This window comes from Gopherus flavomarginatus, chromosome 24, assembly GCF_025201925.1.
Source record: "Gopherus flavomarginatus isolate rGopFla2 chromosome 24, rGopFla2.mat.asm, whole genome shotgun sequence".
NCBI classification, from domain to species: domain Eukaryota; kingdom Metazoa; phylum Chordata; order Testudines; family Testudinidae; genus Gopherus; species Gopherus flavomarginatus.
Genome location: NC_066640.1, coordinates 33,890 through 103,552, shown reverse-complemented (window position 1 = coordinate 103,552; position 69,663 = coordinate 33,890). Strand labels below are relative to the sequence as shown.

At 54.1% G+C, this 69,663-nt stretch overlaps 4 non-coding genes and 1 pseudogene across 4 annotated transcripts; 3 read left to right on the top strand and 2 right to left on the bottom strand.

The window, feature by feature from the left end:
* Positions 1-6,567: 6,567 nt before the first annotated feature.
* TRNAA-AGC (transfer RNA alanine (anticodon AGC)) lies at positions 6,568-6,640 on the bottom strand. Its single transcript has one exon. It is a non-coding gene; the product is annotated as a tRNA-Ala (tRNA).
* A 4,183-nt stretch (positions 6,641-10,823) lies between these two features.
* TRNAK-UUU (transfer RNA lysine (anticodon UUU)) lies at positions 10,824-10,896 on the top strand. The gene has a single exon. It is a non-coding gene; the product is annotated as a tRNA-Lys (tRNA).
* A 14,675-nt stretch (positions 10,897-25,571) lies between these two features.
* On the top strand, positions 25,572-25,742 carry LOC127040409 (uncharacterized; annotated as a pseudogene).
* Positions 25,743-30,161: 4,419 nt separating this feature from the next.
* On the bottom strand, positions 30,162-30,324 carry LOC127040407 (U1 spliceosomal RNA). Its single transcript, XR_007771433.1, has one exon. It is a non-coding gene; the product is annotated as a U1 spliceosomal RNA (small nuclear RNA).
* A 13,003-nt stretch (positions 30,325-43,327) lies between these two features.
* Positions 43,328-43,415, top strand: TRNAS-GCU (transfer RNA serine (anticodon GCU)). Its single transcript has one exon. It is a non-coding gene; the product is annotated as a tRNA-Ser (tRNA).
* Positions 43,416-69,663: the final 26,248 nt, after the last annotated feature.

Genomic DNA, 69,663 nt, shown 5'->3' with positions numbered 1-69,663 from the left:
TTACCACCACCCTATACCGAAAACCTACCGACCGCTATGCCTACCTTCATGCCTCCAGCTTCCATCTCGGGCACATCACACGATCCATTGTCTACAGCCAAGCACTGAGATACAACCGCATCTGCTCTAACCCCTCAGACAGAGACCAACACCTACAAAATCTCCACCAAGCATTCTCAAAACTACAATACCCACATGAGGAAATAAGGAAACAGATCAACAGAGCCAGACGTGTACCCAGAAGCCTCCTACTGCAAGACAAACCCAAGAAAGAAACCAACAGGACTCTACTGGCCATCACATACAGTCCCCAGCTAAAACCTCTCCAGCGCATCATCAGGGATCTACAACCCATCCTGGACAATGATCTCACACTTTCACAGGCCTTGGCTGGCAGGCCAGTCCTCGCCCACAGACAACCTGCCAACCTGAAACATATTCTCATCAGTAACTGCACACCGCACCATAGGAACTCTAGCCCAGGAACCAATCCATGCAACAAACCTTGATGCCAACTCTGCTCACAAATCTACACTAGCAACACCATCACAGGACTTAACCAGATCAGCCACACCATCACCGGTTCATTCACCTGCACATACACCAATGTAATATATGCCATCATATGCCAGCAATGCCCCTCTGCTATGTACATCGGCCAAACTGGACAGTCTCTACGGAAAAGGATAAATGGACACAAATCCGATATTAGGAATGGCAATATACAAAAACCTGTAGGAGAACACTTCAACTTCCCTGGCCACACTATAGCAGACCTTAAGGTGGCCATCCTGCAGCAAAAAAACTTCAGGACCAGACTTCAAAGAGAAACTGCTGAGCTTCAGTTCATCTGCAAATTTGACACCATCAGCTCAGGATTAAACAAAGACTATGAATGGCTTGCCAACTACAAAACCAGTTTCTCCTCCCTTGGTTTTCACACCTCAACTGCTAGAACAGGGCCTCATCCTCCCTCATTGAACTAACCTCATTATCTCTAGCTTGCTTGCATATATATACCTGCCCCTGGACATTTCCACTACATGCATCTGGCGAAGTGGGTATTCACCCACGAAAGCTCATGCTCCAAAACGTCTGTTAGTCTATAAGGTGCCACAGGATTCTTTGCTGCTCGTACTCACTATGTTGTCTAGGAGCTCATTCATCCCTCTACAGTCACCCTGTCCTAAAGTTACTCTAACACCTACATTTTAGTATTAGGACCCAGGCCCCAGCCCACTTGGCTTTGGAACCCCTGTCCCCTGCCTAGCAAGTGCTATTGAATTGAGGGTGAGTCCCTCAATCGGGGTCTGCCAAGCACAGTTGTCCTCAATTCACACAACAAGGATAACAACCCTTTATTTCTCCTGCCTCTATAACATGGAGACTGGGAATCCAACACCAGCCAAATGTGATCATTTCGGCAAGCAATCCTACATATTTCCAACATACTGTAAAATCTACATGCAGACTCATACATGAAACCTTGCAAGAAAATCTTCCTGAGGGAGTCTGAAGCATCTGCTGCTGGAGGGAAGGAGGGAGCTTTCGGCTGGGATTGAGGAGCAGTGTAAAGAGGAGGGGCTGTGGGTTGGGATTGAGGGGCACTGGGAATTTGATGGGGCTGTGGGTTGGGACGGAGGAGAAGAGTGAAGAGGAGTCGTCAAGGTCTTTTACCCACTTTGAACTTTAGCGTCCAAAAAGTGGGGACTTGCATGGACCCTTCTAAGCTTAATTCCTAGCATAGATCTGATAACGCTGCCACCAGCCAAAATATAGTGTTTGGCACACTTTCTGTTCCCCCAAAACCTTGCCTGGGGAACCCAAGGCCCAAACCCCTTGGGTCTTAAAACAAGGAGAAATAAACCATTCCCCTCTTTTCCCCCTTCCAGACTTTCCCCTCCCTGTGTACCGTGAGAGGCTATACTGATTCAAACTCCTTGGATCTTAAAACAAAGAGGAATAAACCTTCCCCCCCTTTCCCACACCAATTCCTGGTGAGTTCAGACCCAATCCTCTTGGGTCTTAAACAGGAGGGAAAAAATCAATCAGGTTCTTAAAAAAAGAAAGCTTTTAAGAAAAGAAAGAAAAAGTAAAAATTATCTCTGTAAAATCAGGGTGTAAAATGTTTACAGGGTATTCAGATTCATATAGCCTAGAGGGATTCCCTCCCTCCTAGCCTGAGATTCAAAGTACAGCAAACAGATGTAAAAATCCTTCCAGCAAAATACACATTCACAGGTTAAGAAAACAAACATAAGACTAATCTGCCTTTTCTAGCTAGTACTTACTATTTTGAACATGAGAGACTGTTTCAGAAAGATTGGAGAAAGACCTGGTTGCACGTCTGGTCCCTCTTAGCCCCAAGAGCGAAAAACGAACAAAACAAACAGCACAAACAAAGACCTCCCTGCACCAAGATTTGAAAGTATCTTTTCCCCCCATTGGTCCTCTGGTCAGGTGTCAGTCAGGTTCACTGAGTTTCTTAACCCTTTATAGGTAAAAGAGACATTAACCCTTAACCATCTGTTTGTGACAGGAGTAGGCTTTGGTTGGGAGTGAGGAGCAGTGTGCATAGGAGGGACTGAGGGTTGGGATTGAGGGGCACTGGGAAAAGAGAGGACATGGGTTTAGGCTGAAGAGCATCTTGATTTGGGGATCTCACAGTGCACCATTGTGACCGCTCTGGACAGCATTCCAAACTCGAATGCATTGGCCAGGTAGACAGGAAAAGCCCAGCAAACTTTTGAATTTAATTTCCTGTTTGCCCAGCGTGGAGCGCCGATCAGCACAGGTGACCATGCAGTCCCAGAATCCAAAAAGAGCTCCAGCATGGACCGTACAGGAGATACTGAAGCTGATCTCTGTATGGGGAGATGAATCTGTTCTATCAGAACTCTGTTCCAAAAGACGAAATGCCAAAGCATTTGAAAAAATCTCCAAGGCTATGATGGACAGAGGCCACAGCAGGGACTCAACACAGTGCTGAAATTTAAGGAGGTGAGACAAGCGCACCAGAAAGCCAAAGAATGAAATGGATGCTCACAGAGGGAGGGGCAACTGACTACTGTAACTATCCCACAGTTCTCGCACTCTCCAAAAACCATTTGAATTCTTGGCTGAGTTCCCAAAACCTGAAGGGTTGAAAACATTGTTGCGGGTGGTTCAGGGTATATGTCATCGTTGTCCCCCCTTCTCACCTTTTTTCAATGTCACCGTATGTCTACTGGATGCTGCTGTCAGACATGGTGCTGCAGCGCTACCCAGCAGCATCCCCTTCCCTTCCCTTCCCGACGGCAGACGGTACAGTATGACTGGTATCCATCATCTTCATCCCATGAGTGCTCCTGGCTGGCCTTGGTGAGGTCGGTCAGGGGTGCCTGGGCAGAAATGGGAATGACTCCCAGGTCATTCTCTTCTTTAAGCGTTCTCTAATGGAGATTCAGTCCTGCCTGGAATATCATAGCAGCTGGAGGCTGCCCTCCCCTCCCCCCTTTGAGCTCTGCTTGCAGAGGCAATAAAGTCAGTGTTATTTCAAATTCCTGCATTCTTTATTACTTCATCACACAGAGGGGGAGATAACTGCCACGGTAGTCCAGGAGGGGTGGTGGGAGGAGGGAAGCAACGGGTGGGGTTGTTGCAGGGGCACCCCCTAGAATGACATGCAGTTCATCATTTCTGTGGGATGTCTGGGGCTGTGACTCAGAGTGGCCGTTTGTCTCTCTGGTTTTTTAGTAGGCTTGCCTGATAGTCTAGACAGGACTGACTCTCCCTTTAGACAAAACTTAAGGAAGGGAATGACCTGGGGAGTCATTCCCATTTTTGTCCATTCACCCCTGGCCGACCTCACTGAGGCCAGCCAGGAGCACCCGTGACAGCAGCAGATGGTACAGTGTGACTGGTAACTGTCATTGTCAACTTGCAAAGCAGCAGACAGGACAGTATGGCTGGTAACCATCTTTGCTAACTTGCAAAAGGCAAGGGGATGCTGCTGTGTAGCGCTGCAGCACCGCGTCTGTCAGCACCATCCAGTAGACATACTGTGACAGTGAAAAAAGGCTGAACGGGCTCCATGGTTGCTGTGCTGTAGCGTCTGCCGGGGCAATCCAGGGAAAAGGGCATGAAATGATTGTCTGCCGTTGCTTTCACAGAGGAAGGACTGACGACATTTACCCAGAATCACCCACAACACTGTTTTTGCCCCATCAGGCATTGAGATCTCAACCCAGAATTCCAATGGACAGGAGAGACTATGGGAACTATGGGATAGCTACCCACAGTGCAACGCTCCGGAAATCGACGCTAGCCTTGGTACATGGACGCACACCGCTGAATTAATGTGCTTAGTGTGGCCGTGTGCACTCGACTTCATACAATCTGTTTCCAAAAACTAGTTTCTGTAAAATTGGAATAATCCCATAGTGTAGACATACCTTGTGATTAACAACTTTGGTGGCTAATTGAAAGGCTGATGGTTCAAACCCAATTGAGGATGGAGGTGTTTTTTTTTTAGTGATGAGAATCCAGTACATTTTAACAGGTAGAAAATCTCCTCAATGCTGTTCTAGCCTCATTGGGCAAGCATAAGTGGCACTTTCACCAGATGTGTTGGTGGTATAGTGGTGCATGTAGCTGCCCTCCAAGCAGCTAATCTGAGTTTGATTCCCAACCAGTACAGTGATGAGATGTTTTCTCCCCTGAGAATTGGTTTAATTTCAGTCACATTGTATCAATGGAAGGAGAGAATCAATGTCCTACAGGTCATTCAACACACAATGGAAGAAGAAAGGGGCTGGACTATACAATGAGCTGTTGGAGTTATTCTTGTATTATAATGTTTGGTTTATTTTTTTAAAAAACTTCCTTTACTTCCCTCTCCCTTTTAGACTCAGAGCCTTTAAGGTAAGAAGGGATCAATGGGATCATCTACTTTGACCTGCTGCACCTTACAGGCCAAAAGACCCCCCTCCCCTCCTGTAATAGATGCGGGAGGGGAGGCAACGCTGTGCACTGCCCCTACCACAGGCAGCACATGGAGGTCCTCTGATTCCCTCCCCCAATGGGTGTGCAGAGATGTGCCAACAGCACTAAGGTGGCTCCCTGCCCACTCTGCCTCTGTCCCTCCGTGCCACTCCCAGAAATGTCCATTCATTGTCCCTGCCCTGAGTACCAACTCTGCAGCTCCCATTGGCCAGGAACTGCAGCCATTCGGAGTTCTGGCGGCGGCGCCTGCAGGCAGCAGCACATGGAGACCCCCTGGCTTGGCCCACCTAGGAGCTGCTGACGCAGGGTTGTGTGTACTGGTCATTTTGGGAGCTACACTACCCAGAATAAGTGCCGCCCCTCCTGCACCCCAACCCCCTCCCCCAGTGCAGAGCCAGCACCCCACACCCAAATTTCCTCCCATAGCTTTGCTTGTCTTCCTTTCACCCAGAACCATCCTTCTTCCCCTGGGATGCAAGTAGCCATCACTGGGAAGCCAAGAGGCAGGCACAGGATTCTACCTTCCAGTAGCCAACTGCACCTCCCCAGGCTTTGCAGAACGAATGGCGGCGCTCTACTAACCCCACTTAGCCGCACTGGGGCGCTTAGCTTCTGCCCTGCCTTCCTCAGCTTGACTATCCTCTTTTGCCCGATTCCTGCCTCACTTCCTGCTTTGGCAAGTCACACAAAGGAGGCCAGCAGGAAGAGCCGGCCTCCATAGGCCAACCTCCAAGGGCAGAGGAAGCCAAGCCACAAGGCTTCAAAGGTGACCGGCCAAGATCCTCTAGCTTTCCCCTGCTGATGCCAAGACCTTTTCCTCAGCTAATTTCACCACTTTCTGCCATGCAGGGGTTGGGGTTATCACAGGTGTTACCCAAAACTGGGCCAGCTAGTAAGCGTAGGGAGGACTAATGACCCACCAGAGTTTGGTAGAAAACAGCACATTTATTATACTAACAGCTAAGCTCAAAATAAGTAGGGGTGGGTGGGTGCGGGGGTCACACTCGCACTCGCATACTCATGCTCTCAGGACTGGCATGGCACTGGAAATGTCAGGATTCTGCAAGGTAAGTGTCTCACGGTGCAGCTTTGGATGGTGCGATGAAGGTAAGTCTTCCTGAGGCACAATGAAATACAACGCAGAGAACCACTGGCCAGACAGTCCGGGCAAAGGGCATTCACTGGAGGTACAAGCTTGTGAGTGCTCTCCTGAGCACATGGCCCCTTCCCCTTTTAAGGGCCTGCACCTCATGGCCTGCGACTAGAGATGACTTGGCTGCATCTGGTTGGTCACACTCCACCTTGGGCAGTGTCCTTGCTCTGGGTGATTGCTGCCTAATTAGAATCGCAGACACCTTGTCTACCTGGGAGCTCTTCTGCTCTTCAACCAGCCCATTCATCCCTCAAGCATTCCAAGAGGGAGCGGGAGGGAAAAAGCCACTTCACAGACATTTAGAGAGGGAGAGGGAACAAAAGTGGGAGCAGGGGAAGTATAACAGACCTTTTGAGCATACAAATCATTGCTGCTGCTGCAACAACAACAACAGGGACAGGCTAGTAGAAGCTGGGAAAATTAAGCCCTCATGTTTCTGCCTGGTTTCAAACCAGGGATCTTTTGCATGCTAGGCAAACATGATAACCATTACACTGCAGAAACTCTGTTGCAGTGCTCTGCCCCACCCTTCATAAGAATATAAGAATGGACATAATGGGTCAGACCAAAGGTCCATCCAACCCCACATCATATCTGCCAACAGTGGCCAATGCCACGTGCCCCAGAGGGACTGAACCTAACAAGTAATGATCAAGTGATCTCTCTCCTGCCATCCCTCTCCACCCTCAGACTAACAGAGGCTAGGGACACCATTCCTTACCCATCCTGGCTAATAGCCATTCATGGACTTAACCTCCATTAACTTATCTGCAAAAAGAAAGAGGAGTACTTGTGGCACCTTAGAGACTAACAAATTTATTTGAGCATAAGCTTTCCTGGGCTAAAACCCACTTCATCTGATGCATGCAGTGGAAAATACAGCAGGAAGATTACACACACACACACACACACACACACACAGAGAACATGAAAAAATGGGTGTTGCCATACACACTATAACAAGAGTGAGCAGTTAAGGTGAGCTATTATCAGCAGGAGAAAAAGCCTTTCATAGTGATAATCAGGATGGCCCATTTCCAACAGTTGACAAGAAGGTGTGAGTAACAGTAGAGGGACAAATAAACATGGGAAAATAGTTTGACTTGGTGTAATGACCCATACACTCCCAGTCTTTATTCAAGCCTAATTTAATGGTGTCCAGTTTGCAAATTAATTCCAATTCAGTAGTCTCTCGTTGGAGCCTGTTTTTGAAGGTTATTTGTTGTAATATTGTGACTTTTAGGTCTATCATTGAGTGACCAGGGAGATTGAAGTGTGTCCAACTGGTTTTTGAATGTTATAATTCTTGACGTGATTTGTGTCCATTTATTATTTTACTTAGAGATTGTCTGGTTTAACCAATGTACATGGCAGAGGGGCATTGCTGGCACATAATAGCATATATCACATTGGTAGATATGCAGGTGAATGAGCCTCAGATAGGGCAGCTGATGTGGTTAGGTCCTATGATGGTGTCCCCTGAATAGATATGTGGAAAGAGCTGGCAACGGGCTTTGTTGCAAGGATAAGTTCCTGGGTTAGTGTTTTTGTTGTGTGGTTGCTGGTAAATATTTGCTTCAGGTTGGGGGGATGTATGTAACAAGGACAGGTCTGTCTCCCAAGATGTGTGAGAGTGAGGGATCGTCCTTCAGGATAGGTTGTAGATCCTTGATGATGTGCTGGAGAGGTTTTAGTTGGGGGCTGAAGGTGATGGCTAGTGGGATTCTGTTACTTTCTTTGTTGGGCCTGTCCTGTAGTAGGTGACTTCTGGGTACTCTTCTGGCTCTGTCAATCTGTTTCTTCACTTCAGCAGGTGGGTATTGTAGTTGTAAGAACACTTTATAGAGATCTTGTAGGTGTTTGTCTCTGTCTGAGGGGTTGGAGCAAATGCAGTTGTATCTCAGAGCTTGGCTGTAGACAATGGATCGTGTGGTGTGGTCTGGATGGTAGCTGGAGGCATGTAGGTAAGTATAGCGGTCTGTAGGTTTCCAGTATAGGGTGGTGTTTATATGACCATCGCTTATTAGCACTGTAGTGTCCAGGAAGTGGATCTCTTGTGTGGACTGGTCCAGGCTGAGACTGATGGTGGGATGGAAATTGTTGAAATCATGGTGGAATTCCTCAAGGGCTTCTTTTCCATGAGTCTAGATGATGAAGATCTAGGGGGGGAGGCGCACAGAGGAACAGCTCCCAGCCCCAGCTCACCTCCGCTCTGCCTCCTCCACTGAGCACACAGCCCCGCTCTAAGTCTCCTCCAATTGGCACTGCATGCCTGGGCGAGGAGGAGAATTAGAGCAGCACCAGCGTGCTCAGTGGGGGAGGCGGAGCCAAGGTGAGCTGGATGGGGAAAACCCAGGCAGGGTTAGCTGCCGTGGGGATGAGGGAGAGTCTCCCCAGGTGGGGTTAGCTGCCATGGGGGGACAGGTGGACTCTCCCAAGGCAGGGTTAGTTGCCATGGGGGGACAGGGGTTAGCTGTAATGGTGAGGGGGGTAGCTGCTGCAGGGGGGACTCCCCAGGTCGGGGGCTGAGTTAGCTGGGTGGGGGGTGCAAGGTGGAAGTTTCACCTAAGGCAAAAAACTTCCTTGCACCGGCCCTGCCTGCTGCCCTTGGCTCCAGGCTGGTTTTTCTGGGGAGGGGGCGTGGAATTGATTTGTTTGCTGTTGAGAAGGGAGCCAGGCCAGTTCTCAGGGAATGAGAACTCTCAGCATCTTCCCAGCCCAGCCCAGCCCAGCCCAGGCTGCGGCCCTGTCCCAGCCCCTGTTCCCCTGGGGGCCCTGCATGTTTGACTCTAGAGCAAGCCTGGAGCAGCCGCTGAGGCAGAGGACAGCCTGGGCTGGGCAGATGCTAGGAGCAGAGCACCAGAGGCCTCTACTGGCTCCCTCCTCAGCAGCAAACAATCAGTCCCCACCCGCACCCTGGGACAGCAGCCTGGAGCCAAGAGCAGTGCCCAGTGAGGGTTTCTCTTTTTCCTCTTCCTGGAGTGAGCAGGGATCTGGGGGCGTTTCTAGCAGGGCAGTTGGAAGTGAATTGGGGAACCAGCTTTTAATAACAGGCAGCTCAAGTTCTGACTCCTTTTGTTACAATTTTCTTTATAACGTAAAATAATTCAAAAGTAAAGGGGCAGGAATGGTTGGAACTCTTTTCTCCCAGGCATAGAAAAAAACCGCTTTTTGGCTTTTCATGATACAGGAGTCGGGTTCATTCACTGTGCAGAATCAATGTGCACAGAAGCCTGTTGTGTTTCATTTCTTAGGTTCTGCTGCCATCATATAGCCATTTCCTTCCCCTCCTTTCTGTCCAAAGCACAGAGCCCAGTTCCTCCAGGGAGAGGAAGACATCTTTCTTCTTTCCTCTGTGGCAAATTGCCAGTACTGTTATGCTGGGTCTCACACTTTCTCTTCTTTGGGGAAGGTTCAGGGCACCATTGCTTGCCTCTGAACCGGTATTTTAATTACCCCACTAGTGTCCTTGAGGAGGGGAGTGGAGAGGGAGGGACCTGGGCCCACCCTCTGCTCCAGGTCCCAACCCAGGGGCCCTGAGGTTTGTGGTGAACCACTTGAACTAGCAGTTCCTTCCCCTGGGCTACTTCCCTCTCCTGCCCTTCAGCTTGTGAAGGGGCTTCTTGCCCTCCTTCTACACAAGCCAGGTGCCCCTTACCTAGGGTTTCTTTTGGATTTCTCAGCCCACCACAGCACTCCTCCAAACTTTCCTTTTGTCTCTCTTCAAAACTGTTCTCTTCTCCAACTCCTTCAAACTGCTCTCTGCTCCAACTCCCACGCTGTCTGGCTGAAACATGACTGACTGCTGGTGCTCTAATTGGCTTCAGGTGCTCTAGTTAATCTATAGCAAACTTTCCTCCCCTTGCAGGGAATAAGGCTCCCTGCTAACACTCTCCTACTGCCCTCTGGCCATGCTGTATCACACCTTCCTCAACAGCTCCTTCCTTGGAGAGCCCTTTGCTGGGGTCTGGGTGGGGAACAGCCGTTTCTGAGGATTAATTTCACACCATATTTGGGGTTGATATATAGATTTTACAGCCAGACTAGATCACTAGGTACCTCTGCTTTGACCTGATTCAGAACAGAGTATAGAGAATTTTACCCAGTGACTCCTACACCCACCCCAAGATCTTCTGGCTGAGTGAGGAGGGTTCATTCAGAAAGTCATCGTGTTTGGATGTGAAGGTATGAAATGATGGGGAAATTGGCCCCTCATTCAAGTTTAAATGTTGTAACTTCTACATTTAGACCAGGGTGGCCAAGCTGAGCCTGAGAAGAAGCCAGAATTTCCCTATGTAACTGCCAAATGTGCACCTTTGTATGCAACTGCTGAGTCAATTGTGAACCTTCCCATCATTATCATTATCCCTTTGAAATAACGATGGTGATGGACACTTGGCTCTATATCCCAGTGTGCCCTGCACGTCTACAGGCTGCATTAGCCAATCCAACCATTCGGCACTTGCAGATGGGCACCTCTGTATTGTGCCTGAGTCTTGAACAGCTATGAAAGGCTGGTGCTGGTAGATGCCAATATTTTCCCCCTCTTTTTAACCAGCACTAATACCAGGCCAGGCCAGGCCAGGGCTGGGAAGAGAGAGAAAGCAGCAGGTTTCCCCTATTGTTTCCTGCTCACTTTTTCTTGATTAGCTTCACCTGTACACCAACTTGCACTTTTCCTGTGTGAGCCTGGCTAGCTCAGTTGGTAGAGCATCAGACTTTTAATCTGAGGGTCCAGGGTTCAAGTCCCTGGCCAGGTGATAAACTTCTTACTATTATTGTGGAAATCTGGCTTTCTGGAGTCATCTTTGGTGTTACTGCAGTAAAGAATCCTGTGGCACCTTATAGACTAACAGACGTTTTGGAGCATGAGCTTTCGTGGGTGAATACCCACTTCCTCAGATGCATGCAGCAGAATTATAGTGCATGCATCTGAGGAAGTGGGTATTCACCCACGAAAGCTCATGCTCCAAAACGTCTGTTAGTCTATAAGGTGCCACAGGATTCTTTGCTGCTTTTACAGATCCAGACTAACACGGCTAACCCTCTGATATTTGGTGTTACTCTTTCTCTTCAGAATTTTGCCTTTCCTAAGAAGGGCCTTTGTGTGTGTGGGTTTGAAGAGGCAACTTCCTGACATCCCCTCTGTCCTCACAGACAGGAGAAATAAAGTCCTCTGGGAATATAGCATGTTCCTCCGCTGTACACACAAACACACAGAATATCTCTAAGGAATTAGAATCACCTGCTGCCTTCCCCTGTCCTGCTGGATCCCCAAATGAGGATGCTCTTCAGCCCAAACCCATGTCCCCTCTACTCTCAGTGCCCCTCAACCCCTCCTATGCACACTGCTCCTCAGTCCCAGCCACAGCCTACTCCTCTTCACCCTTCTCCTCTGTCCCAACCCACAGGCCCCTTCTCCTCACACTGCTCCTCAATCCCAACCCACAGCTCCCTCCTTTCTTCCAGCAGCAGGTGCTTCAGACCCCTCAGGAAGATTTTCTTGCAAGGTTTCATGTATGAATCTGCATGTGGATTTTACAGTACGCTGGAAATATGCTGGGTTGCTTGCCGAAATGATCACTTTTGGCTGGTTTTGGATTCCCAGTCTCCTTGTTATTGGAGCAGGAGAAACAAAGGGTTGTTATCCTTGATGTGTGAATCAAGGACTCAACCCTGGGTGCAAACTAAATGAGCTGCCTACAGATTCTGGCAGCCACAATGAGCATTTGGTGTGAGCTCAGACCTGCCTCTGTCCCAGAGGGAGGGGGTCATCTGGAAGGGGCTTGGACCACTGACCTATCAGCTCTTAACTCCCAGACTTTCAGTAACTCTATTATCAGTGCCAGTGAGTGTAATTTAAACCATAAGAAAAACCACACTGGGCTAGACCAAAGGTCCATCTAGCTCTGTATTTTATCTTCTGACAGTAGCCAATACCAGGTGCTCTAAAAGCATCTCAACAAGGCACCATTGGGAGTTGAACCCAGGATCTCCTCTTTACAAAACAGGTACTTTAACCAGCTAAACCATGGTGCCTGCCTGTGACTAAGGTACAGTGTCTGCTCACATTTGACTCCCTGCAGCCCCACCTGGGCCTGACAAGCTTTGCTGGTGTTTGGATTCTGCAAAGCAGAGAAGCAGGTGAGATTTTCCTTGCAAGGTGTGTGTGTGTGTGTGTGTGAATCTTTGGCCAGGTCTGCACTATAAAGTTATTTCAGCAGAATTATATTGCTCAGGTATGTGAAAAACACACTATGCTCCCTCAGTTGGCAACTTGTGGCTTGTGTACACACTGCAATGCCATGTCTGGCAACAACACTGCCCTGTTTTGGTGACAAAATAAAACCACTTTGATGAGAAGCCTAGAGCTTTTTGCAGCAAACTTAAAGTGACAGAGTGTCAGTGTAGACGCTGCTGTTCATTATATCACCATAACTGGTCTCTGCTAGTATCCCACAATGCCCTCTGTGAACTCGCCTGCCCTGCATTCCTGCTACAGAGCCATGGGCCCCTCCCCTTTCATAGCTCAGGGAAGTTCTTACAGCTGAGCCTGCTGCTCTGCTCCGGCAGCCAGGAGCAAATCACTGCCGTGGAATGCTGCTCTCTCCCACACTGTGAACACAGAGCAGTGTGGCGGGAACTTCCTTATATTGAGGGGGCCCCAGCATCTGAACTGTGACACGCCCAGGACACCCCTTCCCTTGAGGAGGCTCTTACCTTCTAAACAGGGATGTCTGTTTTCTAGTAAAATCAGGAAAAGGCAAGGAGAAAACTCGAAAGAGGTTCCTCCTGGCGCTCATGTCCATGAACCCAAATACTCTTTCAGTCCTCAAAGAGAGACCTTGAGAAGAAGACTTGCTGAAGCAAAGACACAGGGGTCTCTGAGGTTTCCCTGGCCCCTCGCCCCTGTCCTGCCTGGCTGATGTCAGCATCTCTTTGTGAGGTCACCACCTCCCCACCACCTTTGACAATAGTCTGAGGTCCTGCAAAAAGCCTTTGTGATGTCACTGCCACATCCCTCCCTTGCTGTGCCAATGTCCTGCCCCTGGCCAGGCCCTTTGGAGGTTTGAGCTACTCCCTGTGGATCACCCCACTCAAGGAGTGTTCGTTCTAGGAAACCAGTTGGCTAGACAGTAAAACATCAGATGCTGCTCCCAATGCTACACTCAATTTTTCAGAAATTAGTCAACTGTATGGCCAGAAGAGACCATTAGAGCATCTAATCTGACCCCCTGCATATCACACGCCTCCTGTATGACACAATAGCTACTTTTGGGGCAAACACATTCCAGAAAGGCATCTAGTCTTCATTAAATGACATCAAGAGATGGTGAATCCACCACTTTCCTTGGTAGCTTGTTCCTGTGGTGAATCATCCTTGCTGTTGAATTTTTGTGCCTTATTTGTAATATGAATTTGTCTCTTTTCCCCTTCCAGCCATTCGGGCTTGTTATGCCTTTCTCTGCTAGATTAACGAGCCCTTTCATACCCAATCTTTTCCTTCCATTAAGGCACTTCAACACTTCAATGAAGTCACCTTTCAATCTTCTTTTGATAAGCTAAACAGGTTGATCTCTTTCAATAGCTCACTAGAAGACGTTTTTCTCCAGCCCTCAGAAAATTTGGCGGCTCTTTGCTGCCCCAGCTCCAATTTCACATCTTTTTCAAATGAGGACACCAAAACTGGAGGCAATATTCCAGTATCAGTCTCACTGATGCCATGTCACCTCCTGTGACGTTATTGACATAATCTGTAACTGCATAGATCACCGTTGCAACCACTGTTCTATATTTGCAGCTAATATGGTAGAAAGGTTATCGTGTAAGGGGTCTATAAAGAGGTTCTGATTGGCTGATTATAATTATGCTATCTCTAGATATGTATCACTTTTGTAGTTAACGTTATGAATATTGGCTCTATGCTGTCCGTATTTCAAACTTGTGCTCTGCTTCCGGGAAACATCCCAGATAAGTTGGTGTCAGTTCTGCCTAGCCTGCTTGATGGCCCATTAAGAACCATCAGCTATACAATCGACCCATTGAGAGAAGGCAGATACGCCTTGTGACTCAGCAAGGTATGCAGGGACCTGCCTATAGACAGAACTCAGATTTTTCTATGCCACGTGCTGGATAGAGTGTCCTTGAGACAAAGAAAGCAAAGATCACATGGTAAGAGACTATAAAAGGCTGATGCCTTGTCTCCATCACTGCTTCATATCTCTGAATGGACTTTGCTGCAAACTGAAGCTCTCTACAAAGGACTGAATGACCCATCCCAGCTGTGGATGGACTCCAGAGACTTGATTTGAACCTGCAGTTTATTCCATCACTGCTAGAAGCCTGAACCAAGAACTTTGCCATTACTGTATGTGAAGGGTTCAAATCCATGTGCATTTTATATAGCAACCTGGTCTATGGATTGTTCCAGCTCTTTTCCAGACCCAAAGTCCAGCGTATGGTCAAGGGACCAGAGGGCTAGGCAATCGTGATCAGCTAAGAGAAAGCTGGGGTAAACAGAAAGCCTTGCTTGCTAAGATAGACCTGGTCAGCAAATTCCCAGGTGTTGGAACTAAGAACTAAAGAATTGTGTCTTATTCAGAGATGCAGATTGAACAAAGAATCTCTGTTTCTATTGTGTTTGTTTCTTCTGTAGGGAGATCCAACCTTGAATTTATGAAAAGTTGGCACATGTCAGTATAAGATATCGCATCCTTCCACCTCCCTTCCAAGGGACCAATGCCTTCCTTTAGACACACAGAAAACAATGTTTATTGCTATATACTTTCACTGTTTCTTTGCTTTAACCCCTAGGAATGTACCTGGTGGACAACCAAAGGAGTTGCTCCATTCCTATGGACTCCAAATCAGAATTCAACATGTATGTTTTATATTAATAACATTTTATCAAAGTATTCATTAAATTTTAACTTGCTAACTTGAGACCACGGTCGGAGACATTATATACCTTGTTAACCATTGGCTAATGTGCTATCTTGTCTTGCTGCAAAATCTATCCCGAGGTGTGGCACTGCCTACCCTGTCACTTTCCCCCGCCCATGGAAAATCTATATATTCTATTGCAATCAATTGATTGACAGTGTCTCCAAGCCTAATAAGCAAGGTGACACTTCACCAGCACTGTGTGTAATAAACTCCTATGCTTGACCTCTACACGGTGTGGATTTATGTCCTTCACTGGTGAAGCTAGTAGTTTATAAACCATAATAGTTTTACAAGTCGCTGTGATTGTCTTCAGTATAAGTTACCATCAAGTTTATCATAAAAGTAAATTAAAGTTTATCAGTTGTTATATAAGGTTACAGGTAGGTTGAGGTTAGTAAAATACGGTGAATCAGTGTATTAGTATTACATAGAGAATTGTATTTGTTGGGGGTGGTTACAGTACATATAAAGTTGCTGGGCAATCAGTAATAGTAGTGTTGCATGTGCTTGTGACTATTTTCAATATTATTTACCTTTTATATGTGCACTTATAGGAACAAGCAGTTATTGTATAGTATTATTTGGCCTTGTGCTTGTCTCCGGAATAACTTGCCATTTGTATTAATCTTCACTCAGTGCTGGTCTTTAATTCTGTTTTTCTTATTCTGTCTGTGTTGCCTTTATAGTCATAAGTCATTAAAAACCTTTCTGAAGGAATAATTAGCTGTTTAGTTTCTCTTTTGCGGACACTGCTCAACCTCATTCCATCTGTGTTGGGTGGTGGGAAGTAGCGATCACCCAGAGCCCCACTCGGGCCCTGACGGGAGCCCCCCCTAGGGCTCTGACATGTGCCTCCTCCTTCCATTAATCTCCACAGCCACATTCTAGACATGGGTATGGTGACCTCCCTGGGGATCTTGACAGCTTTAGCAGCTTCTCGGTGGCTATTTTCCTGCTCACAGCCACTGTCTTCTTCTCATGCCTTGTCCTGGGGGCCCAGCTGCTGGGTGACTGGGAAGGAGCCAAAGTGCTGGTGACTTTATCCTGCACCAAGTTGCCTTTGCTCATCCGACTCCTGAACTGCAACTGGACGTGGCTCTTGTTCTTCTGCACAGCACAGCCCCTGGAGAGGAGGGATCTGCAAATGGACATTCCTATGATCCCTTTGTTTAATTGATGAAAACATAAACTAGACACTTAAAGGATTGGAAGTGATTTCAGCTGCTGGACAGCTCAGCTGGGTTTTTATTCATTTGCTCAGGAAAATGCTGAATGGTCAAATTCATTTCAAGCTCCCCATTCAGTGGATCTCCTGAACATAATGGAAATGGATATGAATGTTTTCATTTAAAAAAGGCTTCTAAAGGGACACTTGGATGATTTGATCTGCAGTCAAACACTCTACCACTGAGCTATACCCCCATAACAAAGCTCTGTTAGAATCTGTGATCTTAAGGACCTTGAAGGACAGACCCTGCTTCAACCAGCTCCTTTTTCATTCCCAGACCATGGGTGGTTTTAAAAATGAAGTTTGATTAACCTTTATATATACATGTAGGCACCATGGCTTGCACACCCACTGATATAGCTTCCCTCACTGACACAGCTACCGCCTCTCAGGGAGGTGGATTAACTACACAGATGGGGCAGCTCTCTCCTATCAGCTTAGAGCATCTTCAGTAATGCGCTACAGATCTGCTATTGTGTGTTCTACTTCAATCTCCCTGGCCTCACAATAGCAGATCTTAAGGTGGCCATCCTGCAGAAAAAAAAATTCAGGGCCAGACTTCAAAGAGAAACTGCTGAGCTTCAGTTCATCTGCAAATTTGACACCATCAGCTCAGGATTAAACAAAGACTGTGAATGGCTTACCAACTACAAAAGCACTTTCTCTTCCCTTGGTTTTCACACCTCAACTTCTTGAAGAGGGCCTCATCCTCCCTGATTGAACTAACCTCGTTATCTCCAGCCTGCTTCTTGCTTGCATATATATACACTTGCCCCTGGAAATTTCCACTACATGCATCCGACGAAGTGGGTATTCACCCACGAAAGCTCATGCTCCAAAACATCTGTTAGTCTATAAGGTGCCACAGGATTCTTTGCTGCTTTTACAGATCCAGACGAAGATGACTACCCCTCTGATATTTGTGGTTAATGACATTGCTGTAGCTTGTTTATTCCTTGCCTGGATAATTCAGACAGTCCCTTTCCCATCATATCGCCAGCACATCAGTGATTCCAACAGCAGGGCAGCTTTTCTCTGGGGCACCGAGATTTTTTGGGGAGTTGGTGGCTCCTTTCTTTCCTCACCCTGGAGTAAACTCAGCTTTTTATTCCATCCTTGACGATTCATGGAATAACAGCAGCAGCATGAAGAAAGAGGAGCATGAATATCTCACTGCCAGGGAAAAGTGGCCACTTCCCATCTGTTTGGCCATTGCCATTGCAGAAGAGAAGGTTTCAATGGAATCGAATGCCCTGGCTCAGACAAGAGACACAGGAAGATTTTGCTGTCCATGGATCCATGCAAAGGAAATTGTGTCTCTGTGTGAAAATAGGGAGGGAAATGAAACACCCACATGGTGGTGTCTAAGGCAGAAGGGACCCCTATAGGATTAGAACAGGACACGTTCTCAAGCAGCATGTTTCTTACTTTGCCCATATGTCAATTTTGATTATTATCGATGGAAATATTTTGCCATTGGGCTGTGTGTTTACACTGGAATTGACATTTACCAACAAACACGTAATTCTTCTAAGCCTGCCTAGTCTGCCGGTGGTGAGTTTAGAAGGACTGATTCAGTCTTCCCAATTCCCATGCAGGCCTGGGCTCTCCATGCTATCCACTTCCCACACTGCTGGGATCCTTCCCTGATCTCCCCTCAGACCTCTGCGCCCCAATTCCACTTCTGGGATCCCCTTCTAGGATTGTCCAAATGCCCTGCTTCCTCCCCATCCCCTCTGAGCAAAAGCTCTGCATTATTCCCACACTGGGAATTGAACCCCAGTCATGTGCTTGAAAACCAGGAATCCTGACCACTAGACCCTATGATTGCTAGGTTTGTCTACTAAGACAACCTCTCATAAGGGCAGCAGCGCCACCCAGTGGGGCTTGCACACAGGGCTGAATTAACCCTTCAAGCACTGAGGTTTTCCCTATATCCATTCCCAGTACCTGTGATCAGGAAACAGACATCAGGGCTCCCACGTGCTGCACAGACCATGATTGAAATCGAGACCCCATATTGTGCAAGGTGCTGTACAAACCCTGGCCAACACTGGGACACCTAGGGGGTTCCCCTCAATTTCTCTGACCCTCTGCTGCTGTCTTCTAACTCCATCTGGATCACCCTCCCCTCTCGCAAAAACCCACCTTTCCAAACAGTCCTTCTTTCCCCGCCCCCTAATTCTGCTTTCACACCCTGGGACCATCTCCTCTCCCCTCCCAGTTGAAGCAGAGATGGAGGCAACTCCAGCCACTGGAGACAGCCCCAGCGAGCACTGAAGCTCCCCCAAGGCTGGTGTTTGCAGACACAGGACAGGAGCAACTGGGAGCGGTGGGTGCTGGGAAGAAGGAGGCAGGAGCCAGGAGAAGAAAAACCAGAGGTTGGGGGCAGAGCAGCTCCTGGGGGCGGGGCTCTGGCACAGCCTGGGGGTGGGGCAGCTCCTGGGGGTGGGGCTCTGGCCCAGCCTGGGGGTGGGGCAGCTCCTGGGAGCGAGGCTCTGGCACAGACCAGGGGAGGGGGCAGCTCCTGGGGGTGGGGCTCTGGCACAGACCGGGGGTGGGGCAGCTCCTGGGAGCGGGGCTCTGGCACAGACCGGGGGTGGGGCAGCTCCTGGGGGCGGGGCTCTGGCACAGACCAGGGGTGGGGCAGCTCCTGGGGGCGGGGCTCTGGCACAGACCGGGGGGGGGGGGGACACAACTCCTGAGGGCGTGGCTCTGGCACAGACTGGGGGCGGGGCAGCTCCTGGGAGTGGGGCTCTGGCACAGACCGGGGGCGGGACAGCTCCTGGGGGCGGGGCTCTGGCACAGCCTGGGGGTGGGGCAGCTCCTGGGGGTGGGGCTCTGGCCCAGCCTGGGGGTGGGGCAGCTCCTGGGAGCGAGGCTCTGGCACAGACCAGGGGAGGGGGCAGCTCCTGGGGGTGGGGCTCTGGCACAGACCGGGGGTGGGGCAGCTCCTGGGAGCGGGGCTCTGGCACAGACCGGGGGTGGGGCAGCTCCTGGGGGCGGGGCTCTGGCACAGACCAGGGGTGGGGCAGCTCCTGGGGGCGGGGCTCTGGCACAGACCGGGGGGGGGACACAACTCCTGAGGGCGTGGCTCTGGCACAGACTGGGGGCGGGGCAGCTCCTGGGAGTGGGGCTCTGGCACAGACCGGGGGCGGGACAGCTCCTGGGGGCGGGGCTCTGGCACAGCCCAGGGGCAGGGCAGCTCCTGGGGGCGGGGCTCTGGCACAGACAGGGGGCGGGGCAGCTCCTGAGGGCGGGGCTCTGGCACAGACCAGGGGCGGGACAGCTCCTGGGGGCGGGGCTCTGGCACAGCCCGGGGGTGGGGCAGCTCCTGGGACTGGGGCTCTGGCACAGCCCGGGGGTGGGACAGCTCCTGGGGGCGGGGCTCTGGCACAGCCCCGGGGTGGGGCAGCTCCTGGGGGTGGGGCTCTAGCACAGCCCCGGGGTGGGGCAGCTCCTGGGGGTGGGGCTCTGACACAGTCTGGGGGCGGGGCTCTGACACAGTCTGGGGGCGGGGCTTTGGCACAAACCGGACACTGCTGCTGCCTCGTGTGACCCGGGAGCCCAGGCTGAGCAGCTGCTGCTCCCCGGGGTCTGTGCAGGGAGATCCCGGCATTAAAGCTCCTTCCCCACCAGGCCAGGTGGGCTGGGCCGTTCTCCAGGGGAACCAGCCTCTGAGAGCCCCGGACTCTGCCACCACCAGCTCCGGGGCCAGAGCTTCCAGGAGAGTGAAGCCGCCGGGGGGAGTGCGGAGGAGGGGCAGGAAAGGACTCTCCGCCCCTGGATCCACAGCTCTTGCAGCCCCCGGGAATCTGCTCCCTGGTTGTCCACGTGCTGCCAGCAGCGCTGGAGCCGTCCGAGCCAGAGCGGAGCCGCCGTTCTCCGCTGCAGCCAGGATCTGCCCCCGGCCCCGCTGAGATCCAGCTGGGGACAGAAACTGGGGCCTGGGGGTTCCCCTTTGTGTGGCTGGTGGGGATGGCAGGGGAGGGCAGAAGCTGGAGTTGCAGGCGGGGGAAGGCAGTGGGACAGGTAGGGGGTTGAACGGTCTCTGTGCAGCCAGGAAAGTCCAGGGGGAGAGTGCATGTGAGTCGGGGGAGGGGGTGAGATACCTGCATCCTTTTCCTGTTTGTGGCACTTCCCGTCCAAGTACTGGTAACAAGTCTCTCTAGTTCTCGCCCTTTTCTCTCCCCTCACCACACAGGACTAGCGAACCCAAGGAGATTCCCTCATTTTTCCTAAAATTATTGACTCTCTACTCTCTTATTTTTCCCTATTTTCTCCCTAATTCTCATATGTCAATTTAAATTCTCCTCATATTTGGGGGGCTTCTCCCCCACGCCCCATTTCATCTACAGCAATTCGTCCTTGTTTGGGTGGGAAATTGTTGCCCTGAGTCATTCCCAAAAAGGGATCGGGATTACTGGGTGCTGTTTGGGGGAGCCCTGAGACACAGCTCCCTCTGGGGTGGAGATGGAGTGGCCGTTCTCTGTCAGCAACAGGGCATGGCTGGGGCACCGATGGGGAAGGAGGAACCACTGTCCCCTATGGAGCCTGCCCAGCTCCTTTGGTTCTGCTCCTTTCTAGCATTTTGTTCAGAGACTTTATTACTGTGGAGGCTGAAAAATGTCTGTGGATTTAGCCCTGGCAGGAGGGGTCAGGTCTACACTGTAATAAAGAGATCAAGCATTTTCCCAGCAAGGCAGACTCTAGGATGTCTGTCTGCAGGGAAAGGGCCTGGAGGAATTGTAATGTGAAATGAACTAAAGCCTGTTCTGAAACCTCCACAACTGCCCTTCTTGCCCAGCCAGGCTGCAGAATGACACCCAGGTCTCGCTCCAGCTCATCCCATCCTCCCATGGGACAGGGACAGGAAATGGCTGTGGAGGATCCCGTCCAGGTAGGGTTCAAGACTTAAACATATTTTTAGTAACTGCTCTGTCCTCAGATATACCCACTGAGAACTGCAAAAATATAGTTATCTGCAAAACCATCAAGGCTGGGGGTGTGGCATTCAGCCACTGTTTTACACTCAATTCTGCCTATTAACTTCTAGACTCTAGGGGGCTGAATAACTTGGGGGGTAAATGGGAGCATTCCAAGCATCACTTCCCATGTTTTTCTCCTTATCTCTCAGCACAGTTATGCTAGGCCTTTTACCTGTCAATGCAAAAAATGAGATCTAAGGTTAAAGCATATTACCAACAACTTTCACATTCAAAAAATTTTGTCTTTACATATCAGATACAGGAAAGACAAACCACTTAACCCACTTGACATGCATCTGATGAAGTAGGTATTCACCCACAAAAGCTTATACTCCAAAACGTCTGTTAATTTACAAGGTACCACAGTACTCTTTACTGCTTTTACACTTAACCTAAGAAAAACAAACATCTATTCCTTCCATCCACAACATTTTCGGTTTTGGAACCCATAACCCTTAATGATGAACACTTTAAGTATGAGGGTAAAGCTCTCAGTCCTCAAATGCTAGGTACAGTTATTCTGTCCTTGATTTAAATAAACAGGATAACAACAATTTATTACTCCTGCCCCAATAACAAAGACTAGGCACCCCACAGCATCAAAAACAACCATTTGGACAAGCAGGCCCATTATGCAATGCGGAATGGGTGTGACCATGCAAATAACATCAGCTCCAAAAGACCTTTACAACAGATAACCAACAGATGTCACGGTAGAGTTCAAACTGACCCTGCTTAAACTAGATTGTCGAAAAGATTAAAAAAACCACTGAAGTTTACATTGCACCAAATGAGGGTGAGAAACATGAGGCTGGAATAGGAACTTGCTCTGTCCACCCCATGCATTGACCTGGTATTGCAGTGCCTCCAGGACCGGTGCCTCTCCTTCTGGGGAGAATCTTCTGGTTAGAAAAGCAGAAAGAATTTTACTGTAATGATGCCCCTTTAGAGCAGATTTGTTCAAGTTGTTGAAAACAGGTTGGAAAACCTTGGCTTCTTTACAATAAAATATTATGTTTTCTTAGAGTCTAATTTTTTGTGAGGCTGTTGATAGATATGTGAGGTTCTTTGTCTTGCTAGAGGCTTGTTTAAGGAGCTGGGATCCTTTTTTTCTGCGGTGAGTCTTTTCAACCGTTAGTATGAGAGATAAAGGCTTTCCGGGCTGTTGGGGAGATGGTTGGTTAGTTGGTTGGTTGCACAGGCAGAGACGGTGCTGTTTAAAGCTGTTCCCATGTATCAGGTCAGGTTAGCTGCAGCTCACCGAACTCCAAGGATCTGAGGTCAGCTACTTTGTAGCAGAGGCAGACCAAGCAGCAGGTACAATGCCGGGTCGCACCCCGGCTTGCAGATAGAATCTCAATGACCGAGAGACTTTTTCCATTGGACCGTATGAACCAGAGCCGTAAGCTCACTGAACGTTAAATCTCACCAAATAAGGGTCAATCCAGTCTCATCATTGTATCCACTCGTTATACTCCACACCTGAACATAGCTGTCATATGAACAACTTACCCTCCTATCTCAGTGTCTGTACATTGACCCGTTAACCTTTTACTCCCAATCGGGGCTATTGCAGATGATGTATTCCTTATGCCACCTGATCTTAAACCAAATTTTGCACCCCCTCGATAATCTGTAACATTATTCCCTGACCACCAGAAACGTCTATGCCTAAACTGTAGCGTACACTTTTTATTTTTAAACATCATTTAAGTAAAATCAGAGGCTGTCAGGGACTTCATGAGGTCTAACCCCTGCTCAGTGCAGGACTGATCCCCCACTAAATCCCCACCTGTCCCCTTTGGGGGTTGAGCTTGCAAGCCTGAGTTTAGCAGGCTAATGTTCAAGCCATTGAGCTATCCCTCCCTCCTATGTTGACACTTGTTCAAGATCCAAACTCCTGCTTCTTTGCAAGGTGTGTGCGTCTGCTCCGGGTTTTAACCTTGCGAACCCAGCGGGGGGCCAATTGCCATCAGGCTTCCCGACCGGCTCCCTCCGCCATGCGCCTGGGCGTCAGCAGGACTGTCTCAGGAGAGCAGCTTTTCCCCTCCCCGCATCCCAATCTCCCCCCAGCTGGGGAACGAACAGGGGCAGCCCTGAGAAAAGACTCCTTTGAGTGCTGGAGGTGGGCGGGGGACTCTCATTTCCATACCCAGGGTGCATTGCGTGCAGCGAAGTGAGTCGCTGCTCAAGGGGCTGGTTTTGCTCCCAATGTCCCCAGTTCCAATGAGCCAATTTGGGATTTAAATGGGTTCAATTAAATTTCCTCTAAAAGGGAGAGGTTTAGTGGGGCTGTCAGTGTAGTCACTCCGAGTTGAGTAGAAGGCGCCTTTCCCCTGGCAAAAGCAGCAAAGACTCCTGTGGTACCTTATAGACTAACAGACATTTTGGAGCATGTGCTTTTGTGGGCAAATACCTACTTTGTCAGATGCATGTAGTGGAAATTTCTAGGGGCAAGTATATATATGCAGGCAAGCTAGAGATAATGAGGTAGTTCAATCAGGGAGTATGAGGCCGTGTTCTAGCAGTTGAGGTGTGAAAACCGAGGGAGGAGAAACTGGTTCTGTAATTAGTAAGCCATTCACAGTCTTTGTTTAATCCTGAGCTGATGGTGTCAAATTTGCAGATGAACTGAAGCTCAGCAGTTTCTCTTTGAAGTCTGGTCTTGAAGTTTTTTTGCTGCAGGATAGCCACCTTAAGGACTGCTATAGTGTGGCCAGGGAGGTTGAAGTGTTCTCTTACAGGTTTTTGTATATTGCCATTCCTAATATCTGATTTGTGTCCGTTTATCCTTTTCCGTAGCGACTGTCCAGTTTGGCCGATGTACATAGCAGAGGGGCATTGCTGGCATATGATGGCGTATATTACATTGGTGGACGTGCAGGTGAATGAACCGATGATGGTGTGGCTGATCTGGTTAGGTCCTGTGATGGTGTCGCTGGTGTAGATATGTGGGCAGAGTTGGCATCTAGGTTTGTTGCATGGCTTGGTTCCTGAGCTAGAGTTCCTATGGTACGGTGTGCAGTTACTGGTGAGAATATGTTTCAGGTTGGCAGGTCGCCTGTGGGCGAGGACTGGCCTGCCACCCAAGGCCTGTGAAAGTGTCGGATCATTGTCCAGGATGGGTTGTACGTCCTTGATGATGCATTGGAGAATCTCTGGAAAAATTCCACCACGATTTCAACAGCTTCCACGCCACTATCAACCTCAGCCTGGACCAATCTACACGGGCGGTCCACTTCCTAGACACCACGGTGCAAATAATTGATGGTCACATTACCACCACCCTATACCGAAAACCTACCGACCACTATGCCTACTTTCATGCCTCCAGCTTCCATTCCGGGCACATCACACGATCCATTGTCTACAGCCAAGCACTGAGGTACAACCGCAGCTGCTCTAACCCCTCAGACAGAGACCAACACCTACAAAATCTCCACCAAGCATTCTCAAAACTACAATACCCACACGAGGAAATAAGGAAACAGATCAACAGAGCCAAGCGTGTACCCAGAAGCCTCCTACTGCAAGACAAACCCAAGAAAGAAACCAACAGGTCTCCACTGGCCATCACATACAGTCCCCAGCTAAAACCTCTCCAACGCATCATCAGGGACCTACAACTTTAAAAAAAAGTGTCCAGAAAAGGAGAAGGCCCTCCTGGCAGACATCACAGTGCCTTTCGAAAACCAGTCCCCTGCCTTCCACGAGGTCCGAGCACGGAAGGAGTCAAAGTGTGCCTCGCTGGCTGAGACCCTGAGAGCCCAGGGCTACGAAGTCCAGGTATACACCCTGATCATGGGAGCCCTGGGCTCATGGGACCCCCACAACGAGCCGGTTCTGAGAGCATGTGGGGTCGGTCAACGCTACGCCCGGCTCACGAGACAGCTCATGGTGTCCGACACCATCAGGTGGTCCAGAGACATTTATAACGAACACATCACCGGACACCGCCAATACCACACTGAGTAATTGAGACAGCCGACCAGGGAAATAACCCACTTCCTTCCCTGAGGGACCAAGGGACGCACCCCATCCATGTACCTATCCGCTCCACCAGTACTGACTTGGACTCCTTATTCATTGCATGGGTGGTGAACCCGAGCCCACTTATTCACTGACACTTTAAGAACCCTTGCACCCCAATCTGGGTCTATGTCGGTTATGTGATATGTATGTATCTTTTCATCCTTGTAAACGATATCTGTAACCCCCCAATAACCCAAGCCTGACCCCAGATGTACAGTACCTTCCCTCTCAACCTGTGTATATTTCATTTCAAACATTTACTTTAATAAAACTTTTAAATCTGGTGTGTCCTTGATGTGAGGACTGTATATTCGGTTGATTTTTGAAACGGCAGGGTTAGAACAGAAGCTTGCTTTGTCTGCCCCATGCATCGACCTGGTATTGCAGTGCTTCCAGGAACGGTGTATCTCCTTTAGAGGAGAACCTTCTGGTTCGAAAAACAGAAAAGAGTTGAACTGTGATGATCTTTCTTTCAAGCAGATTTTTTTGAAGTAGCAGAAAAATCTGGTGTCTTTAGCGTTTTTGTTTCTTTACGATAAACACTATACAGTTACTATTTCTTGGAAATATTTTGTGAGTCTATAGATGTGAAAGGTTCTTCTTTGTCTTGCTAGAGAATTATTTAAGAAGCTGGACTCCTTCTTTCTGCTGTGAATGTTTTCAGTAGTATGAGGGACAAATGCTTTCCAGACTCTGGGTCTGTTGGGGAGTTAGTTTTTTTCTTTTTTTTTTTTTTGAGGGGCGGGGGTTGGTAATATTTGAGGTTACGTGTATATCAACAACTGCATGAGTTACACAATTTCTCCCCACCCGGCCTACGTTCTATGTATCTTGGTTCGTAAGATCGAGACAAGGCACTAGGTGTCGTGCTGTATCTGGCACACAGGGGCCCCAATCCTGATTTTTCCCCCCCAAACCTACTGTAATCTAAATGCTAAATAATAACCCGTAACTTCTCATTGTTGCCACCCTCACTATTGGAAAATCCCCAAAATCACGACAGTGGCTTACAAATCATGAGGATTCTTTTTTTTAAAAAATGTAATGTGGGTTCTCTTTCTTTCCCTTCCAGTTTTCTGAACCAGGCAAGCTAGAAACTTACCTTTCTAGTGCAGCCAGAGCCCCAGAGAGTAGGAGCCGCTGGCGTCTGGGGCTGACAGGCAGTGGGGCTCCTCACAGTTGTGTGTTCCACACTTTGATCTCACCCACCAAGTATCAAGTGTGAACTCAGGCACTAGAACAGCCTTAACATGGAGTCACAGACAGCCCCCTTGGGCCCCCTGACTCTATCTTGCCACCCAGGTGTAGTAGAAGCTGCTGTAACACGCAAGCTCTGTATGTCCTTTATGGCTAACCCTCGCCAAACAGCCGGGATCCCTTGCTTATGCTTAGAAGACGTGCTGTCTCCCTGAAGTCCAAACAGCATTGGGGGGACAACAGTTTCTTCCTGACAGGGATTTTTATTCCATTCCCCCAGAGCTCAAGCTGATGGGGGCAAGTGTTTGTGCAGGTCTCTGCCTCCTCGTGGGTGTGTGAGGGGGTGCAATCAACCTAGTCTTTTGTCCACGGATGATCCTCAGTGGCTTGTCTGATGTCTCAGTCAGGGTCTTCTCTTGTTGGAAAGGAGATGACGCTTCTTCTGGTAAACTAGCATTTCACACTTGGTAATGCTTCTCTCCTGACTGCTGGCGGGGTGGTGGCAAGGGGGTTTGCAGCTTTAGTGCCAATGCTTATATATCACCTTACAACATGGGCTACAGCTATTATAGGTGAGAATAATGCATGCAGCAACTCATGAGCTTGTCATAAACTCTAAACATATTTTTATAACTCTAAGGCATGTTTTAACAACATTAACAAACAGGTGAGCAAGACTAGTTTCCAGCCATGCATTTGTCACTTTTCAGTAAGGCCTAGGGGCCTTGGCATGAGCTGGCACCTGGTCTGCCAGTGTCAGAAGAGGATCTTCCCTCTCTTATCCCCAGGTGTCTGTACTGGGAGCAGTACTGTTCAACTTATTCATAAATGATCTGGGGAAAGGGGTAAACAGTGAGTGGCAAAATCTGCAGATGATACAAAATTGCTCAAGATAGTTAAGCCCCAGGCAAACTGCGAAGAGCCACAAAGAGATCTCAAGAACTGGGTGACGGGACAACCAAATGGCAGATGAACGTCGGTGCTGATAAGTGCAAAGTAATGCACATTGGAAAACATAATCCCAACTCTCCCTATAAAACAATGGGGTCTAAATTAGCTGTTACCACTCGAGAAAGAGATCTGGGCGTCGTTGAGGATAGTGCTCTGAAAACATCCACTCAATGTGCAGTGGAGTGTTGGGAATCATTAAGAAAGGGACAGGTAATAAGACAGAGACTAGCATATCGCCTCAATATCAATCCATGGTACGCCCACATCTTGAATACTGCGTGCTGATGCGGTAGCCCCAATCTCAAAAAAGATCTATTGGAATGGGGAAGATTCAGAAAAGGACAACGATGATGAGGGGATATGGACCAGCTTCCTTCTAAGAAGAGATTCATAAGATTGGGACTTTTCATCTTGGAAAAGAGCCAACTAAAGGGGGATACGATGGAGGTCTATAAAACCATGACCGGTGTGGAGAAAGTAAATAAGGAAGAGTTATTTACTCCTTCTCATAACACACGAACTAGGGGGTCACCAAATGAAATTAATAGGCAGCAGCTTTAAAACAAACAAAAGGAAGGATTTCTTCATGCACCACACAGTCAACCTGTGGAACTCTTTGCCAGAGGATGTCGCGAAGGCCAAGACTATAACAGGGTTCAAAAAAGTACTAGATAAATTCATGGAGGATATGGCGCTTCACCTGCAGTATCTCTAGCTAACCCTTGTTTGCCAGAAGCTGGGCATGGGCGACAGGGGATGGAGCACTTGATGATTCCCTGTTCTGGTCATTCCCTCTGGGGCACCTGGCATTGGCCGCTGTCAGAAGACAGGCTATTGGGCTAGGTCTTTAACTTTGACAGGTAGCTGGGAAGATGGTAAATCAGACAGAACCCGTTCGACAAACCTCTTCATTTCCTTGTTATTGCCTGACTTCTTTATTCATTTCCTTTTCCTTATTTCCCAGCAGACTGACTAGACACCAGATTTGGGTGCTAGCAGAGGGACCTGACGAGCTCCTTCTTTTCGGCAGCGTTGAACATGCCAGGGCACAGTCTGATTCTGGATGCTCATCTGAATGTAACGCCTAGCACTCAGCTTTATTTCTGTTTCTTAGCTCTTTTGGGTCATCGATCTTTGGTCTGACACGTAGGATCCCTGCATTAGGAGAGATGGCTAATTAATGAGACCATAAACCTTGGAAATCAAATGAAACCTGAAGTCCGTAGAAGACCCAAAAGGCCCTTGGGGAGTGGAGTGCAAGCTGAGGAAGAATTCCCTGCACAGCTTACCTCTCCATTCTTGTTTTCCTGTCCTGAGCGCAAAAGCCGGGAAGCAGCTCTGGGTAGGGAAGGGATACCACCATAGGTGTGCAGTGGTTAGACAGGAAACAGCAAGGAACTGGACTGGTATGGAGTGAAACTGCAAGCATCTTATGTATGCCTGATGATTGCATGTTTGAGAGAGTTATGTGGGAAGTGGTGGCTTTCAGTGGGCTTTCAGAGGAAATGTAATGGAAAGGCAGCAGAAAGTGGAATCCCAGGTTTTTAAACAATTCTCCAATAACACACCAAAAAGCTCAGGTCTAGTTACTCCTTCAAAATTAGAATAAAGTTACAGCAAGATTTCATCCTAAATGAAGTCAAACCCTAAAGATTTCAGAACACAACTGCTATAAGGAGCCACGAGGGAAGCAATACAAAGTCAACCTTGTCACAGAGAAACCCAGTTAAACTATTTCTCTTTTTTTAAGCAGCATAATCTCCCCAAACGGAAGGGCACTGTTCCTAGAGAAGGATCCTGGAGAGGGTTTTCCTCGTTGGTGCAGGCCATCCATCTCCCTGAAAGGCGGGAGCTAGGTCGACAGAAGAATTCTTCTGACCAAGGCGCGGACTGACGTAGCCGCGCTGATTTACATTCCCTGTGCAGACCAGGCCCGAGGGTTGGTATGTCCTGAACAGTTAAGTCAAAACAGCTCCGTCTGTCAGGGGTGCACAAAAGGGAAACCCACTCCTGGGTGACGCGGCCACGCCGCCCTAACCCCCAGCATAGCTAAGGGCATTCAGGGAGGCGGTGGGCCTAAAACGACGGAAAGACCTCCTCCAGCACAGGGTTGTGACAGCCTAGTCTCCATAGCACAGACAGGGTGGCCACCAAGAGACAGGAACAGATAGCAAAAGCCAAAGTGACCCCAGGGCAGGGTGCGAGGCTGCCTGTTGGACGAGGGGACCGGGTGGGACAGGCGTTTTCGACAGGCCATCCTCCCGTCAAAGGAGGAAGAGCCCAAGAAGGAGGGCCAGGCAAGAAGCTACAAGCAGGGAAAGAAGCAGAGCAGGCAGGCAGCTCCCCTAAGAGCAAAAGAAGGCACTAGTCCAAGCCCCCTCAAAAGCAGACTAGAGAGCAGATCAGCTGCAAAAAACCAAGGAAAGCCAAGAAAGCAGAGAGCCTTATAAGCCACAGGTAAAGTTTCAAAGATGAGCTTTGCTTTTTCTCTGTTGGCCTCATCACCGGGGGAATGACAAAGGTGCCAAAACTACAGGGCCTACAGAAAAGAGCAGTCACAAAGACACAGGGGAAAAACTACTTTTGTCAAAATCAACTGCACAGCTGTACACTGTACCTAGCATACCCAGCCCACTGACTAGCACTCTCTAAGGATTTTATTTTTCTGTTTTTAACCAATCATCAGAAGAGAGTATGAACACAATCCCCCACTACCACAAATCATGCAGTTAAGTTTCCTACATTTTGGAAATCTCAGGAGTCAACACACCCACAATGGAATGGATGAGTCTCACCCTAGGAAAACCACCTTCATGATCACGGTATCTCCCCTACCAGTTACGTATGAGCTCCTACTGCCCAGCCACTGCCCACCCTCACTCGCCCCATACTTATAATACACGGGGTGGACCGCCGTGCCCCAACCCCTGGCCTCGCCTACACCGGCCCCCACTGCCGACAGCTGCCCCGCCGTGTCCCCGAGGCCCCTCCCTTCTCCACACCGAGCTCTTGGTGCCAAAATCGGGCCCTGCTGGGCAGCCTGCCTCTGCTCCCACAATGCTCTGCTCGCACACAGATCTGCATACACGTTCACATGGCTCCGCCCCTCTGCTTGGGCCCCTCCCCCTGCCTACCCAAGCCCTCGCTCTTGCGTGCCCTGTAGTTGTAGCCGGGTCCTGTCCCAGGCATCCAGGCTATCAGAGAGACGACGTGGACCACCTGCTGCTGGGGAAAGAGTGCAACTTGCATTTTGTTTCTCTCTCTCTCCCCACCGGAAGTTGGTCCAATACAAGAACCACCTCCCCTGCCTTGTCTCACGTCAGTTTCTCCTCAGTGCAGAACGTCTGGTTTTGTCAGCCACTCTCCAGAAACTGGAAGGCCACTTGATCCCTTTTGTTACCTGCCAAGTGAAGCTGAGTGCACTGGCAGGCAGTGCCGTTTGAAGAAGTGGAAGATTGGACAAATGACCTGGGAGGAGTATAAAAATATTACTCAGGCACGCAGGAGTGAAATCAGGAAGGGCAACTCACGCTTGGAGTTGCAGCTAGCAGGAGATGTTAAGAGTAGCAACAAGAAGGGTTTCTTCAGGTATGTTAGCAACAAGAAGAAAGTCAAGGAAAGTGTGGACCCCTTACTGAATGAGGGAGGCAACCTAGTGACAGAGGATGTGGAAAAAGCTAATGTACTCAATGCTTCCCTCCCCACCCCATCTTCACGAACAAAATCAGCTCCCAGACTGCTGCACTGGGCAGCACAGCATAGAGAGGAGGTGACCAGCCCCCTGTGGAGAAAGAAGGGGTTCGGGACTATTTAGAAAAGCTGGATGAGCACGAATCCATGGGGCCAGATGCGCTGCATTTGAGGGTGCTAAAGGAGTTGGCGGGTGTAATTGCAGGGCCATTGGCCATTATCTTTGAAAACTCATGGCAATCGGGGGAGGTCCTGGATGACTGGAAAAAGGCTAATGTATTGCCCATCTTTAAAAAAGAGAAGAAAGAAGGAGGATACGAGGAACTACAGGCCAGTCAGCCTCACCTCAGTCTCTGGAAAAATCATGGAGCAGGTCCTCAAGGAATCAATTCTGAAGCACTTAGAGGAGAGGCAAGTGATCAGGAGCAGTCAGCATGGATTCAGCAAGGGTAAGTCACACCTGACTAACCTAATTGCCTTCTGTGAGGAGATAACTGGGTCTGGGGATGAGGGGAAAGCAGTGGATGTGTTATTCCTTGACTTTATCAAAGCTTTTGATACAGTCTCCCACAGTATTCTTGATGGCAAGTTCAAGAAGTATGGGCTGGATGAATGGACTATAAGGTGGATAGAAAGCTGCATAGGTTGTCGGGTTCAATGGGTAGTGATCAATGGCTCCACGTCTAATTGGCAGCTGATATCAAGCGGCGTGCCCCAAGGATCGGTCCTGGGGCCGGTTGTGTTCAATATCTTCATTAATGATCCGGAGGATGGCGTGGACTGCACTTTCAGCAAGTTTGCAGATGACACTAAACTGGGAGGAGCGGTCGATATGCTGGAGGGTAGGGATATGATACAGAGGGACCTAGACAAAATAGAGGATTGGGCCGAAAGAAACCTCATGAGGTTCAACAAGGACAAGGGCCCAGTCCTGCACTTAGGATGGAAGAATCCCATGCACTGCTCCAGGCTAGGGCTGTCTTTGGCAGCACTGAAAGACCTGCCGCTGAAGTGCCACTGAAGACCTGGAGTGAGTGAAGGGCCCGCTGCCAAAGTGCCACCGAAGACCCAGACTGCTGCTGGGCGAGTAAAAGTTTAAAAGGTGCCTTTAGCCAGGGAAGGGATTCTCGGCCAGGGCTTGTGGGGCGCCTGCAGGGCCCAGGGCCTGGGGCAAATTGCCCCACTTGTCCCCCTCTGGGCAGCCCTGCCTAAAAGTAGCAGCCACCAGAGCCCAAACAGTAGCCCCATCCCTGCCACTCGAGGCCACGCCCCTGCCCCCCCTTCTCCACAAGGTCCCGCTGCTATGCTGCCTCTTCCCCCCAAGACCCCACCTCCCGCTCACTGCTCTCTGCTCCCTCCCCCCCCACTCTCCCTTATGGTCATTACAAAGCGGTAAGGCAGAGCCTCCCATTTTGAAACATCCTGGGGTGTTGTTCCCCCCTGTTCAAGCACCCCTGGGGCCCTGCACTTCACACAGCTCTCCCTGATTTCAGCTGTTAGTGAGGGAGTCTCACTGCTAGTGCAGACTGGGCAGTTTCTTGGATGAGAGACGCTGTCCCAAAGCAGGACTAATGCTTAGACCTGGTGATCAGTGATTTCAGATCTGTTGGTCTGCAGCAAGACTCTGCAGTGAGTCTTAACCAGCTTTGTTATTATACAGAGAAGAACAAAAGGGTCAAATGGGGCCTGTAACCCTTAAGAAGAATCCACCCCACCGAGTACAATACTTGTCGCTACCAGCTCTCAGCTCCACTGAGAATGTTTTGGGGTCACTCCTCGCCCTTATCAACCTAGGGAACTGGGAGAATAGCAATTAACAGGTGCTCCAGTGGCACAATTGGTTAGCGCATAATACTTCTAGGGTAATGCTGAGGAGCTATGCTGAGGTTGTGAATTCAAATCTCACCTAGAAACAAAAGATTCCTGGTTTATGTAAATCTTAAGGGAGGAGAGCAAAGGAGACTCTCTTCCATTGCCTTCCCAAGAAGGAGGACTGCTGAAAATACCTGGAGGAACAAAGGGAAAGGCAGTGGAGAGTCTAGAGTGAGGCAGGGTTCTGGTCTGTAAGAAGAAATAATTGGGACTCTGAGGTACAGAAACTCTTCATCCTGCCTAATCCAACATTTAGGGTAAGAAATTGCATTCTGTATCCTGTTTCTTTAGTGAATCAAGCTTAGTTTGCATGTTTTGTTTTATTTCCTTAGTAATCTGCTTTGATCAGTTTATCTCTTCTACTCCCTTAAAATCTTTCTGTAGTTAATGAAGTGAGTATAAGTGATAGCAAACAGATCAAAGCAGATTACCTAACAAATAAACAAGAAACTGCAAACTAAGCCTAATATACTAGATAGATAGGATTTGACTTGGCAGTTTCTCACCCTGACTGATGATAAAGCAGTCCACCAAATTTCCATACACAGATTTGTATCCCTTTAGCCTGGGACCAGCACTTCCCCCAGCTCAGTCTTTGTTCCTCAGATGTTTCCAGGAGATCTCTTCTGCGGGGAGTGAGGCCCGGAGATGATGTCACTTCTCATTTTATGTAGTTTTTCCATAGGATGGGAATCCTTTGTTTCAAGTTCAGTTCACAGCCCAGTTTATGGAAAAATATAGGTATCAAAATGGAGCTCAGTGTCCTGTGGTCTGGTCACGTGCCCCTGCCTGCCTTGCTGAGTCATGGCAGACGTTACTCATAGACTGGTGCCTTCTCAGGAAGGCTGAGCCCTTTCATGCTCCATTGTCTTTGTTGCTGAGCCATCACTACTTGTCTAGGTTCTACATTGTTATACCTGAAAGGCCAGTTCTGGATGTTACCCAGAGTAAGCACATTTGAAATACAGATACCTAGTCAATATTCATAACTCCAGACACAAAAATGATACATGTTGTGACGATGCGGTTCTGGCGGGACCCAACTGAAAGTGCCAATTTAGGACCAATTGCTCAAACAGGACAGTCACAGCCCAAGGCTGGGGTTTTTCCACCTCTAAGGCAAACCAAACCAGCCAGACAAAAATGACTTCGGTTTCACCCCACTGGCTAACCACAAGTCACACAAGCAATTTCCTTAGACACTCCAGTCTCCCAGTATCACCACCAGTGCCACACGTCCTGGGGATGAATGGTTATGAAAACCAACACCCCAGTAAAAGAAAAAGGTTCTCTCAATCCCAAAGGACCAAGCCCCAGACCCAGGTCAATATACACATCCGATCTTACCCACAAATCATGCTGTTGCCAATCCTTTAGAATCTAAATCTAAAGGTTTATTCATAAAAGGAAAAAGATAGAGATGAGAGCTAGAATTGGTTAAATGGAATCAATTACATACAGTAATGGCAAAGTTCTTGGTTCAGGCTTGTAGCAGTGATGGAGTAAACTGCAGGGTCAAATCAAGTCTCTGGAGAACATCCCCCGCTGGGATGGGTCATTCAGTCCTTTGTGCAGAGCTTCAGTTTGTAGCAAAGTCCCTCCAGAGGTACAAAGCAGGATTGAAGACACAATGGAGATGAGGCCTCCGTCTTATATAGGCTTTTCCAGGCATAAGAACACGCCTTTGTTCCTGCTGTGGAAAGTTACAGCAAAATGGAGTTTGCAGTCACATGGGCCAGTTTCTGCACACTCTGCTGAGTCACAGGGCGTAACTGCCTTCTCTTGATGGGACAATTGTGTAGGTGATGGTCCTTAATGGGCCATCAAGCAGGCTAAACAGAGCTGACACCAACTTGTCTGGGATCTTTCCCAGTAACACAACACAAGTTTGAAATACAGACAGCATACAGCCAATATTCATAACTTCAACTACCAAAATGATACAGACATACAGACAGCATAATCATAATCAGTAACTCATAACTTGGTCTTGGATGCCTTATATGAGCCCCTTTACATAAGATTTGGTGCCACTACAGGACCTTGGTTGCAACCCATGTTCTATATGGTCCCAGTTTATATCAATAACGTCACACATGTATACAAATAGGATAATCATATTGAGAAAATCGTAACTTTTCCATGGGCACCTTACATGAAATATTTTGTACAAGATGCATTATAACTATGTCTTAATCATATCATAATGATACCTCTATGATGAATATGGGGTGCAGTGTCCGTGGTGAAGCCTTGCAAGAGACAGACTGTGAGCAGAAGTCAAGCTCTGCTGGCATGCAGGCTCACAGAATCTGTCAAGAACAGGGATCATATTGCAAAAACATACACATTCCTGAGAAGTGTTAGGCACAGGACATTTACACAAACACATTCCAGAAGCATGGTACCAGGACCCTCTGACCTCTCTTAAAGATACGGTCAGGATGACAGTGTGATGGATAGAGATGTTTTGATTGAGCCAACATGTACAAGGTAAAGGGTGGTTACTGACCACGTCAGAGGGGCAGTCACTGGCTCGTCAGATGGGCAATATGAAACTTGTTGGTATCAGTGTACAAAACAGAGTCTCAGAGGAAGTATCTTTGGCCAGCCTAGGTGAAGTGTAAAGTCCCACCGCTGACTGAGTTGGTCCATTATAATGAGTATACATGTGGTAGTGGTCCTGTAGAGTCTACAGGATACTAGGACTGTGCTTCATTAACAATAAAGTTGGCTGAGTGCTTTCACATTCACTACTAAACAGGTCTATGGTGATGGGACAGTTTGATTGGAACCTGATGTACGGTCTATTACAGTGTGATAGGCAGCCCAGGTTGGTGCATTTGGAGGACTCAGTGGTCTCACACTCCATGGTGCACCCCAGGGACCCTGTCACAGTTTTGTACTCCCCAGCACACTCCTGGACAATTCAGGTTCTTATAAAGTCCATCGTTTCATTAATGGAAAATGATGTGCACAAATCTGGTTATCTCCAAGGGATTTTCCCAAACACTTCAAACACACTCATCTAGATAAAACAATAAAACAAGTTTATTAACCACAGAAAGGTAGATTTTAAGTGATTACAAGTAATGAGGCATGCAAGTCAGAATTCTTTAAAAAGAAATAAAAGGTAAAAAATAATGTCTAACGTAATAAGCAAAGTGAATTCAAAGCAAAAGGTTTATCTCACCATATGCTTTAGCAGCCTTTCTGGCTGAAAGCTTCTAGCCAGGACCCCTCCCCCAATTCAGTGGTTCCTTATCCTTCCAGGTGTTGTTACCATGAGCAGAGAGAAAAGGGGGAATATTCTGAGTCCTCTGTTGCTGTGACATTAATCTGTTTAAAATATTACCATGTAGATCATTGTTATATAAGTGCAACACATCTTGTAGAAAGTGTACCAAGTAAGGTGTCTGTGGAAAGGTTATGACTTGCTGCATATGATTATGCTATTGGCATGCATGTATTATTTTTGTATTTGAAGTTATGAGTATTGGATCTATACCTGTATTTCAAATGTTTGTTCCTGTGGTAATGCCCACAAGCTATTTGGCCTGCGCATTTTAAAGGGACTATTCAAATTAAGTGGCTCATCAAGGAACACTTAACTCATAATGGACCATGGGAGACACCCATCTGAACTGAATGGACTTTCCTGTGGAATTTCATCTGAAATATAGGTAATGGCCTCTGCTCTGACTGAGCAAAATCATGAATGGACATGTGACTTGCCCATGTGACTCCAAACTCCATCTTTTACCTGTAATTTCCCACTAGCTGTGCTGAGGACTTTGTTTGAAACAATGGGTTCCCTGCACATGGCAGAAGCTGTAAAAGGCCCTGGAAACATCTCCATTTTGCCTCTTTCCTGTTCAAACCTCTGGACTGTGGACCTTATACTAATGGGAGCATTCTAACCAAGAGACTGAAGACCTTCCAATGATTTGGAAGCAATAGAGACTTGACTTAAGCCAACAGTTTCTTCCATTACTGCTACAAGCCTGATCCAAGAACTTTGCATTTATTGTTTCTATTCAATTCTTTAAACAATTTTAACTTTTTCTTTCTTTTTTATCTTTTTCTTATGAATAAGCCTTTAGATTTTATATACTAAAAGGTTGGCAACCACATGATTATTGGGTAAGATCTGAGTTATATACTGACCTGGGTGTGTGGCTGGTCCTTTGGGATCAGAATAACCTTTTATTTGATTAAATTGGTTTTAAAGAACCACACTGATCTTTAAGTCTAGTGTTTTTGGTGATGATAAAACAACTGGAATGCCTAAGGAAACTGCATTCCTGACCTTCTTGTTAGCCAATGTAGTGAAACAGAAGTTTACTTTTGTTGCTGGTTTAGCATATTTTATGGTAGAATAACCCTCAGTTTTGAGGTGTGTCTGCCCTATTTCTCAGCAGTTTGTCCTGAATTTGGTATTCTCGGTTGTGACTCACAAAGGCACGGTTACAGTACCATAGTCTGGCTAGGATCCACAGAACCAGGTCAGTTAAGCTTTGGATCAGAACCCCACGCTATTCAAAACTTTCATTTTGATATTGAGAGTTTTGATGATTAAAAGCAGTTACAATGAGTGAGCAACAATCATCTGAGGGCCTTGAGAGAAAAACCCTGGAAGATCTGTGTTTACAAAAGGGGCTATTCTTTAAAAAAAGAGAGCCTGGGAACAAGAACTGAAATCCCTGCTAGTGGCCAGTGATCAGAAGGCAGGGGGACTACCCTCACCTGATACTGCAGATGCAATTAAAATGCAAAAAAACCGCAAACCAGCAGCAACTTGAACAGAAAATGGCTGAAGTAAAGAAGGAAGCTGCTTAAGGAGAAAGAAGCCCATGCAAGGCACATGGCGGTTGGCTGATGAGAAGAGGGCTCACCAGATGCAACAGGAATCTGCCAGATTTCAGCTTCAAGTCTTGGAAGAGAAGAGGAAGTTGCTGCAGCCTGGAACTCAACTTCTCCTCCACAACAGTAAAAACTGGGAAAGGATTTGCCCCATTTACAAAGATACTGAAGGCACAGAGGAATTTTTGTCCACCTTTGAATGCCTATGTGTTCTGCACGAGGTCCCGGATGAACAGCGAATGCCTGTCCTGCTAACCAGGCTGACTGGAAAAGCCAGGGAAATATTTAATGAATTAAAGGAAACAAGAAGCTTAGATTATGCCCTGTTTAAAGATTCTGTGTTAAGGCGATTCAAGGTCACTCCTGAATCTTACAGGGTTAAGTTTAGAAAGTTTAAAATGTCTAATGATTGTACTTTTGCAGAATGTGCTCGTAAGCTGATGGGTTTTTGTTAAAAAGTGGGTTTTGGAGCAAAGGCACATGAGAGTTTTTTGAAAAACTATTGGATTTAATCCCTTTGTAACCATTTTTAGACATTGTTCCTGAAAATATTAGAGCAGCTGTTTGTGACAGAGAGCCTGAGTCAGTCCTACATGCTACAGAAATTGTGGATGCATATATTCAAAATAGGGTTTGAGAAGGGTGTAAACCCCATGAGAAGAGTAATCACTACTCTCCCCAGTTTAAGAAGGGAGGAATTTAGAAATAAACCCAACCCCAAGTCTAATAGTGCTCAGGGGAGCACAGAAAGAAGGAACTCTTACCCCAAAGATAAACAGGTTAGGTGCCACCTCTGTGGTATGTCTGGCCACATAAGGCTGGATTGCCTAAATCTGAAGAGCACCCCAAAGCCAGCAATCCCAACTTCCTCGGTAAATGCCAACCCAATTATTCTGAACACCCGGGCTGGCCAAATGAACCCCCACAAGGCCACCTTATGTCCTGGTGCAAGCACTGCAGTTATGCTAACTCAATAATCTCCAGTGGTGCAAGAGAAGGAATTGAGCCTTCAAATTATTTTAGGACTGAGGCATGGAAAGAAAGTAAGAAATGTATAAAGGGTGCAAAGGTCAATGGGGTAGAACGTAGGGGATGGTGAAATACGGGCTCTGATATTACTTTGGTCAGAATATAGGCTGCCAGGGAATGTGTATCTATAGCAGCTCTCTCTGAGTACTGTGTAAAACTGCTGATGGATAAAATCCACCTTGAGTGGGAAGGATGTAAAAGTGAGGTATTGGTTGGTGTCAGAAACTTGATTCCGGCTGCTGTTTTGGTAGGGAATAACATAGTAGATATGCCTGACCAGGTTAATGTCATAACCAGGTCATAAGGGAAGTATGGTTCTGAGGCAGTAACTCTGACTGAAGGCACTGAGGTAGACTGCGAACAGACAGAGATTGTCTCTCAGGCTAGGTCAATTGAGAATTTGTCAGAGGTGGTTCTGAACTTGAATGAAACACAGAAGGAATTCATGACGGTGCAGCAGAATGATGTGTCCCTAGAAAGGGCCTGGGATGATGCTCAGGGTCAAGTCCTAGCTGGGGAAGGGAGAGGCAAGTTTTTCATGTAGGATGGGTGGTTGTATAGAGAGCCTCCTGCGGGGAGAAAGCATCCCCAGGCAGGGGTTTGCAAACAGCTCATGGTACCTGAGGGATATCTAAGTGACTTCTTTAAATTAGCGCACGATGGTCCATTTGCAAGATATTTGGGTATAGGCAAAAGATGTGACAGGCTGGAGCAAAATTTCTACTGGCCTCATCTTTTTCAGATAGTGAGAGACTATTGCAGGAGCTATGCCAGAAACATAAAGGGGTAAGGGGGCCTAGCAAGGTCTATTATTGGTCTATTATTGGGGAGGCATTTGCCAGAGTTTCTGTAGATATTGTGGGACTATTTCCAAAACCTTCCAGGAATGGGAGGAAGTATATCCTTCCTCCCTTCCAGGAATGGGAGGAAGTATATCCTTGTGTTGGTAGCATTTGCCATCGGATGTCCTGAGGCAGAGATGGTGGCAACAGCCTTGTTCACTATTTTTAGGAGCATGGGTTTCCCCAAGGAAATGTTGTCTGACCATGGGTCCAATATTATGGCTGTTGTTTCTAAGCCATTATGGGAATTGTGGGGGAATAAAGCCCCTAAAAGCTGCTCCCTACCACCCACAAACAAATGGTCTGGTGGAACGGTTCAATGGAACTTTGAAGTCTATGCTGAAAATGTGTGCAGAGAGGCACCAGAATGACTTCAAAGTTATGCTGCCATATCTACTGTATGCTTACAGGAGTGTGCCCCAAAAATCCACTGGGTTTGCTCCCTTTAAACTGCTCTATGGAAGACAGGTCAGGGAACCCCTGGATCTGGTTTGTGATTCTTGGGAAGGAAATGTTGAGGAGACAGCACAGCCAGTGGCTGAGTATGTGACCCAGTTCAGGGAAAATTTGCAGATGATAGACTTGGTTCAGCACAATCTGAAGGAAAGCCAGGAAGCTCAGAAGGTGTGGCACGATAGAGATGCTGAGGCAAGAGCATTTGAATTAGGGGGCATGGTGTTCGTGCTAGATCCTGTGAGGAAGAATAAACTGCAAGGCATTTTTAATGGACCCTTTGAGGTGATAGGGTGAATGAGGTTACCTATGATGTGAGGAAACTCCATGGTTAAGGAAGTGTGCGGACAGTGCATATTACCAGAATGAAGGCATACCATGAAAGGGAGCTAGAGTCATAGAATCACAGACTGTCAGGGTTGGAAGGGACCTAAGGAGGTCATCTAGTCCAACCCCCTGCTCAGAGCAGGACCAATCCCCAGACAGATTTTTGTCCCAGTTCCCTAAATCCTTGTGAGGTAAATAGAAAGGAGCATAAACCCTGCCAAATTAAGTGTAAACATGTAATAAGAAAAGCCAGAAAGGAGCGTGAAGAGCAGCTAGCCACAAACTCCACAGGTATCAGAGAATGTGTTTTAAGTCCATCAGAAGCAGGAAGCCTGCTAAACAAGCAGCAAAAGCAAGCCCTGGGTGCTGCTCAGCAGCTGGGGAAAAGCCTTTTGGGGAAATCCTCCCCTCCTCTTGCCCCACCCTCCGTAGCTCTGTGGCTTTTAAGCCTTCCCGTGGAGCTGTCAGCACCAGCTGCCTCTGCTCCAGATGCCCGGAGGAGGAGAGGTGCGCTGGGGTCCAGCCTGGGACTCTTCTTCCCTCCTGCCTATCCATGACATTAAACCTGGGCAAGAGGAAGAGGGTGGCAACTGGGCGATCGACGTGCTCTCTTTCACGTAAATCAATGTGACTCCTGGCCTATCCCTGCAGAAAGGTGCACCGCACCTGTGTCTGGTGTGAGCTCAGATCAGAGGAATTGGAAGCTACCTCCTGCCCTCCACTGGTTCCACTAAGGAGAGACATGTCCTCTAAACCGACCTCGCTACAAACCTGCACCAGGGAGTGGTCATCATAGAAGAGTTTCCTTTGACAGTTGGGAAAATGGGACCAGCGGTCCTCAGGCCATCTGAAACAATTAAAATCCACCCCCTACACCCAACACTGTGTAGTCCAGAGGAAGGGAGCCAGTTCCTTTCACACCTTAACTGGGGACCATAACCTAATCCCTCCACCCCCTCCTATGCCACCAGCCACTGACCCTCTCCTGCACCCCCTTCACCCCTAACCCCTGCACCCCCTCCTGTGCCACCAGCCACTGCCCCCTCCTAAATTCCCTTCACCCCTAACCCCTGCACCCCCTCGTGTGCCACCAGCCACTGCCCCTCTCCTGCACCCCCTTCACCCCAACCCCTTCCCCCTCTCTTTTGTCCCCAACCCCTGTGCCCCCTCCTGCACCCACGTGCGGACAGTGATCTGTGTGCATGGAGCAGCTAGTATTGCTCCTCCCTGGGATGCTGCTCCTCCGGGTACCCCTAGGGGCTGTGGGGGTGGGGAGATGAGAAGTGACGTCATCCGAGCTCCCTGCATCCAGGTCACTTTCCACAGCTGGGCTGCATAAGGGGAGGGCAGAGAGCAGCAGCTTCTGATGCTCCCCTCACAGCACAGCCCAGGTGGGGAAAGTGACCAGGACGCATGGAGCACATAGTGTTGCTCCTCACTCCCCCCAACCCTCTATGGGCCCATGGAGGAGCATTGGGGCAGGGGAGAGCAGTGAGCACCTTTGCACTGCCACACGGTGCCCTTTGACCCCCTGGAGCCTTGGGTGGCTGCTGGGGGCCCCACCCCTAGTGCCGGCCAGGCTCCCCAGCACAAGCAGCAGAAAACACAGGGAGACTGGCCCCACACTGAGCAGCGGTAGCCTGGGCGGCACATAATGGAGGTCGGGGGGGCTCAGTCTCCTCAAACCTTGCATCACCAAGGGGACAGTGGGGCCCATGACTGGGACCCCGGCCAAATTAGACCACCCTGCAAAAGTCTCCCCTATGTCAGCCCCAGGGCTGGAGGAGCTCCCACTCCCTGCTACGGCCCAGGGGCTGCAGCAGGGGTACGGAACTTCTCTGGTCTCAGGGCCGCAGCGGGGCAGGGGTAAAGGAGTGACAGGGTGGGGCTGGTGGGGGAAGGGGTGGAACAGAGGTGATAGTGGATGAGGCTATGAGTGGAAGGGGGCAGAGCCACAGACAGAAGGGGGTGCATGGTTCTGGTGCTGGGGCCCCCACACTTGTTCTCCCTTTCCCTGGGCTTTGGCATCACTAGCCCCTGCTTAGCGAGTAGGGTTCAGTGGTCCCCATAATGTGGGGTATGACTCCTAGGGAGACACAAAGGAACATTCATGGGGGCACCTCAGGGCCTGAGTCAGCCCCCATGGAGGGCAGGGAGGAAGCACCACTCAGCCCCACTCTGTCCCAGCTCTTCTCCAACCCCACCCTCAGTCTGGGCCTCTGGCTCCCAGCCCAACGATGACCCCCTTGCCCCTGTCCGCACCCCTCTCCCCAGCAAGCAACAGTCCCACTCCCAGCCCTGCTTCTCGACCGTGGCTTCCGAGGGGCCACAGCCATGGCTAAGAGGGCACAATGTGAAATATTTGGGGACCACTGTTTTAGCGTGATGTCCTCAATCCTTCTCTGCAGTCCAATAAAAGCTATTCCTCACCCATCTACCCCTCCATCAGGATGGACTAGGTCTGTTCTGCTGCCCTTCACTCATACAGGAAGGAGAATAACATTTTATTCCACTCAATCCTAAAGTGATTTGTAACCCAAGACCATCCCAAACTGGTCATTTTGGGGAAGCGGCCCCATCATGCTGCATAGCTAGGCAGAGTAGGTGTGTCTATGCAAACACGGTCTGTTCCTGAAGTCTTTCCCCAGCTCCTCACTAGATGTGAGGGGGGAGCTCATTCAGACCGTGCTTACGCTTAGTATTTAAAAACTCCTTTGTGTCCCTATCTCTGTCGGCCTTAGATTTCTCCTCCTGTCCCTTTTGTTACAGCTCAGATGAGGTGGCCCAGTGGTTAAGGTGATGGACTGCTAATCCATTGTGCTCTGCATGCATGGGTTCAAATCCCATCCTTACTGGATGCATTTAGTCTTGACTTTTCCTTTATAGACAACCATCTTCCCCACTTGGTACAATAACAGACACAACAATGTTGCTTCTTGCAAACAAAAACCTTCTCAGAAACTCCAACACCCCCCCCCCCCAGCTTTAAATAAAATGTCTAAATCCCAGATTTCTAAAAAATGTCTCTAGTTCTGTATTTCGTAGTTTTTATCTTAAAAGCTAATGTTTCCTCAAGCTGAATAAGGCAACGCTTCAAAGGAAAATTTTAGAAATGATAGGGGAGAAATAGGAAAGGAAAAAGCCCCTTTTCTCAGGAGATACAAACTCGACTCCCTCCTGTCTCTATCACCAGTGGATTTTGCCTCCCTCCTTCTGAGGTGTAAATAAAATAAAGAGGAGACAAGGTGGTTTGGCACAAATAAAGGTAAGTGTAGTCAGGGTAAAGGTACAGAAAGCTGGGGGAACAGGGGAAAATGCAAACTTAATTAATACAATGAAACAGTGACTGGGTTTGGGAGCGTAACACTCAGGCCCATAAACCCTCCCTTGGAAACTAGAAAACACTAAACAATGCCCCAACACAGAAACCTTTCCCCACTGTTCAGGTGCAGTGGATCCCAGGTGCCGGCGCGACGCCCAGGACCTTCCACTCTCCCGCTGATTTAGAGCCTTTGAGGAGGAGCACTGGGGAGTCCAGACGACGGTTGGGTTTCGTTGCTGGCACGGAGGCCCTCTGGGATGCTGGACACCAGGAATGCAGGACGGCAGGAATGGGGGTGACAGGCCTCCTGTTCCTCAGTCTCACGGTGGGACCGAGGGGGTTCTTCACTCTCCAGCTTGGGAGCACTGTGAAGACACGACCGTGGACGGGTGACTCAGAAATTCCCTCCTTCCTCATCACTGCACAACTGTTATCTTTTGTCTGAGCCAGGCAGTTTATCTTTATCACGTTCTATCCATCCACTTCTCAAAGTGTCATGTGATGAAGCATTCTCCGTTGTCTGTGCTTGGAGATGATGCTTTGACTTCTTTAATCCTCTATCAGAGTCGCTATGAGTGGAGATGAAAGTGTCAAAGACCTGGGAGAGGAATTCAAATGGATCCCAAACACAGTGCGATCATTGGGAGTTTAAATCCCAGGTTCCATCTATTGGCAAAGCCACTTCTAACAAGGTAGCTGTTTTGTCCCCCATTATGGCAGAAGTTTGAAATATGGGCAGCCTAGAGCCAATATTCATAACATCAACTACAAAAATGATACACATCTAGAGATAGCATCATTATAATCAGCCAATCAGAACCTCTCCATAGACCCCTTACATGACAACCTTTCTACAGTATTGGCTGCAAATATAGAACAGTGGTCGCAACAGTGATCTGCACAGTTACAGATTATGTCAATAACGTCACAGGAGGTGACATGGCATCAGTGAGACTGATATTGGAATAGCTTTCAGTTTTGGTGTCCTCATTTGAAAAAGATGTTGTGAAATTGGAGCTAGGGCAGCAAAGAGCTACCAAATGTTCTGAGGGCTGGAGAAAAATACCTTCTAGTGAGCTATTGAAAGAGCTCAACCTGTTTAGCTTATGAAAAGAAGATTGAACGGTGACTTCACTGAAGTGTTGAAGTGCCTTAATGGAGAGAAAAGATTGGTTATTAAAGGGCTCTTGAATCTAGCAGAGGAAGGCATAACAAGACCCAATGATTGGAAGGTGAAAAGAGACAAATTCCTATTACAACTAAGGCACAAATAGTCAACAGCGAGGATGATTCACCACAGGAACAAGCTACCAAGGAAAGGGGTGGATTCTTCATCTCCTGATGTCATTTAATGAAGACTAGATGCCTTTCTTGAATGTGTTTGCCCCCAAAGTAGCTCTTGTGTCATACAGGAGGCCTGTGACATGCAGGGGGTCAGATTAGATGATCTAATGGTCTCTTCTGGCCAGAAAGTCGACTAATGTCTGAAAAACTGAGTGTAGCATTGGGAACAGCATCTGATGTTTTCCTGTCTAGCCGGCTTGCTGACTAGAATGAATGCTCCTTGAGTGGAGTGATCCACAGGGAGTAGCTCAAACCTCCAAAGGTCCAGGCCAGGGGCAGGACATTGGCACAGCAAAGGAGGGATGTGGCAGTGACATCACAAAGGCCTTTTGCAGGACCTAAGACTTATTGGTCCAAGGTGGTGGGGAGGTGGTGACCTCACAGAGAGATGCTGACATCAGCAAGGCAGGACAGGGGTGAGGGGCCAGGGAAACCTCAGAGACCCCTGTGGCTTTGCTTCAGCAAATCTCCTTCTCCAGGTCTCTCTTTGAGGACTGAGAGAGTATTCGGGTTCACGGACGTGAGCACCAGGAGGAACCTCTTTCGAGGTTTCTCCTTCCCTTGTAGTGATTTTACTAGAAAACAGCCATCCCTGTTTAGAAGGTAAGAGCCTCCTGGAGGTTTGAAAGCTGTTCAGTCTGATCCATCTGGTGACAGGTGAATTCGAGGCATGGAAAACACGAGCTTAAGGAGGCAGAATTTTATTCTGCACCTGGGATTTTGTCCCTTAGAATCACTGGGGACATTAGGGTTTGTCCTTTTTGTTTCACCTCTTCCTCCATCGCTCCCTCCCTCCTTTCTCTTCTCTTGTTTCCTTTGTCCTTTTACCTGTTCCCCTCCCAACACCAGGAGGGAGGGGGGGGAGAGAGAGTGTGTGTGTGGTTTTTTTAGTTTTTTGCAGGGCAGTGCTCTGCAGTTCTCACTGTGGGAGGTCTACCCAAAAATGTGAGGCTGAACTATTGCTCGGGAAGTGATCCCCACTGGTGACCTGGGCCATCCTTTGGGCTCTCTGGTGAGATCCCTCAGCCTCCCATCCTCAGTCTCTACCCTGATTGGCTGAGCCGGGGGTTATTGACAGGGAGGAGACTCAGGTCCTTGTTTTTCTCTTTATAAGTCAAAACCAGTTCTATGTTTGATGAATTTTGCCGCTTCTCTGCATTAGTTGTCTCTGAGCAGTTCATGATTCTCTTTAACATTGCAGTTCTCCTCAAATACTTGCTGAATAGTTACCGTCACTGTTGTTGGTCTGGAGCTCATCTGAGAGCACTTTATTCAGGTCATTCAGTGTCTGAAATTCAAGATCCAATGGGTAGTTTGAAAATCAGGGCTCTTGGGTCCTATTCCCAACTCTGCCTCTGACTGGCTGTGTGACCTAAAACAAGTCAATTCTCCTTTCTCAGCCTTAGCTTCTCCCTCTTTCAAGTAGAAATAATAATGATCCGCTCTTACCTACCCGACGGTGGGTGGAGGATGGGGATCCATTGGAGAGTGTCACTAGGAGTAGGGCATAATATGAGGTGTCCTATCACGTTTACTCAGAGCAGATTAACACGTAATAGAATAGCTGAAACAGTCTATTTTTTTTGCATTTTTTTATTTTGAAATTGTTAAGAGCAACAATGACTTAGGTCAGACTGAAGCATCTTATCTAATGTTTGAGATCTAAGTGTCTCCTCTTTGTGTGCGAGGAGACAATTTAACACACTCTGACAAACAGGAGATGCTTTTGTTTTGCAATACAATATTTTTGCAAAGAACTTTCATCCCACTTGTTATGATTTTGAGAAACAAACCGGATTAGCCTGAATGGGATTTTCTGACAGAAATGGATTCAATGAAATTTCCCCACCATCTCGATTCCTGAGCTCTATCCCTGCCTCTGGGGGGGTTATTGTCTGTTAGAACTGGAGTCAGGACTGGTGGCTTCTCTTTCTGGCTCTGCCACCAACTTACTGTATAGGCGCTTGGGTAGGTCACTTCCCTTCTCTGCACCTCAGGCTCCTCCCATCAGTCCAATGGGAACAGGGACAGTTCTCAAACTCCGGGCAGTTGTGAGCCTGAGTGAGATAAGGGGCGTTAAAGCCCTCTGTGAAGGAGAAAGGGGAGTTTCACAGTGTTTAGCTCCAAGGAATTCTAAAGTTTGCTAAAATGTCTAGTCTATGGAAACAAGAAATGGTCGGGGCCAATCTTTAACCAGTGCCTTTTTAAAATCCCATTCAGGGATGTGAGTCCCTGTCTTTCAGGTACCTGGGGTTCTTTGCCAGCAGGAGAGAAGAGGTTCCTGCCTCCTTTTTTGTGGCCTTGACAAACCAGGTGCTGTGCCCCAGTTCTCGTCTGAGATCCCTGAAAAAGAACCAATTCCCATCCATGAACAAGACAGGATCTTTCTCTAAAAGGGGAACAAAGAGACCCCTGAGACTTACAGACTAGCTAGCCTCACTGCCATTGCTGGAGAGATCCTGCAATACATTCTTAAGCACTCAGTTTGTCAGCAGCACCTACAGAATAGTTTGGTTCTTAGGACTAGTGAGCATGGATTTGTCAAGAACAAATCATTCCAAACCAATCCTCTTTCCTTCTTTGGCAGGGTTTTGGGCCTGGTGGAGGTGGGTAAACAGTAGATGGGATCTAGTTTGGGGTTGCTAAGGCTTTTGACACAGTCCCGTAGGACATTCTCACAAGCAAACGAGGGAAATGCAGTCCAGCTGTAATCAGTGCAATGTTGGTGCAGAGCTGGTTGAAAGCCCAGACTCCAGGAGCCCTTCTCCATGTTTGGCTGTCCAACGGAGAGGGTGTACCTAGTGGGTCCAGCAGGGATCAGTCCGCGGTCCGATACTATTCAATATTTTCATGAATGATTTGGAAAATGCAGTGGAGAGCATGCTTCTAAAATTTGCAACTGACACCAAGCACTTAGGAGCACAGGGTTGGAATTCAAAACGCCCTTAACAAATTGGACACTTGGTCTTCTTGAGCCAAACTCCATGGTTGGGCCCCTCTCTCTAGACTGGGCTGAAGTGAAACCCCAGAGCCAAACACTCCTCCCAGGTACCGAGCTCTGACCTTGAATGGTCAGATGCTGCTTAGCACTGTCAGAGCAGATTTTGCTGGGAGATTCTCCCAGCACTTTCCAATAGCGGGAAAGTATGAAAACCCCATTTGATTGCTGGGGACAGAGCCCGAGAGTGGGGAGCAACTTGCCGAAAGTCCCCCCAGGAAAAGGAAAACAACCAGCAGTGGAACCAATAGGAAACCCAGCAATGGAACTCAGGACTCCTGGGGGTGTGCTAAGGTGTCCTGATGTCCCGATTTTATAGGGACAGTCCAAATTTTGGGGTCTTTTTCTTATCTAGGATTCTATTACCCCCACCCCAGTCCCGATTTTTCACATTTGCTGTCTGGTCACCCAAGAGTGTGCACATGTGTGGGTCCCAGCTGCTCCCTGCCACCTTCATTGAAGCAGATGTGCATGGTTACTGCCCTGGGAACTGCAGGGCATCAGTGGACATGGAGTTGGCTGGAGGTAGGCTCTGGCTGCAGGCAGGGAAAGAGATGCGGGGCTGGCTGGCTTCAGGCTGGGGGGTGCATCAGGGATTGGCTGGAGACAGGGTAGTGGGTGCGGCCCTGGAGCTGGTCTTGGGGGCCCCAGGGGTTGGGCCCCTGGAGCTGGTGTTGGGGCCCCAGGGGTTAGGCCCCTGGAGCTATGGTTCGGGCGTTCAGGGATTAGGCCCTTGGAGCTGGGGTGGGAGCCCCCAGGGGTTAGGCCCCTGGAGCTATGGTTCGGGTGCTCAGGGGTTGGGCCCCTGGAGCTGGTGTTGGGGCCTCCAGGGGTTGGGCCTCTGCAGCTGGGTTAGGGTACTAGGGGTTAGGCCCCTGGAGCTATGGATCGGGCGCTCAGGGGTTGGGCCCCTGGAGCTGGTGTTGGGGCCCCCAGGGGTTGGGCCCCTGGAGCTGGGGTTGGGGCCCCCAGGGGTTAGGCCCCTGGAGCTATGGTTGGGAGCTCAGGGGTTTGGCCCTTGGAGCTGGGGTGGGGTCCCCCAGGGGTTAGGCCACTGGAGCGATGGTTCAGGCGCTCAGAGGTTGGGCCCCTGGAGCTGGTGTTGGGGCCCCCAGTTGTTAGGCCCCTGGAGGTATTGTTCGGGCGCTCAGGGGTTGGGCTCCTGGAGCTGGTGTTGGGGCCCCCAGGGGTTAGGCCCCTGGAGCTATGGTTCAGGCGCTCAGGGGTTGGGCCCCTGGAGCTGGTGTTGGGGCCCCCAGGGGTTGGGCCCCTGGAGCTAGTGTTGGGGCCCCAGGGGTTAGGCCCCTGGAGTTATGGTTCGGGCGCTCCGGGTTTGGGCCCCTGGAGCTGGTGTTGGAGCCCCCAGGGGTTTGGCCCCTGGAGCTATGGTTCGGGCGCTCTGGGGTTGGGTCCCTGGAGCTGGTGTTGGGGCCCCCAGGGGGTGGGCTCCTGGAGCTGTTGTTGGGGCCCACAGGGGTTAGGCCCCTGGAGCTATGGTTCGGACGCTCAGGGGTTGGGCCCCTGGAGCTGGTGTTGGGGCCCCAGGGGTAAGGCCCCTGGAGCTATGATTCGGGCGCTCAGGGGTTGGGCCGCTGGAGCTGGTGTTGGGACCCCCAGGGGTTGGACTCCTGGAGCTGGTGTTGGGGCCCCCAGGGGTTGGGCCCCTGGAGCTATGGTTCAGGCGCTCAGGGTTTGGGCCCCTGGAGCTGGTGTTGGGGCCCCCAGGGGTTGGGCCCCTGGAGCTGGGGTTGGGGCCCCAGGGGTTTAGGCCCCTGGAGCTATGGTTCGGGCGCTCAGGGGTTGGGCCCCTGGAGCTGGTGTTGGTGCCCCCAGCGGTTGGGCCCCTGGAGCTGGTGTTGGGGCCCCCAGGGGTTGGGCCCCTTGAGCTATGGTTCAGGCGCTCAGGGTTTGGGCCCCTGGAGCTGGTGTTGGGGCCCCCAGGGGTTGGGCCCCTGGAGCTGGGGTTGGGGCCCCCAGGGGTTAGGCCCCTGGAGCTATGGTTGGGCGCTCAGGGGTTGGGCCCTTGGAGCTCTGGTGGGGGGCCCCAGGGGTTAGGCCCATGGAGCTATGGTTTGGGCGCTCAGGGTTTGGGCCCCTGGAGCTGGTGTTGGGGCCCCCAGTTGTTAGGCCCCTGGAGGTATTGTTCGGGCGCTCAGGGGTTGGGCCCCTGGAGCTGGTGTTGGGGCCCCCAGGGGTTGGGCCCCTAGAGCTGGGGTTGGGACCCCCGGGGGTTAGGCCCCTGGAGCTATGGTTCGGGCGCTCAGGGATTGGACCCTTGGAGCTGGTGTTGGGGAGCCCAGGGGTTAGGCCCTTGGAGCTATGGTTAGGGCGCTCAGGGGTTGGGCCCCTGGAGCTGGTGTTGGCGCCCCCAGGGGTGGGCCACTGGAGCTGGTGTTGGAGCCCCCAGGGGTTGGGCCCCTGGAGCTGGTGTTGGGGCCCCCAGGGGTTGGACTCCTGGAGCTTGTGTTGGGGCCCCCAAGCGGTTGGGCCTCTTGATCTGGGGTTGGGTCACCCGGGGGTGAGGCCCCTGGAGCTATGGTTCCGACGCTAAGGGGTTGGGCCCCTGGAGCTATGGTTCGGGCGCTCTGGGGTTGGGCGCCTGGAGCTATGGTTCGGGCGCTCAGGGGTTGGGCCCCTGGAGCTGGTGTTGGGGCCCCCAGGGGTTGGGCCCCTGGAGCTGGGGTTGGGGCCCCCAGGGGTAGGCCCCTGGAGCTATGGTTGGGAGCTCAGGGGTTTGGCCCTTGTAGCTGGGGTGGGGTCCCCCAGGGGTTAGGCCACTGGAGCGATGGTTCAGGCGCTCAGAGGTTGGGCCCCTGGAGCTGGTGTTGGGGCCCCCAGTTGTTAGGCCCCTGGAGGTATTGTTCGGGCGCTCAGGGGTTGGGCTCCTGGAGCTGGTGTTGGGGCCCCCAGGGGTTAGGTCCCTGGAGCTATGGTTCAGGCGCTCAGGGGTTGGGCAGCTGGAGCTGGTGTTGGGGCCCGCAGGGGTTGGGCCCCTGGAGCTAGTGTTGGGGCCCCAGGGGTTAGGCCCCTGGAGTTATGGTTCGGGCGCTCCGGGTTTGGGCCCCTGGAGCTGGTGTTGGAGCCCCCAGGGGTTTGGCCCCTGGAGCTATGGTTCGGGCGCTCTGGGGTTGGGTCCCTGGAGCTGGTGTTGGGGCCCCCAGGGGGTGGGCTCCTGGAGCTGTTGTTGGGGCCCACAGGGCTTAGGCCCCTGGAGCTATGGTTCGGACGCTCAGGGGTTGGGCCCCTGGAGCTGGTGTTGGGGCCCCAGGGGTAAGGCCCCTGGAGCTATGATTCGGGCGCTCAGGGGTTGGGCCGCTGGAGCTGGTGTTGGGACCCCCAGGGGTTGGACTCCTGGAGCTGGTGTTGGGGCCCCCAGGGGTTGGGCCCCTGGAGCTATGGTTCAGGCGCTCAGGGTTTGGGCCCCTGGAGCTGGTGTTGGGGCCCCCAGGGGTTGGGCCCCTGGAGCTGGGGTTGGGGCCCCAGGGGTTTAGGCCCCTGGAGCTATGGTTCGGGCGCTCAGGGGTTGGGCCCCTGGAGCTGGTGTTGGTGCCCCCAGCGGTTGGGCCCCTGGAGCTGGTGTTGGGGCCCACAGGGGTTGGGCCCCTGGAGCTATGGTTCAGGCGCTCAGGGTTTGGGCCCCTGGAGCTGGTGTTGGGGCCCCCAGGGGTTGGGCCCCTGGAGCTGGGGTTGGGGCCCCAGGGATTTAGGCCCCTGGAGCTATGGTTCGGGCGCTCAGGGGTTGGGCCCCTGGAGCTGGTGTTGGTGCCCCCAGCGGTTGGGCCCCTGGAGCTGGTGTTGGGGCCCCCAGGGGTTGGGCCCCTGGAGCTGGTGTTGGTGCCCCCAGCGGTTGGGCCCCTGGAGCTGGGGTTGGGGCCCCCAGGGGTTAAGCCCCTGGAGCTATGATTGGGCCCTCAGGGGTTGGGCCCTTGGAGCTGTGGTGGGGGCCCCCAGGGGTTAGGCCCCTGGAGCTATGGTTCGGGCGCTCAGCTTTTGGGCCCCTGGAGCTGGTGTTGGGGCCCCCAGTTGTTAGACCCCTGGAGGTATTGTTCGGGCGCTCAGGGGTTGGGCCCCTGGAGCTGGTGTTGGGGCCCCCAGGGGCTAGACCCCTGGAGCTATGGTTCGGGCACTCAGGGGTTGGGCCCGTGGAGCTGGTGTTGTGGCCCCCAGGGTTTGGGACCCTGGAGCTATGTTTCGGGCGCTCTGGGGTTGGGCCCCTGGAGCTGGTGTTGGGGCCCGCAGGGGTTGGGCTCCTGGAGCTGGTGTTGGGGCCCCCAGGGGTAGGGCCCCTGGAGCTGGGGTGGGGTCCCCGGGGGTTAGGCCCCTGGAGCTGTGGTTCAGGCGCTCAGGGGTTGGGCCCCGGGAGCTGGTGTTGGGGCCCGAGGCGTAAGGCCCCTGGAGCTATGGTTCGGGCGCTCAGGGCTTGGGCCCCTGGAGCTTTGGTTCGGACGCTCAGGCGTTGGGCCCCTGGAGCTCGTGTTGGGTCCCCCAGTTGTTAGGCCCCTGGAGGTATTGTTAGGGCGCTCAGGGGTTGGGCCCCTGGAGCTGGTGTTAGGGCCCCCAGGGGTTAGGCCCCTGGAGCTATGGTTCGGGCGCTCAGGGGTTGAGCTCCTGGAGCTGGTGTTGTGGCCCCCAGGGGTTGGGCCCCTGGAGCTATGGTTCGGGCGCTCTGGGTTTGGGCCCCTGGAGCTGGTGTTGGGGCCCTCAGGGGTTGGGCTCCTGGACCTGGTGTTGGGGCCCCCAGGGGCTGGGTCCCAGGATGTGGGGTTGAGGCCCCCGGGGGTTAGGCTCCTGGAGCTATGGTTCGGGTGCTCAGGGCTTGGGCCCCTGGAGCTTTGGTTCGGGCGCTCAGGCGTTGGGCCCCTGGAGCTCCTGTTCGGGCCCCCAGTTGTTAGGCCCCTGGAGGTATTGTTAGGGCGCTCAGGGGTTGGGCCCCTGGAGCTGGTGTTCGGGCCCCAGGGGTTGGGCCCCTAGAGCTGGGGTTGGGCCCCCCAGGGGTTAGGCCCCTGGAGCTATGGTTCGGGCGCTCAGGGGTTGGACCCTTGGAGCTGGTGTTGGGGAGCCCAGGGGTTAGGCCCTTGGAGCTATGGTTAGGGCGCTCAGGGGTTGGGCCCCTGGAGCTGGTGTTGGGGCCCCCAGGGGTGGGCCACTGGAGCTGGTGTTTAAGCCCCCAGGGGTTGGGCCCCTGGAGCTGGTGTTGGGGCCCCCAGGGGTTGGACTCCTGGAGCTTGTGTTGGGGCCCACAAGTGGTTGGGACTCTTGATCTGGGGTTGGGTCCCCCGGGGGTTAGGCCCCTGGAGCTATGGTTCCGACGCTAAGGGGTTGGGCCCCTGGAGCTATGGTTCGTTCGCTCTGGGGTTGGGCGCCTGGAGCTGGGGTTGGAGCCCCCAGGGGTTGGACTCCTGGAGCTGGTGTTAGGACCCCCAGGGGTTGGACCTCTGTAGCTGGGGTTGGGGACCCCGGGGGTTGGGCCCCTGGAGCTGGTGTTGGGGCCCCCAGTTGTTAGGCCCCTGGAGGTTTTGTTCGGGCGCTCAGGGGTTGGGCCCCTGGAACTGGTGTTGGGGCCCCCAGGGGTTAGGCCCCTGGAGCTATGGTTCAGGCGCTCAGGGGTTGGGCCCCTGGAGCTGGTGTTGGGGCTCGAGGGGTAAGGCCCCTGGAGCTATGGTTTGGGCGCTCAGGGGTTGGGCCCCTGGAGCTTTGGTTCGGGCGCTCAGGCGTTGGGCCCCTGGAGCTTGTGTTGGGGCCCCCAGTTGTTAGGCCCCTGGAGGTATTGTTAGGGCGCTCAGGGATTGGGCCCCTGAAGCTGGTGTTGGTGCCCCAGGGGTTAGGCCCCTGGAGCTATGGTTCGGGCGCTCACGGGTTGGGCCCCTGGAGCTGGTGTTGGGACCCCCAGGGGCTAGACCCCTGGAGCTATGGTTCAGGCGCTCAGGGGTTGGGCCCCTGGAGCTGGTGTTGGGGCCCCCAGGGGTTGGGCCCCTGGAGCTAGTGTTGGGGCCCCAGGGGTTAGACCTCTGGAGCTATGGTTCGGGCGCTCAGGGGTTGGGCCCCTGGAGCTGGTGTTGTGGCCCCCAGGGTTTGGGACCCTGGAGCTATATTTCGGGCGCTCTGGGGTTTTGCCCCTGGAGCTGGTGTTGGGACCCCCAGGGGTTAGGCTCCTGGAGCTGGTGTTGGGGCCCCCAGGGGTTGGGCCCCTCGAGCTGGGGATGGGGTCCCCGGTGGTTAGGCCCCTGGAGCTATGGTTTAGGCTCTCAGGGGTTGCGCCCCTGGAGCTGGTGTTGGGGCTCGAGGGGTAAGGCCCCTGGAGCTATGGTTCGGGCGCTCAGAGCTTAGGCCCCTATAGCTTTGGTTCGGGCCCTCAGGCGTTGGGCCCTTGGAGCTCGTGTTGGGGCCCCCAGGGGTTAGGCCCCTGGAGCTGTGGTTGTGGCCCCGGGGGTTAGGCCCCTGGAGCTATGGTTTGGGCGCTCAGGGGTTGGACCCTTGGAGCTGGTGTTGGGGAGCCCAGGGGTTTTGCCTTTGGAGCTATGGTTCGGGCGCTCAGGGTTTGGGCCCCTGAAGCTGGTGTTGGAGTCCGAGGGGTTAGACCCCTGGAGCTATGGTTAGGGCGATCAGGGGTTGGGCCCCTGGAGCTGGTGTTGGGGCCCCATGGGTTAGGCCCCTGGAGCTACGGTTCGGGCACTCAGAGGTTGGGTCTCTGGAGCTGGTGTTGGGGCCCCCAGGGGTTGGGTCCCAGGAGCTGGAGTTGGGGTCCCAGGGTTTAGGCCCCTGGAGCTATGGTTCGGAAGCTCTGGGGTTGGGCCCCTGGAGCTGGTGTTGGGGCCCCCAGGGATGGGCCCCTGGAGCTGGGGTTTGGGCCCCCGGGGGTTAGGCTCCTGAAGCTGTGTTTCGGGCGCTGAGGGGTTGGACCTTGGAGCTGGTGTTGAGGAGCCCAGGGGTTAGGCCCTTGAAGCTATGGTTAGAGCGCTCAGGGGTTGGTGCTATGGAGCTGGTGTTGGGGCCCCAAGGGGTTGGGCCACTTTAACTGGTGTTGGAGCCCCCAGGGTTTGGGCCCATGGAGCTGGTGTTGGGGCCCCCAGGGGTGAGGCCGCTGGAGCTATAGGTGAGGCACTCAGGGGTTGGGCCCCTGGAGCTATGGTTCGGGCGATCTGGGGTTGGGCCCCTGGAGCTGGTATTGGGGCCCCCAGGGGTTGAACACCTGGAGCTGGTGTTGGGGCCCCCAGTTGTTAGGCCCCTGGAGGTATTATTCGGGCGCTCAGGGGTTGGGCCCCTGGAGCTTTTGTTGGGGCCCCCAAGGGTTAGACCCCTGGAGCTATGGTTCAGATGCTCAGGGGTTGGGCCCCTGGAGTTGGTGTTGGGGCCCCCAGGGGTTGGGCCCCTGGAGCTAGTGTTGGGGCCCCAGGGGTTAGACCCCTGGAGCTATGGTTCGGGTGCTCAGGGGTTGGGCCCCTGGAGCTGGTGTTGTGGCCCCCAGGGCTTGGGAAACTGGAGCTATGTTTCTTGCGCTCTGGGGATGGGCCCCTGGAGCTGGTGTTGGGGCCCCCAGGGGTTGGGCTCCTGGAGCTGGTGTTGAGGCCCCCAGGGGTTGGGCCCCTGGAACTGGGACTGGGGTCCCCGGGGGTTAGGCCCCTGGAGCTATGGTTCGGGCGCTCAGGGCTTGGGCCCCTGGAGCTTTGGTTCGGGCGCTCAGGCGTTGCGCCCCTGGAGCTCGTGTTGGGGCCACCAGTGGTTAGGCCCCTGGAGGTATTGTTAGGGTGCTCAGGGGTTGGGCCCATGGAGCTGGTGTTGGGGCCCCCAGGGGTTAGGCCCCTGGAGCTATGGTTCGGGCGCTCAGGGGTTGAGCCCCTGGAGCTGGTGTTGGGGCCTCCAGGGGTTGGGCCCCTGGAGCTGGTGTTGGGGCCCCAGGGGTTAGGCCCCTGGATCTATGGTTCGGGCGCTCAGGGATTGGGCCCCTGGAGCTCGTTTTGGGGCCCCCAGTTGTTAGGCCCCTGGAGGCATTGTTAGGGCGCTCAGGGGTTGGGCCCCTGGAGCTGGTGTTTGGGCCCCCAGGGGTTACTCCCCTGGAGCTATGGTTCGGGCACTCAGGGGTTATGCCCCTGGAGCTGGAGTTGGGGCCCCCAGGGGTTGGGCCTTGGAGCTGGTGTTGGGGCCCAAGGGGTTAGGCCCCTGGAGCTATGGTTCGGGCGCTCAGGTGTTGGGACCCTGGAGATGGTGTTGGGGCCCCAAGGGGTTGTGCCCCTGGAGCTATGGTTCGGGCGCTCTGGGTTTGGGCCCCTGGAGCTGGTGTTCGTGCCCTCAGGGGTTGGGCTCCTGGAGCTGGTATTGGGGCCCCCAGGGGTTGGGCCCCTGGAGCTGGGGTTGAGGCCCCTGCGGGTTAGGCCCCTGGAGCAATTGTTCGGGCGCTCAGAGATTGGGCCCCTGAAGCTGGTGTTGGGGCCCCAGGGGTTAGGCCCCTGGAGCTATGGTTCGGGCGCTCAGAGGTTCGGCCCCTGGAGCTAGTGTTGGGGCCCCCAGGGGTTGGGTCCCTGGAAGTGGGGTTGAGGCCCCCGGGGGTTAGCCCCCTGGAGCTATGGTTCGGGCTCTCATGGGTTGGACCCTTGGAGCTGGTGTTGGGGAGCCCAGGGGTTAGGCCCTTGGAGCTATGGTGAGGGCGCTCAGGGGTTGGGTCCCTGGAGCTGGTGTTGGGGCCCCCATGGGTGGGCCACTGGAGCTGGTGTTGGAGCCCCCAGGGGTTGGGCCCCTGGAGCTGGTGTTGGGACCCCCAGGAGTTGGACTCCTTCTAGCTTGAGTTGGGGCCCCCAAGCGGTTGGGCTTCTTGATCTGGGGTTGGGTCCACCGGGGGTTAGGCCCCTGGAGCTATGGTTCCGGCGCTCAGGGGTTGGGCCCCTGGAGCTATGGTTCGGGCGCTCAGAGGTTGAGCCCCTGGAGCTGGTGTTTGGGCCCCCAGGGGTTGGGCACCTGGAGCTGGGGTTGGGGCCCCCAGGTGTTGTGCCCCTGGAGCTGGGGTTGTGGCCCCTAGGGGTTAAGCCCCTGGAGCTATGGTTCGGGCGCTCAGGGGTTGAGCATCTGGAGCTAGAATTGGGGCCCACAGGGGTTGGGTATCTGCAGCTCGTGTTGGGACCCCAGGGGTTAGGCCCCTGGAGCTATGGTTCCGGCGTTCAGGGGTTGGGCCCCTGGAGCTATGGTTCGGGCGCTCAGGGGTTGGACCCTTGGAGCTGGTGTTGGGGAGCCCAGGGGTTAGTCCCTTGGAGCTATGGTGAGGGCGCTCAGGGGTTGGGTCCCTGGAGCTGGTGTTGGGGCCCCCAGGGGTGGGCCACTGGAGCTGGTTTTGGGATCCTCAGGGTTGGACTCCTGGAGCTTGAGTTGGGGCCCCCAAGCGGTTGGGCTTCTTGATCTGGGGTTGGGTCCACCGGGGGTTAGGCCCCTGGAGCTATGGTTCCGGCGCTCAGGGGTTGGGCCCCTGGAGCTATGGTTCGGGCGCTCAGAGGTTGAGCCCCTGGAGCTGGTGTTTGGGCCCCCAGGGGTTGGGCACCTGGAGCTGGGTTTGGGGCCCCCAGGTGTTGTGCCCCTGGAGCTGGGGTTGTGGCCCCTAGGGGTTGAGCCCCTGGAGCTATGGTTCGGGCGCTCAGGGGTTGGTCCCCTGGAGCTGGTGTTCGTTCCCCCAGCGGTTGGGCCCCTGGAGCTGGGGTTGGGGCCCCCAGGGCTTAGGCCTCTGGAGCATTGGTTCGGGCGCTCAGGGGTTGGGCCCCTAGCACTGGTGTTGGGGCCCCCAGGGGTTGGGCCCCCGGAGCTAGTGTTGGGGCCCCAGGGTTTAGGCCCCTGGAGCTATGGTTCGGGCGCTCAGGGGTTGGACCCCTGGAGCTGGTGTTGGGGCCCCCAGGGGATGGGCCCCTGGAACTATGGTTCGAGCACTTTGGGGTTGGGCCTCTGGAGCTGGTGTTGGGGCCCCAAGGGGTTGGGCTCCTGGAGCTGGTGTTGGGCCCCCAGGGGTTGGGCCCCTGGAGCTTGGGTTGGGGCCCCCGGGGGTCAGGCCCCTGGAGCTATGGTTCGGGCGCTCAGGTTTTGGGCCCCTGGAGCTGGTGTTGGGGCCCCAGGGGTTAGGCCCCTGGAGCTATGGTTCGGGCGCTCTGCGGTTGGGCCCCTGGAGCTGTGGTTCGGGCGCTCTGCGGTTGGGCCCCTGGAGCTATGGTTTGGGCGCTCAGGGGTTGGGCCCCTGGAGCTGGTGTTGGGCCCCCAGGAGTTGGCCGCTGGAGCTATGGTTCGGGCGCTCAGGGGTTGGGCCCCTGGAGCTGGTGTTGGGGCCCCCAGGGGCTCGGCCCCTGTAGCTGATGTTGGGGCCAAAGGTGTTAGGCCCCTGGAGCTATGGTTCGGATGCTCAGGGGTTGGGCCCCTGGAGCTGGTGTTGGGGCCGCCAGGGGTTGGGCCCCTGGAGCTATGGTTCGGGCACTCAGGGGTTGGGGCAATGGAGCTGGGGTCGAGGGCCCAAGGGATTGGGCCCCTAGAGCTGGGGTTGGGGCCCCCGGGGGTTAGGCCCCTTCAGCTATGTTTCGGGCGCTCAGGGGTTGGGCCCTTGGAGCTGGTGTTGGGTCCCCCAGGGGTTGGGCCCCTGGAGCTGGTGTTGGGGCCCCAGGGGTTAGGCCATTTGTGCTATGGTTCAGGCGCTCAGGGGTTGGGCCCCTGGAACTATGGTTCGGGCGCTCAGGGGTTGGGCCCCTGGAGGTGGTGTTCGGTCCCCCAGGGGTTTTGCTCCTGGAGCTGGTGTTTGGGCCCCCGGAGGTTAGGCCCCGAGACCTATGGTTCGGGCGCTCTGGGGTTGGGCCCTTGGAGCTGGGGTGGGGGCCCCCAGGGGTTAGGCAACTGGAGCTATACTCGGGCGCTCAAGGGTTGGCCCCTGGAGCTGGTGTTGGGGCCCCCAGGGGTTAGGCCCCTGAAGGTATTGTTCGGGCGCTCAGGAGTTGGGCCCCTGGAGCTGGTGTTGGGGCCCACAGGGGTTGTGCCCCTGTAGCTGGTGTTGGGGCCCCAGGGGTTTGGCCCTTTGAGCTATGGTTCGCGCGCTCAGGGGTTGGGCCCCTGGAGCTGGTGTTGGGGCCCCCAGGGGTTAGGCCTCTGGAGGTATTGTTCGGGCGCTCAGGCGTTGGGCCCCTGGAGCTGGTGTTGGGGCCCCGAGGGGTTGGGCCCCTGGAGCTCTGGTTCAGGCGCTCAGGGTTTGGGCCCCTGGATCTGGTGTTGGGGCTCCAGGGGTTAGGCCCCTGATGCTATGGTGCGGACGCTCAGGGGTTGGACCCCTGGAGCTGGTGTTGGGGACCCCATGGGTTGGGCACCTGGAGCTGGTGTTGGGGTCCCCATGGGTTGGGCACCTGGAGCTGGTGTTGGGGCCCCTAGGGTTTAGGTCCGTGGAGCTATGGTTCGGGCACTCAGGTGATGGGCCCCTGGAGCTGGTGTTGGCGCCCCCAGGGTTTGGGCACCTGGAGCTGGTGTTGGGGCCCCAGGGGTTAGACCTCTGGAGCTATGGTTCGGGCGCTCAGGGGTTGGGCCCCTGGAGCTGGTGTTGTGGCCCCCAGGGTTTGGGACCCTGGAGCTATATTTCGGGCGCTCTGGGGTTTTGCCCCTGGAGCTGGTGTTGGGACCCCCAGGGGTTAAGCTCCTGGAGCTGGTGTTGGGGCCCCCAGGGGTTGGGCCCCTCGAGCTGGGGATGGGGTCCCCGGTGGTTAGGCCCCTGGAGCTATGGTTTAGGCTCTCAGGGGTTGCGCCCCTGGAGCTGGTGTTGGGGCTCGAGGGGTAAGGCCCCTGGAGCTATGGTTCGGGCGCTCAGGGCTTAGGCCCCTATAGCTTTGGTTCGGGCCCTCAGGCGTTGGGCCCTTGGAGCTCGTGTTGGGGCCCCCAGGGGTTAGGCCCCTGGAGCTGTGGTTGTGGCCCCGGGGGTTAGGCCCCTGGAGCTATGGTTTGGGCGCTCAGGGGTTGGACCCTTGGAGCTGGTGTTGGGGAGCCCAGGGGTTTTGCCTTTGGAGCTATGGTTCGGGCGCTCAGGGTTTGGGCCCCTGAAGCTGGTGTTGGAGTCCGAGGGGTTAGACCCCTGGAGCTATGGTTAGGGCGATCAGGGGTTGGGCCCCTGGAGCTGGTGTTGGGGCCCCAGGGGTTAGGCCCCTGGAGCTACGGTTCGGGCACTCAGAGGTTGGGTCTCTGGAGCTGGTGTTGGGGCCCCCAGGGGTTGGGTCCCAGGAGCTGGAGTTGGGGTCCCAGGGTTTAGGCCCCTGGAGCTATGGTTCGGGCGCTCTGGGGTTGGGCCCCTGGAGCTGGTGTTGGGGCCCCCAGGGATGGGCCCCTGGAGCTGGGGTTTGGGCCCCCGGGGGTTAGGCTCCTGAAGCTGTGTTTCGGGCGCTGAGGGGTTGGACCTTGGAGCTGGTGTTGAGGAGCCCAGGGGTTAGGCCCTTGAAGCTATGGTTAGAGCGCTCAGGGGTTGGTGCTATGGAGCTGGTGTTGGGGCCCCAAGGGGTTGGGCCACTTTAACTGGTGTTGGAGCCCCCAGGGTTTGGGCCCATGGAGCTGGTGTTGGGGCCCCCAGGGGTGAGGCCGCTGGAGCTATAGGTGAGGCACTCAGGGGTTGGGCCCCTGGAGCTATGGTTCGGGCGATCTGGGGTTGGGCCCCTGGAGCTGGTATTGGGGCCCCCAGGGGTTGAACACCTGGAGCTGGTGTTGGGGCCCCCAGTTGTTAGGCCCCTGGAGGTATTATTCGGGCGCTCAGGGGTTGGGCCCCTGGAGCTTTTGTTGGGGCCCCCAAGGGTTAGACCCCTGGAGCTATGGTTCAGATGCTCAGGGGTTGGGCCCCTGGAGTTGGTGTTGGGGCCCCCAGGGGTTGGGCCCCTGGAGCTAGTGTTGGGGCCCCAGGGGTTAGACCCCTGGAGCTATGGTTCGGGTGCTCAGGGGTTGGGCCCCTGGAGCTGGTGTTGTGGCCCCCAGGGCTTGGGAAACTGGAGCTATGTTTCTTGCGCTCTGGGGATGGGCCCCTGGAGCTGGTGTTGGGGCCCCCAGGGGTTGGGCTCCTGGAGCTGGTGTTGAGGCCCCCAGGGGTTGGGCCCCTGGAACTGGGACTGGGGTCCCCGGGGGTTAGGCCCCTGGAGCTATGGTTCGGGCGCTCAGGGCTTGGGCCCCTGGAGCTTTGGTTCGGGCGCTCAGGCGTTGCGCCCCTGGAGCTCGTGTTGGGGCCACCAGTGGTTAGGCCCCTGGAGGTATTGTTAGGTGCTCAGGGGTTGGGCCCCTGGAGCTGGTGTTGGGGCCCCCAGGGGTTAGGCCCCTGGAGCTATGGTTCGGGCGCTCAGGGGTTGAGCCCCTGGAGCTGGTGTTGGGGCCTCCAGGGGTTGGGCCCCTGGAGCTGGTGTTGGGGCCCCAGGGGTTAGGCCCCTGGATCTATGGTTCGGGCGCTCAGGGATTGGGCCCCTGGAGCTCGTTTTGGGGCCCCCAGTTGTTAGGCCCCTGGAGGCATTGTTAGGGCGCTCAGGGGTTGGGCCCCTGGAGCTGGTGTTTGGGCCCCCAGGGGTTACTCCCCTGGAGCTATGGTTCGGGCACTCAGGGGTTATGCCCCTGGAGCTGGAGTTGGGGCCCCCAGGGGTTGGGCCTTGGAGCTGGTGTTGGGGCCCAAGGGGTTAGGCCCCTGGAGCTATGGTTCGGGCGCTCAGGTGTTGGGACCCTGGAGATGGTGTTGGGGCCCCAAGGGGTTGTGCCCCTGGAGCTATGGTTCGGGCGCTCTGGGTTTGGGCCCCTGGAGCTGGTGTTCGTGCCCTCAGGGGTTGGGCTCCTGGAGCTGGTATTGGGGCCCCCAGGGGTTGGGCCCCTGGAGCTGGGGTTGAGGCCCCTGCGGGTTAGGCCCCTGGAGCAATTGTTCGGGCGCTCAGAGATTGGGCCCCTGAAGCTGGTGTTGGGGCCCCAGGGGTTAGGCCCCTGGAGCTATGGTTCGGGCGCTCAGAGGTTCGGCCCCTGGAGCTAGTGTTGGGGCCCCCAGGGGTTGGGTCCCTGGAAGTGGGGTTGAGGCCCCCGGGGGTTAGCCCCCTGGAGCTATGGTTCGGGCTCTCATGGGTTGGACCCTTGGAGCTGGTGTTGGGGAGCCCAGGGGTTAGGCCCTTGGAGCTATGGTGAGGGTGCTCAGGGGTTGGGCCCCTGGAGCTGGTGTTGGGGCCCCCATGGGTGGGCCACTGGAGCTGGTGTTGGAGCCCCCAGGGGTTGGGCCCCTGGAGCTGGTGTTGGGACCCCCAGGGGTTGGACTCCTGGAGCTTGAGTTGGGGTCCCCAAGCGGTTGGGCTTCTTGATCTGGGGTTGGGTCCCCCGGGGGTTAGGCCCCTGGAGCTATGGTTCCGGCGCTCAGGGGTTGGGCCCCTGGAGCTATGGTTCGGGCGCTCAGAGGTTGAGCCCCTGGAGCTGGTGTTTGGGCCCCCAGGGGTTGGGCACCTGGAGCTGGGGTTGGGGCCCCCAGGTGTTGTGCCCCTGGAGCTGGGGTTGTGGCCCCTAGGGGTTAAGCCCCTGGAGCTATGGTTCGGGCGCTCAGGGGTTGAGCATCTGGAGCTAGAATTGGGGCCCACAGGGGTTGGGTATCTGCAGCTCGTGTTGGGACCCCAGGGGTTAGGCCCCTGGAGCTATGGTTCCGGCGTTCAGGGGTTGGGCCCCTGGAGCTATGGTTCGGGCGCTCAGGGGTTGGACCCTTGGAGCTGGTGTTGGGGAGCCCAGGGGTTAGTCCCTTGGAGCTATGGTGAGGGCGCTCAGGGGTTGGGTCCCTGGAGCTGGTGTTGGGGCCCCCAGGGGTGGGCCACTGGAGCTGGTTTTGGGATCCTCAGGGTTGGACTCCTGGAGCTTGAGTTGGGGCCCCCAAGCGGTTGGGCTTCTTGATCTGGTTTTGGGTCCACCGGGGGTTAGGCCCCTGGAGCTATGGTTCCGGCGCTCAGGGGTTGGGCCCCTGGAGCTATGGTTCGGGCGCTCAGAGGTTGAGCCCCTGGAGCTGGTGTTTGGGCCCCCAGGGGTTGGGCACCTGGAGCTGGGTTTGGGGCCCCCAGGTGTTGTGCCCCTGGAGCTGGGGTTGTGGCCCCTAGGGGTTGAGCCCCTGGAGCTATGGTTCGGGCGCTCAGGGGTTGGTCCCCTGGAGCTGGTGTTCGTTCCCCCAGCGGTTGGGCCCCTGGAGCTGGGGTTGGGGCCCCCAGGGCTTAGGCCTCTGGAGCATTGGTTCGGGCGCTCAGGGGTTGGGCCCCTAGCACTGGTGTTGGGGCCCCCAGGGGTTGGGCCCCCGGAGCTAGTGTTGGGGCCCCAGGGTTTAGGCCCCTGGAGCTATGGTTCGGGCGCTCAGGGGTTGGACCCCTGGAGCTGGTGTTGGGGTCCCCAGGGGATGGGCCCCTGGAACTATGGTTCAAGCACTTTGGGGTTGGGCCTCTGGAGCTGGTGTTGGGGCCCCAAGGGGTTGGGCTCCTGGAGCTGGTGTTGGGCCCCCAGGGGTTGGGCCCCTGGAGCTTGGGTTGGGGCCCCCGGGGGTCAGGCCCCTGGAGCTATGGTTCGGGCGCTCAGGTTTTGGGCCCCTGGAGCTGGTGTTGGGGCCCCAGGGGTTAGGCCCCTGGAGCTATGGTTCGGGCGCTCTGCGGTTGGGCCCCTGGAGCTGTGGTTCGGGCGCTCTGCGGTTGGGCCCCTGGAGCTATGGGTTGGGCGCTCAGGGGTTGGGCCCCTGGAGCTGGTGTTGGGCCCCCAGGAGTTGGCCGCTGGAGCTATGGTTCGGGCGCTCAGGGGTTGGGCCCCTGGAGCTGGTGTTGGGGCCCCCAGGGGCTCGGCCCCTGTAGCTGATGTTGGGGCCAAAGGGGTTAGGCCCCTGGAGCTATGGTTCGGATGCTCAGGGGTTGGGCCCCTGGAGCTGGTGTTGGGGCCGCCAGGGATTGGGCCCCTGGAGCTATGGTTCGGGCACTCAGGGGTTGGGGCAATGGAGCTGGGGTCGAGGGCCCAAGGGATTGGGCCCCTAGAGCTGGGGTTGGGGCCCCCGGGGGTTAGGCCCCTTCAGCTATGTTTCGGGCGCTCAGGGGTTGGGCCCTTGGAGCTGGTGTTGGGTCCCCCAGGGGTTGGGCCCCTGGAGCTGGTGTTGGGGCCCCAGGGGTTAGGCCATTTGTGCTATGGTTCAGGCGCTCAGGGGTTGGGCCCCTGGAACTATGGTTCGGGCGCTCAGGGGTTGGGCCCCTGGAGGTGGTGTTCGGTCCCCCAGGGGTTTTGCTCCTGGAGCTGGTGTTTGGGCCCCCGGAGGTTAGGCCCCGAGACCTATGGTTCGGGCGCTCTGGGGTTGGGCCCTTGGAGCTGGGGTGGGGGCCCCCAGGGGTTAGGCAACTGGAGCTATACTCGGGCGCTCAAGGGTTGGCCCCTGGAGCTGGTGTTGGGGCCCCCAGGGGTTAGGCCCCTGAAGGTATTGTTCGGGCGCTCAGGAGTTGGGCCCCTGGAGCTGGTGTTGGGGCCCCAGGGGTTTGGCCCTTTGAGCTATGGTTCGCGCGCTCAGGGGTTGGGCCCCTGGAGCTGGTGTTGGGGCCCCCAGGGGTTAGGCCTCTGGAGGTATTGTTCGGGCGCTCAGGCGTTGGGCCCCTGGAGCTGGTGTTGGGGCCCCGAGGGGTTGGGCCCCTGGAGCTCTGGTTCAGGCGCTCAGGGGTTGGGCCCCTGGATCTGGTGTTGGGGCTCCAGGGGTTAGGCCCCTGATGCTATGGTGCGGACGCTCAGGGGTTGGACCCCTGGAGCTGGTGTTGGGGTCCCCATGGGTTGGGCACCTGGAGCTGGTGTTGGGGCCCCTAGGGGTTAGGTCCGTGGAGCTATGGTTCGGGCGCTCAGGTGATGGGCCCCTGGAGCTGGTGTTGGCGCCCCCAGGGTTTGGGCACCTGGAGCTGGTGTTGGGGCCCGAGGGGTTAGGTCCCTGGAGCTAGGGTTCGGGCACTGAGGGGTTGGGCCCCTGGAGCTATGGTTCAGGTGCTCAGGGGTTGGGCCCCTGGAGCTGGGGTCGAGGGCCCCAGGGGTTGGGCGCCTGGAGCTGGGGTTGCAGCCCCCGGGGGTTAGGCCCCTGGAGCTATGGTTCGGATGCTCAGGGGTTGGGCCCCTGGAGCTGGTGTTGGGGCCCCCAGGGGTTGGACTCCTGGAGCTTGTGTTGGGGCCCACAAGCGGTTGGGACTCTTGATCTGGGGTTGGGTCCCCCGGGGGTTAGGCCCCTGGAGCTATGGTTCCGACGCTAAGGGGTTGGGCCCCTGGAGCTATGGTTCGTTCGCTCTGGGGTTGGGCGCCTGGAGCTGGGGTTGGAGGCCCCAGGGGTTGGACTCCTGGAGCTGGTGTTAGGACCCCCAGGGGTTGGACCTCTGGAGCTGGGGTTGGGGACCCCGGGGGTTGGGCCCCTGGAGCTGGTGTTGGGGCCCCCAGTTGTTAGGCCCCTGGAGGTTTTGTTCGGGCGCTCAGGGGTTGGGCCCCTGGAACTGGTGTTGGGGCCCCCAGGGGTTAGGCCCCTGGAGCTATGGTTCAGGCGCTCAGGGGTTGGGCCCCTGGAGCTGGTGTTGGGGCTCGAGGGGTAAGGCCCCTGGAGCTATGGTTTGGGCGCTCAGGGGTTGGGCCCCTGGAGCTTTGGTTCGGGCGCTCAGGCGTTGGGCCCCTGGAGCTTGTGTTGGGGCCCCCAGTTGTTAGGCCCCTGGAGGTATTGTTAGGGCGCTCAGGGATTGGGCCCCTGAAGCTGGTGTTGGTGCCCCAGGGGTTAGGCCCCTGGAGCTATGGTTCGGGCGCTCACGGGTTGGGCCCCTGGAGCTGGTGTTGGGGCCCCCAGGGGCTAGACCCCTGGAGCTATGGTTCAGGCGCTCAGGGGTTGGGCCCCTGGAGCTGGTGTTGGGGCCCCCAGGGGTTGGGCCCCTGGAGCTAGTGTTGGGGCCCCAGGGGTTAGACCTCTGGAGCTATGGTTCGGGCGCTCAGGGGTTGGGCCCCTGGAGCTGGTGTTGTGGCCCCCAGGGTTTGGGACCCTGGAGCTATATTTCGGGCGCTCTGGGGTTTTGCCCCTGGAGCTGGTGTTGGGACCCCCAGGGGTTAGGCTCCTGGAGCTGGTGTTGGGGCCCCCAGGGGTTGGGCCCCTCGAGCTGGGGATGGGGTCCCCGGTGGTTAGGCCCCTGGAGCTATGGTTTAGGCTCTCAGGGGTTGCGCCCCTGGAGCTGGTGTTGGGGCTCGAGGGGTAAGGCCCCTGGAGCTATGGTTCGGGCGCTCAGGGCTTAGGCCCCTATAGCTTTGGTTCGGGCCCTCAGGCGTTGGGCCCTTGGAGCTCGTGTTGGGGCCCCCAGGGGTTAGGCCCCTGGAGCTGTGGCTGTGGCCCCGGGGGTTAGGCCCCTGGAGCTATGGTTTGGGCGCTCAGGGGTTGGACCCTTGGAGCTGGTGTTGGGGAGCCCAGGGGTTTTGCCTTTGGAGCTATGGTTCGGGCGCTCAGGGTTTGGGCCCCTGAAGCTGGTGTTGGAGTCCGAGGGGTTAGACCCCTGGAGCTATGGTTAGGGCGATCAGGGGTTGGGCCCCTGGAGCTGGTGTTGGGGCCCCAGGGGTTAGGCCCCTGGAGCTACGGTTCGGGAACTCAGAGGTTGGGTCTCTGGAGCTGGTGTTGGGGCCCCCAGGGGTTGGGTCCCAGGAGCTGGAGTTGGGGTCCCAGGGTTTAGGCCCCTGGAGCTATGGTTCGGGCGCTCTGGGGTTGGGCCCCTGGAGCTGGTGTTGGGGCCCCCAGGGATGGGCCCCTGGAGCTGGGGTTTGGGCCCCCGGGGGTTAGGCTCCTGAAGCTGTGTTTCGGGCGCTGAGGGGTTGGACCTTGGAGCTGGTGTTGAGGAGCCCAGGGGTTAGGCCCTTGAAGCTATGGTTAGAGCGCTCAGGGGTTGGTGCTATGGAGCTGGTGTTGGGGCCCCAAGGGGTTGGGCCCCTGGAGCTAGTGTTGGGGCCCCAGGGGTTAGACCCCTGGAGCTATGGTTCGGGTGCTCAGGGGTTGGGCCCCTGGAGCTGGTGTTGTGGCCCCCAGGGCTTGGGAAACTGGAGCTATGTTTCTTGCGCTCTGGGGATGGGCCCCTGGAGCTGGTGTTGGGGCCCCCAGGGGTTGGGCTCCTGGAGCTGGTGTTGAGGCCCCCAGGGGTTGGGCCCCTGGAACTGGGACTGGGGTCCCCGGGGGTTAGGCCCCTGGAGCTATGGTTCGGGCGCTCAGGGCTTGGGCCCCTGGAGCTTTGGTTCGGGCGCTCAGGCGTTGCGCCCCTGGAGCTCGTGTTGGGGCCACCAGTGGTTAGGCCCCTGGAGGTATTGTTAGGGTGCTCAGGGGTTGGGCCCCTGGAGCTGGTGTTGGGGCCCCCAGGGGTTAGGCACCTGGAGCTATGGTTCGGGCGCTCAGGGGTTGAGCCCCTGGAGCTGGTGTTGGGGCCTCCAGGGGTTGGGCCCCTGGAGCTGGTGTTGGGGCCCCAGGGGTTAGGCCCCTGGATCTATGGTTCGGGCGCTCAGGGATTGGGCCCCTGGAGCTCGTTTTGGGGCCCCCAGTTGTTAGGCCCCTGGAGGCATTGTTAGGGCGCTCAGGGGTTGGGCCCCTGGAGCTGGTGTTTGGGCCCCCAGGGGTTACTCCCCTGGAGCTATGGTTCGGGCACTCAGGGGTTATGCCCCTGGAGCTGGAGTTGGGGCCCCCAGGGGTTGGGCCTTGGAGCTGGTGTTGGGGCCCAAGGGGTTAGGCCCCTGGAGCTATGGTTCGGGCGCTCAGGTGTTGGGACCCTGGAGATGGTGTTGGGGCCCCAAGGGGTTCTGCCCCTGGAGCTATGGTTCGGGCGCTCTGGGTTTGGGCCCCTGGAGCTGGTGTTCGTGCCCTCAGGGGTTGGGCTCCTGGAGCTGGTATTGGGGCCCCCAGGGGTTGGGCCCCTGGAGCTGGGGTTGAGGCCCCTGCGGGTTAGGCCCCTGGAGCAATTGTTCGGGCGCTCAGATATTGGGCCCCTGAAGCTGGTGTTGGGGCCCCAGGGGTTAGGCCCCTGGAGCTATGGTTCGGGCGCTCAGAGGTTCGGCCCCTGGAGCTAGTGTTGGGGCCCCCAGGGGTTGGGTCCCTGGAAGTGGGGTTGAGGCCCCCGGGGGTTAGCCCCCTGGAGGTATGGTTCGGGCTCTCATGGGTTGGACCCTTGGAGCTGGTGTTGGGGAGCCCAGGGGTTAGGCCCTTGGAGCTATGGTGAGGGCGCTCAGGGGTTGGGCCCCTGGAGCTGGTGTTGGGGCCCCCATGGGTGGGCCACTGGAACTGGTGTTGGAGCCCCCAGGGGTTGGGCCCCTGGAGCTGGTGTTGGGACCCCCAGGGGTTGGACTCCTGGAGCTTGAGTTGGGGCCCCCAAGCGGTTGGGCTTCTTGATCTGGGGTTGGGTCCCCCGGGGGTTAGGCCCCTGGAGCTATGGTTCCGGCGCTCAGGGGTTGGGCCCCTGGAGCTATGGTTCGGGCGCTCAGAGGTTGAGCCCCTGGAGCTGGTGTTTGGGCCCCCAGGGGTTGGGCACCTGGAGCTGGGGTTGGGGCCCCCAGGTGTTGTGCCCCTGGAGCTGGGGTTGTGGCCCCTAGGGGTTAAGCCCCTGGAGCTATGGTTCGGGCGCTCAGGGGTTGAGCATCTGGAGCTAGAATTGGGGCCCACAGGGGTTGGGTATCTGCAGCTCATGTTGGGACCCCAGGGGTTATTCCCCTGGAGCTATGGTTCCGGCGTTCAGGGGTTGGGCCCCTGGAGCTATGGTTCGGGCGCTCAGGGGTTGGACCCTTGGAGCTGGTGTTGGGGAGCCCAGGGGTTAGTCCCTTGGAGCTATGGTGAGGGCGCTCAGGGGTTGGGTCCCTGGAGCTGGTGTTGGGGCCCCCCAGGGGTGGGCCACTGGAGCTGGTTTTGGGATCCTCAGGGTTGGACTCCTGGAGCTTGAGTTGGGGCCCCCAAGCGGTTGGGCTTCTTGATCTGGGGTTGGGTCCACCGGGGGTTAGGCCCCTGGAGCTATGGTTCCGGCGCTCAGGGGTTGGGCCCCTGGAACTATGGTTCGGGCGCTCAGAGGTTGAGCCCCTGGAGCTGGTGTTTGGGCCCCCAGGGGTTGGGCACCTGGAGCTGGGTTTGGGGCCCCCAGGTGTTGTGCCCCTGGAGCTGGGGTTGTGGCCCCTAGGGGTTGAGCCCCTGGAGCTATGGTTCGGGCGCTCAGGGGTTGGTCCCCTGGAGCTGGTGTTCGTTCCCCCAGCGGTTGGGCCCCTGGAGCTGGGGTTGGGGCCCCCAGGGCTTAGGCCTCTGGAGCATTGGTTCGGGCGCTCAGGGGTTGGGCCCCTAGCACTGGTGTTGGGGCCCCCAGGGGTTGGGCCCCCGGAGCTAGTGTTGGGGCCCCAGGGTTTAGGCCCCTGGAGCTATGGTTCGGGCGCTCAGGGGTTGGACCCCTGGAGCTGGTGTTGGGGCCCCCAGGGGATGGGCCCCTGGAACTATGGTTCGAGCACTTTG